Source organism: Eschscholzia californica, unplaced genomic scaffold (assembly GCF_041429995.1).
Source record: "Eschscholzia californica isolate CP2 unplaced genomic scaffold, dmEscCali1.0.p SCAF_4, whole genome shotgun sequence".
In the NCBI taxonomy this organism is placed as follows: domain Eukaryota; kingdom Viridiplantae; phylum Streptophyta; class Magnoliopsida; order Ranunculales; family Papaveraceae; genus Eschscholzia; species Eschscholzia californica.
This window is the reverse complement of record NW_028238461.1, coordinates 50,576,989-50,646,329: the sequence shown is the minus strand read 5'-3', so window position 1 is coordinate 50,646,329 and position 69,341 is coordinate 50,576,989. Positions and strand designations below refer to the sequence as shown.

Here is a 69,341-nt window from a genome sequence, read left to right as displayed (position 1 = left end):
ACATAAAATCAAAAAAAAAGGAAAGAAAAAGGGTAATTGAAAATCAAACCTCAACATGAAGACGTTCAAGATAAGCACTAGATATCCAACTGCCAACTTGAAGAGCAGCATCTTCACCTTCAACAACCTGCAAGTACAATGATTCTCAATTCAAAAACCCTAATTATGAGTTTATAGAGAGAGAAAGAGAGAAGGGAGGGGAGAGACGTACAACAATGAGATCTTTGAGATTAGTAGCTTCGAGGAGTTCAAGAGTGTAAGAGAGAAGAGGACGATTAGCGACGGGAAGAAGGGGTTTAGGGAGATCTTTGGAAACGAGAGGGATTAGGTTTTTAGAAGTACCACCAGCTAGAACAACCACCTGAAAATCCATTTTCATCTAGAGAGAGAGAGAGAGAGAAAATGAGCAAAAAATAGAAGAACTAATCAGAATTTAGGTCATTTTAATGGAGTTTCTGTGGAACGGGCGCTGAAGAACCATTTACGAATTCAAGTTTAATTATCATTTATTATAGTTTTTTTGTCAACAAGGGGATGTAGCTCAAATGGTAGAGCGCTCGCTTTGCATGCGAGAGGTACAGGGTTCGATCCCCTGCATCTCCACTTTTTCTTCCCCTCCCTTCCTTTATGAGTGAGAGTAGTATTAGTTCTCTTTTTTAATCGAACTTGTACATTTTTTCCTCCCTTTTTTTTTTTTTTTTTTTTTGATGAAAGCATTTTTTCCTCCCTTTATGAGAACTCTAAAATTAAATGTCAAGAATACTATTTGGACCGAAAAGGAATACTTTGATGTAAATTGTAAATTTCTAATTAAACGGTAATTTGAGAAGATCAAGTCCTAAAAATCCAGTACCAAAATGGTTCCAAGGTCAAAAAGTCTATTGGTGGCCAAAAAGCAGTAGCTAGATGGGAGACCAAATGTTAATGGAAATTTGAGAATTAACCTAAAAAACAAAGCAAAATTTCGAAGAATAGAACATTACATGATTAGATGTTAGATTATAAACAACTAGGGAGTACAAGAATACTTAAAACAAGTTACAACTTACAAGGTGAGTAATTGGTTTACTAGATTATTTGTGAACTAAGAAAATCAATAATTTGATCCGCTACTCAGACATCTAGCTGATCTAAATTGTGAATCCTTTGTTTGATCTCGAGCGTTTACAATTGTTGCAGAATCTTCCAGATAATACATTTGTGGGTGGATTAAAATCTAGCTTCTTGTATCCGCTTCAGTTATCTTGCATGCTACCCGAAGACCCCTTATGGTAGGTATCCCAGTTGCGAAGAAATCGAGCCCATGTACCTATCTAGATGCAAATCACTAATTTAGCTCACTTAGCAAGCAAGGCGTATCGAAAAGAATCAAGTTACAAGAGGAGATAAGAAGATATAAGAAACATAGCAAAATTGCAATTTAAGCGGATCAAACTTTCTTCAAGAGCTGGAAAATGCCGTTCTTCAAATAGGTATTGAATGGAGATATTAAGATCAACAGTAGAAAACAGAAATGGAAATAAACCAGAGAGATGAGAATAGAAGATCAAGAAAAGAAACAAAAATATGTAAAGATCCTCATACTCACTCACATGTCTTAGCACCAAGTAGCAGTTTTGATGCGCAACGGAAGTTTTATCTGCAAGGCACTTGGTCCCACATTTCTTAAGGTCTTATAGACTTGGGCTATTTAAAACGTTGAGGCTAGCCCTTTTGGTCGGTCTGGCGCCTAGATTGGTTACCTAGAGAAGCCTGGGGTGATCAAGGGTGCACCCATGCCAAGGAACTAGGCTAGTCGGTCTGGGTGGTGCCTAAATATGAGTTAAAGAGAAATTACATTATCAGACTCATAGTCATTGAAAAACCGATGTGAACAATGATTGTGTTAAAGGAAGAATGGGAATTTCAAGTCTGTCTCTAAAAACATGCACATGAAGTACTATAACTTGCAAAAAAAGACCTAAAGATTCCAAATCATGAAAATAATAGTTACCTCCACAATCAAGATAAATAGAGACTGCAAGTTGGTAACTATGCTGATAAATCTATCCATAAAAGTACCTATTGTCGGAGAATCTCGGGTTGCATCATAGAATTCCGTCACCTCCTTTAACAACATCGATTGTTTTGGTCCTGGTCAAACTTCAAATGGCGAAGGAGAATTGAAATAAAGAAGAAAAGAATAGGCATGTCCAAAGTAGAAGAAAAATGAATTTATTCAATACTAGATAGTAACAAAATGAAAGTAAAGCTACAAGAAATATAACATTACACTTCCAGCTTTCTTAGTTGAAATCTCTTAATCTTCTCTTTAAAGTATCCATAGATTTCTTTCGAGCATTCTGTTTTGGATTTCGGTTTGAGAGACTTCCAAACAACCTATCTGGGGAATCCTTAAACTTTTCGCAAATAGTAGCCACTTTTTTATAGTCCAAAGCACTATAATGTCTCTCCCTTATCACTGGATTCATGAAATTCTCAGGCTGGCTACTTAATAGAAGGTTGATCAGTTGCCGGGATTCCATCAGACAATCTCTAAGACTGCCTTCTTTGTGTAGTTCATTCAAACCAGTACTGTTGAACTTGTCATCTATAAAAGATTCCAACATCTTCAGATCATAATCAATGCCCATTATCGCGTTAATATTGAACCTTTTCACACTTTCACTGAGAAGAGCGGTCACAATCGAATTAGAGATGTGCTCAAGAGCTCCAATTCCAACCTTGAAAAGTGCATCTACAGGTAAAATTTGCTGAGCCGTGGACATCAAGGTATCAAGGTAGATCACTACTTCATGGGTATAGTCGTTTGCATTTTGTGGGGTTTCCTCTGTTATCCAATTGATATCTCCAGTTAGAGCCATAAATTCGTCCAACTTAGAGTTCACAAGGTTTAACATAGCAATATAGGCTGCATCTCTTGACGTCTTTAAAACCACCTTTGCAGTTAAACTAGCATTGGGCCTCTCGGCTATCCGTACAGGGACTCCACAATGCTGGGCCGCCTGTAGAAGAAAGAAGTCGCAAGCCCGTTCGAGAACCGCTATGTTAGCCGCGATTTGCATTGCTTGAGAAACACCTGTGGTCAAACTGTGAATCGCTTTCAATAGAGCTTCGTTCACAACGTCAATCAAGAGCTTGTCAAGATATTTCTTAACAACATCGTAGAAGTTCATTCGACCCCCATACGACAGATAACTAACAGAGTCCCCAATGAATGACCGGACAATTCGACATACGTCAGGTACGGTGGAGGAGAAAGGAGCAACGTATGGGAAGGCTGGCATTATATCCGTAGTTTGTAGATGGAACGACAAAACATTCATATTGTATTCGTATTCTTTCTTCATCACCATCTGCTCATAAGTGTCACTACCAAGGACATCAACAATCTGTTGTCGGCATTCTTCTAGAAGGAGTTCATGGTACTTGTCTCTGCTATTATCTAAAACTTCTAGAAGGGTTCCCACCTGATAGCCATATCGTCTAAGTGTTGCACCTACAAGAGTTACGTAGTCCTTTATAAGGAGTAGATGGCTCGGAGTATCCATACGTGAAAATTGTTCTTCCAACATCGATGTCATCTTCGAGATAGCTGTCTCCCAAATTGTTTCCAGCTGCTCACTAGTTAATAATCCACCGGCAGTCCTTAATACCCGGTCCTCCACTATGAAGTACCCTGCTATTTGAGCAAAAAAGGTTTGATGAGATTCGAGAAAAGGTTGTATTGATGAGATTTGCAAGTCTGAATTCAGCTGCAACAACCGGTTTTTATAATAGTAATCTCGAAATTGTTGTTGGATCCCTAGACAAGTGTGAATATGGTGAGCCCGATACACAGGAGTTAAGTCCATCTTCAGAACCGAATCTTCGTCAATTTCTTCAACATCTAAACTATACACACCATCTCCTAATCCTGAACGAATCTGTTCCTCAGCTTCCCTTTGTCGTGTACGTAAATCCTCATCCCTCTGACGAGCCGAAGCAGCCTGACCTATGGCCGTCTGCCCAATTTCCCTCGCCATACTCCTCACACGAACCAACCAATCATTGAATTCATTACATACTTTCTTCTCGATATGTGCCTTTATGGCAGGTATTCGCTTCTCGATAACCCTTTTAAGGGTCTTCACTGGAATATTTTGCAAGTAATTTTTCTCAATCAACTCAAGAGTTTTAAGTGCAGGATAAAACCGACTCTCTGATATGTTTTGGTTACATTTCACACACAAATCCATAATTTGCATACAAATTTTCGACATTTGTATAGCTCCAGTAACATTCTTCTTGATCGAATATGACTCCAGCAGTTCCTCGAGCTTTAAAAGAAGAGAACTACCAACCTCTTGGAGCCGGAAATTATCACTTGAAAGCTCACTCTTGAGCTCTTCAGCATCAACCAAGACACCACGAAGTTCGTCAACAGCGAGAATGAATTCTTCATAATGAAGTTTGCAAAGCTCCTCAATTTCGACTTCTTTCTTCTTCACAACATGTTTGAGTTGCTGCAAGAGAGCCTCAGGCCTCCCCATTTCGAATGCATGCCTGACAGCAGGACCCAAATCTTCCCCATTCCCAATTGTGGTGGCAAGGACCAAATCTTCTGGCCCATCCCCATTTTCAGTGGCAATTCGCCGCTTAGGTTTAGACATGATTCTGGTCAAATCCTACTCAATCAAAGAAACAACCCAAACAATGGAACCAGTTAAAATGACAAAACAAAAAAGAAAATGTTTCTAGTAAGATTGTTTACAACCTTGAAAGGTTTCTTCCTCAAACCAAATACCCATGAATAGATAAAAGAAACCTAACCCAAATCTTCAAAAGGTTTATCAAGTACTTAGTTTACTTCTTTTACCCTCATCCATGATTCAAAAACAACAACAAAAAAGACATGTAATAAAGAATAAACCAGAAAAGGAAGCAACTTTCATATAGATCTAAGGATGAAAAAGATGAAAACATAATGGGTCTCTCTAAAACAACCAAACTTAACAATAATACATGTTCAAAAACCTAACTATGTTCATTCCCCACAAATTATAACATTAACCCATCAATAAAAACAACTCATTTATGAAACCCTTTATCCTTAAAGAAAGAATTTTTGCATAAAATTTGATAATGGGTAGCTAAATAAGCAAATAGACTAACCAGATAGCCGATCAGAACAGAAGAACCTAGCTCGATAAGGGTTCCTTGAGAGAGGATAGAGAGAGAGAGGGTTGGCGTTGTTAGTTGTGCAACGTCAAGAAATCCAAAGAATAAAAACCATTAAATGAGGAAACCAATGACCTTGTCGATGAGCTACTTCTCAAACAATCCCCTAATGTTAATGTTTTAGAGAGAGAAAACGAGAGATTTGATTTCTAAACTTTAATTTATTATTTCTGTTGTTTTTCTCAGGGAGAGAGTATACATCATTATGTTTTCTGGAGCACTCGTACAGATTCTCTTCTCTGGGTAGACAATGTTTCCACGTGGATTATTTTTGGTATATAAAGCAACATACAATTTAATTGATTTTTGAGATATGCTACTTTGCATCCACTTACACCTCCTATTGCACCTCATTTGATCGTCTGACTGGAGCAAGCAAAAGTTCCCAGATTTACAGTGATATAGAACAACATATAAGTTATCATGTTTGCGTTCATTTGAGTCTCCAACAATTATTCCAATAATTGCATACCCGATTTGACCTATGGATGAATATACAAGCATACGCTTCGTGCTTGTTTGAATAATAGCAATGTGATTTCTCAATATCATGCTAAGAATAGCTAGGATTTTCAGAAGAATATATTATTCGTTTGATGAGAAATAAAAAGGAATATCGAAAATTCGAGTGGCTGAAACTGAAGCAGGTACTTTTGAAGTAACAGAAAGAAAAGCAACGACTAGAATGAGAGAGTCGGAGTGACCGTTCATTAACCATCTTTTATAAAGAGGTATGTGTTAATTTTGAGTATTTTCCACAAGTTTCAAAGTTAAGACACGGAGAATATAGAGGTGTAACCAGAGGTATAACTTAGAGCAAATCTAACCAGGACCCGGTTGAGCGGAGCCCCAACTGACGACTTCAGTCGACCCTAACATTAGGGTCGACTGAAGTCTCCCCAACATGACCGTTGGAGCCAATCCAACGGCTAGAAATGGGTCCAACCCATATAAATAGGGGTTAAACCCATTCATCTCATCACACTCATTTTTCTATCCCTCTCAATTTTTATCTCTCTACTCTTTCAATTTCTTTCTATCTTTAATTTTTTTCAAAAAAATTCTATATTTTCCATTTGATTTTCCTATAATTGATCCACTAGATACTAACGAATTGTATGGCGAAAGTTTTATGGAAATGTCGTCTTCTACTTCTACTTATCCGTCAACTCAATTAGGAGTTGATGATGATGAAGTATTTGATGATTCTTGTGTGCAAGAAGTGACGACTTCAACAAAGACAACTAGACGGGAACCGTATAAGCTAATTGTTATTTGAAAATCACATTTGATGCGGTTGTCAGGAATTGTTAGAAATATAAAGCATTTTGGCAAAAAATAGCTGATGAACATAATGCTCATGCAAAGTCTAAACCACACTCAGGAGTTGTAAATCTCATTTTAGTGAGATAAACTCTGAATGTCAAAGTTTTATCTGTACTTTGAGGCTAGTAAATAAAGTTCCAAAAAGCGGGGAAAACTAACATGTCAGAAGAGTCAACATCCGACGAAAGAGATTCTAGTACCTATCCATCGGAGGAAAGACCAATTGGTCGTAAACAAGCCAAAGCAAATGCAAGAGTTTGAGAAAATTCCACACATTCTACTACTTCAAAATCTCCGAATTAGGAATATTGGGAAAAGAAAGTAGAAGAATCCCAACAGAGAGCAACAACAATGGCGCAAGCTATACAGGTTCAACAAGAGACCATACGGGTTCAACAAGAGGCTCTACAAGTAGATAGAGAACACAAGAACCGAAAATATGGGATGCACTTAATGACGATTGTCGATTGATGCTAGGTCTCTCGACGAAGATGGTGCACGAATGCTTAAGGAAGCGCAAGATGCTTATTTATCCGGTCGTCCACGAGACCCAAAAAACCTTTCTAGCTTTTAATTTTTCTATTATTGTTTAGTCGCATTTAAGTAGATTTAAAATTTTAATCGATTATTACTTGTGATCAATGTTTTCTAATTGAACTTATTAAGTAAATTGAGTAATTTCAAATTCAAACTTTCAACCTCAAGAGAGGTTAGGGTTGGAGCTAAATTTTTGAGGTTGAGCTGAGGCTGAAAATTTTGGGTGAAAAAGTGACTTTTTCGACCTAAAACAGGTTGGGGTCGGAGATGTTCTTAGGACCCTAATTTTATGAAGTTCGAAATATATAAGATCAATGGTTGCCTTGGGAGTTCTTTTAGTATCTTTAATTACTATGGTATGGAGATATAATTGATTCTTAGAGTTTTTAAGATGATACTTTGTATATTTTTTTTAATATCTAAATGTAGCAAAATATCTGACCGTTCGACACACAATGATAACTGTGATAAAAACGTAGTGTTCCATATTTGATTATACTCTAATTAGTTAATTACATTAATCTTGAATCATGAACTTGCTCTATCTTCTATTCGCAGTGAATTGTCACTAGTTTCCTACGTAGTACATCAGTTGTTTTGATTGACATTTGAGATCGATAATGAGTACTTTTCTACCGGTATATTATTATCCTTTTATCAAAAAGAGAAAATGCCACCCATCTAAGCTACTTATGGATTTCATAAAAAAAAAAAAAAAAGCTACTTATGGAATATGAGTAAGATTAACTCTAAATACAAAGAGAAAAAAAAAAAACTCATAATGTTAGATTGCTCTGATGAAAAAGATCTAGCATGGCATGAAAGCAATGCCTGCAGAGGCAGTGCAGGAAAAGAACTTCACTTATAAAATAGCTTAGATTTTTTTTGTTGAAAGTATAAAATAGCTTAGATGGGTGCTAAACTTATTAGTACTATTAAATATTAAAGCATAAGGACAAAGATATCCGGTTTATTTGGCACAGGGGCGTCCACCTAAGTTTGACTACTTCACATATAAATAAGAGAGAGAATAGAAACCCCCCTTTCTCCCCTTAAATCATGCCAAAACACATAAAACATTCTTGTACAACTCTCTCCACTCCATTTCCAATGTTGCTATCACTTCATAGTCTTCCTTAACAAAAAAAAAAATCACTTCATAGTCTCATATATTTCCTTCTTTTTTTAAGTTTGATTAGTTAATTTGGTTAAGGGTAGATCTTCATCTAATTTCTTTATGTTTTAAGTCAATTAGGAGGAGTTTCGTACTTTTTTTATCCTTTAGCCCTTAGGCAAGTCAATGCATTGTTCTCAAATCTACTTAAATTAGTCGAGGAGATCGATGAAAACCATGACAAGTTGTTCTTATAAAAGATGATAGATGATCCAACGTTAAAAAACGAAAAATAAGAGATGGTAGTTCTAGCATTTTATTGAAGAACTATAATATAATATAGTGCCAATAAGGGATGATAGTTCTAGCATTTTATTGAAGAACTATAATATCCTACGAATCTCTAGTATGAAGTGCCGTAGATCCGTATGTGTTTACGAGGTTACACTCTTAAATTAGTGGATATGAAGGTTACGACCTAAACATTAACGCCTATATAACATTTTCAATAGAATTTAGGGGAGTTCGAAAACGAAAAAAAAATGAAGATCAAAGAAGATATAGCTACCCAACGCCTTACATTATTTTAATGTACAAAATTGAGATAATGAGAACAGTATATAGTTAGTTATAACAGCAACAAAAAAGAACGCAAGACAGATGTTGATGAGTATATCATTGTTAAAAAAACCCTAATAAAAGGTAAGGGAACTATTTTTTCTTCTACCTGGATTTCAAGTAGTTACAAGATGAGGTCCTGAGCCTTTCAAAGGTAAAACACATGAATAAGTGACATACTTGACACTGTCAAGAAGAACAACAACAAATACTCTTGAGAGAGATTTTGGTCTGAGAACACCATCAACACTCTCACTATCGCCACCCTCTCTAGGATCAACCAGCACAGAAACAACCATTGACGAAGCAGATTTGTTCCGTTGGAGGTTATTGTCTGGTGAAGGTCTTCTTCCACCTTGGCTTTCTGTTTTGTTAACAGTAGAACCCACGATTGGGATCGGAATATGGTTAAGAATTCTTCTGTTTTTAGTCTTTGTATGGTTAGTAGTCTTGGTTTCTTGTCCCACCGTAACATTGGCAACTGATGTTGCAGGAATAATTGCCGGATCTGAGACGTCAAACTGAAATACTTCTGTGCACATGCCAGAGCTTAGTATAGGTCCTGCACACAAAGAAGAAGTAACTCGATTAATCCATAGCCACGCACAGATAGAAACTTATGATAGTCCAACTGAATAGGACACTCTGCCCTTCAAAAACATGAACCCATTTATTTGTATATGTGAAAATGCATGGTTTTCCCCCAACCCAGTCTCACAAAATCAAACTCTTTTTATTCCAATCCAAACGCATTCCAACAGTAAGCATGAAATCAACAAAGTGATGACTACAATCTCTGAAGTCTAAGCTAAGGCAGCGAAAAAACTAGAATACTCTTAGATTCAGTCTTTCTTGTAGGAATCTAATTGACAGCTCGCTTCGTGGATCATATGTTGGATAGGAGTACAGTGATTTAGGAAGAAGAAAAAAAACTTTCAAATGGTTTAAATGAAGCATCATATTCCCATGCACTCAGATGTGCATCAAACCTAGTTTTACAATTACACAATCAAAGACGAGTCACAACATCTTAAGAGAGTAATCCAATTATTGCTAATTGGATCCATGAAAATGGATTTCATTGACCTCCTAAACCGATATTTATCAAAATAAGTAAAATAATGGTTTTCCTATTTGCCATCGAAAACACACTTAAAGGACAAAGTATTTCAAGGTTCATCTGATTTAGCAAGAGAGATTGTATAGAGTTTTATAAAACTTACCAGCAAGTCCTTCACGGAACCATTTCTGCAGAGATTTGTCAGCTGCAGGCGACCTCGGATTATCCTTATAACCTTCTGCGGAACCAGAAGCCAATGCTTTTTGTCGTTCAGCTGCGTTCAGGTAGACATTTCTGTGCCTCTCGACATTCCTTCCACCTAGCAATGCTGGGACCAACCCACCAGGGATCGCCAAACCTGTCTCGACACCCTTATCGGCTGAAGATTCACTGGCCTTAGATCTCTCACTAGCCAAAATAGAGTGAATTATCAAGTTGCCATCAATCTTCACAAGCTTGTCATTTCTTGGTACATATAGTGAAGCAACAAGAGGCTCACTAGAATTCTCAGGAAGATCGAACCCATGTCGAAACCCTTGTTCATTCAGCTTCACTCCCTTACAGTTCAAATTTCTACTATCTGATTCACCAAAACCGGGTTTCCCACTACACAATCCTACGCCTACATTATGATCAGACCCATTAACAGTTAAAACCTTTCCCCTGTGTCCACCAGTTACACTACCATTATTGATATGAAATCTACTATTACCCATTTCCCTATTATCCCTAACAGAAGGAACCAAAACTCCAAAAAGAAACATAAAAAACAACATTCCTAGAAAACTAATACTTGCAACTTTCTTAGTTTTACTTCCATTCTTCTTATTCTCGGATTTCTTCGATTTCGATGTTGATACATGTTGTGGCTTCAATCTAGGAATTGGAACTAAGGGTACTTGAGATCCTTGCGATTTTATCGGATAAGAAGGACAAGGAATCCATGGGTAAGGCATATGAGCCATATGAGGAGGTGGAAGATGATACATTCCAGGAGGTGGAGGAACCATTCCTCCTCCTCCTCCGACGCTTAATTGTTGTCGTAAACTTGCATTTTCAGTCATAAAGAAAGAAACTTTACTATTCAATTCAGCAATGGTTGAATGCATTGATCTTACCTTATCTTCAAGCTCTTCCACATAATGTTTCTTTCTCTGTCTAGAAAGTTGAGCACTTTCTCTGTTCCTCATTAACCTAGCTTTCTTTTTATCATCATCATCAAAATCAGAGTTTGTAGTAGTTTCAGAAGTAATCGATTTACGTACCTTACGGATTTTAGGGTTAGAATTAGATGTTTCATCATCAGATCCTTTCTTCCTCTTCGACAAACTCTCTTTTCTTTCTTCCTCTAATTTAATTTTCTGATCAACCACGACGGAGACAGAATTCGGCAAAATTGGTAAAGCAGATGATGCAGAATTCTCACCGGAATCCGGTGAATGTGAATTCAGAAATCCAGATACACCTGATGCACATCCACCAGAATCATGAGACGATACCGGCTCACAAAATTGACGATCACAACTACCAGTCTCTGGAGACGACGAAGAATTCAAAACCCTAGCTCCAATATCAGAATTTTGATCACCACCAGAAACAGGACTCAAAAACGCCCCGGAAGAGGACAAAACCTCAGATCCTTCACCTCCTGCTACAAACCCTAAACCCTCGTTTTCAGGTTGAACACAAATATCATCAAAATTAAAATTAAAGTCACCATCAAGCCCTAAATCGTTCATGAAACCTTCAGGTAAAATAAGATCATTACTTAAGAAATCAGTATCAATAAGAGGGAAATCAAGAGAATCAAAATCAACTAAACAGTTAGGGTTAGAAGGGTCAGTTTCAGACAATGACCCGTATGGTAAGGGGTCCGGATTAGCAGGATCCGCCATTGTTAGGGTTTTTTTTCTATAATCAGAAGAAGTCTTTGAGGAAAACAGAAACAGAAAGGGGTTTTGAAGAGAAATGAAAAGAGAGAGAGAGGGGTTTGCTAATGTGCGCAGTGGGGAAACTACCTGTTCATAGAAAGAGATTCTTAGAGGATTAATTTGTACGTTACGAGATAGCGTATTTTGCGGACTTCATTTAATAAAACAAAATCATAACGAAGATAAGAAAAGATTACTTTTAAAAGGAAAGAGATTAAGAAAAGATTAAGGGGGGTGTAATTATACTTAATTAGTGGCGTGGCTAGGAGTGCGGACAATCATGTATTGAAGTCTAGGTCAAGTCAATGGATCGCTCTCTTGATTGGGTCAACTATAATAACTCGTTTTCATGGACCCCCTTGTGACCTTTTGTGGATGCTATAAGTTTGACACTTGTTTTGTGTTTCACTTGATTTTTCATTGAATAGTCTTTGGACATTTATATGAGGTACATTTTGTGGCTTTGCATCCTAACATTTCTTGGATATGATATGGAGATTTCCCTCACTGGTACCTGGTTTGGGAGTTTGAACCTAAAACGTAAGTGTTTGTTGGTTGACTGTTAATTTTATCAAAGAATGTTTGCTCGCGGGACTCTTACTTGAACTGCATGTAAGAGAAATAAGGGACTCTCACTTGAGTCCCAAGAGGCGGGTTGTGTAGTCTTTTTGTGATTTTACCTTTACATTTTACCTCCCAAGTTCCAACTAGTGTCCACAACTTTGGACCACCTCTACCACTCCAATTTTTCCATGTTCTCTTGTGTTTTACTCTTCGAGAGGAGACCCTTCACCCAAGGGAGTGAGAGAGAGTAAGGAAAGAAAAAGTGCTTACTGATCCAAGTCAAACTAATTAGTCGTCTACTAAGAGTCATGTGACTGTGTATGGGAAGCATCGCCCATGGAAGGTCTTCTTCTCTCCTTGAATAAAAACAATAAGGCCAGTTATAATATCAGATATGGAAATAAGTTATTTCAGATTATTACTTGATGGACAACTCTAAAGGTGCCAAACATTTTGGTTGTTGAAGCACAGATGTAGTCATTGACTATCAATTTCGTTTAACCCACCCTCTTAATACAACCATGGTTTGGAGGTAGTGTTGGGGGATTTTAAAACCCTGCTTCGTAAAACTTTTTTTTTTTCCTCGAGCATCTCTGAAGACGAGGTAATTGTTCGATAAAAAATACGGGAGTGCTACATGTACAAAATCTTTGACAAGATCCTTGACATGATGAGTCATTTTCACTAAAAGACAAAAGAAATTCAAAGTTTTTCAAAGTTTCACAACATTCTGGAGAGTTTTCCAACCAAGACAAATTTGACAACGTTCTCGAGAGTTTAAGTTGGGGGTCTGCGGGGGAGCGTGCCCATTGCCCCTGGGCGCCTTTAGCTGGACCCTTTTGAAAATAGGAGTTACAGGGGTTTCAACTTTCAACAGAATTAAGGTCCATTGAAATGGGGAAGAGAGAAGGACCAAGGAAAATTAAACGATTCAAAATTCAGACTTCCCCCCTTGGTCTACAAAAAAGGGTTGCTTATTAATCAAGAAAAATGATAAAGTTCCCTCCCACCTTACTCCCTTGTACACCATCTTGCCTATGTGGCACATAAAAGTAGGGGTGTTCTTAAAAGTTGAAACACTTGCAGGGACTGAAAATGAAAAAACACTCCCTTGTCTAATTCTAATACGGTAGACAAGGGAGTGAGGTGGGGAGTTACCCCATCACGGTTGATTAATCAACTTTACTTTCCCCCATATTTCTGGAATTCCCAAAAACATCAACTTCCTCTGTTTTCTCCTCAAAACGTTTGTAATTCTAGCACTTCCGATACAATTATAAATACGTAGTTCTCTACCATATTAACCTGAAAGAAAATACAGTAGCTGTTAGAACAATGGGGAATCAACCAGTCAAGATTTTTAACCCAGATTCAAACTTTTGGAAGTATAGTGTGAAAAGGTTAAACCTTTAAGAGATGGACACACTCGAGTATGAACGAGTGGAGACGAAGGAGATCTTTATCTCGGTTGATGACCGAGTGAGAGGAAGAGAATGAGGCACTCTCGGCTATAACCGAGAGGTGTATGTCAACTCTCGGTGAGGCCGAGAGTGATGAAGCTCGGGTATAACCGAGAGAGAGAGATGAGCTGAGCTCTCGGTTATAACCGAGGGATGATGATGACAATCTCGGTTGAAGCCGAGAGATGAAGATGATGAGCTTGTTGTTGTTGTTGTGTGAGAGAGATAGAGAGATAGGTAAATACCTTGCTTTATTACACTACAACTTATCTTTTACATTATGAATGAACCTCTATATATAGGTTTACATGAAGAGTTTAAAATTACCAAAACTTATCTAAAACTAATCCTAAACTAATCTAAATTACAATCCTAATACCTAAGGAATCCTAGTTGTAGTAGGACTCCTATTCGGACCAAGTCCACTCGGTTTGGCCGAGTGGAGTGGACCTTCCAACACTCCCCCTCAAGTTAGAGCGGGAATGGAAGTAACGCCTAACTTGCCAATAATGTTCTTGAACGGTTCTGCCCCAAGTGGCTTTGTGAAGATATCCGCTAACTGATTTTCTGTACTGGTGAAGCGTGTGGCAATGACGTTGTCTTTAATCTTTTCACGAACGATGTGGCAATCTATCTCAATGTGTTTTGTACGTTCGTGGAAGACGGGATTATCAGCAATATGGAGGGCGGCCCGATTGTCACAGTAAACTGTCATCGGGTCAGAGTGATTGATTCCAAAATCAAGTAGTAAATACTTGAGCCATTGTAATTCACATGTGAGGATGGCTAAAGCTCGATATTCTGCTTCTGCCGAAGATTTTGCAACTGTAGGTTGCTTCTTTGATTTCCAGGAGAGAGGGCTGGATCCCAACATTGTGAAATACCCAGTAGTAAATCTACGGGTTGAAGGACAGCCTGCCCAATCCGAATCACAGTATCCTGTAATATGGAGAGAGCTGTCTGCGGATAAGAAGACTCCTTTATCAAGAGTACCCTTTAAGTATCGTAGAACGCGATGAGCTGCGTCTAAGTGTACTTGGCTGGGTGTTTGCATGAACTGTGAGAGGTTGTTTACGGCAAAGGTGATATCCGGCCGTGTAACCGTTAAGTAAAGTAATCTGCCTATGAGACGACGGTAAACTGACGGGTCTGGTAAAGGTGTACCGTCAGTTGGACTGAGACGTAATTTTTGTTCCATGGGAAACTCAGAAGGACGTGCAGCGGTGAGTCCAGAATCTTTTAAAATATCAAGAGCATATTTTCTTTGACATAAAAATATGCCTTGTGATGAGCGAGATACTTCGATACCAAGGAAGTATTGTAGGCGGCCTAGATCCTTTAGTGAAAAGGCTTTATTTAGAAATATTTTTAACTGGGAAATAGCATGATCATTATTTCCCGTGATAATTATGTCGTCTACATAGACGAGGACATAGATTTGAGTGGAGTGAGATCTAAAAGTAAAGAGAGAATAGTCACTTTTAGACTGAGAAAAACCACGTTCGATGAGAACGGAGGAAAATTTTGAAAACCATTGTCGAGAGGCCTGTTTGAGACCATAGAGAGATTTATGGAGACGACATACTTTAGACTCCCCCTGAGATGAAAAACCGGGGGGTAATTTCATGTAAACTTCTTCATGAAGGTCGCCTTGAAGAAAGGCGTTATTGACATCCAATTGATGGAGAGTCCACCCTTTAATGGCGGCAAGAGAGAGAAGGACACGAACAGTTACTAACTTAGCAACTGGAGCAAAAGTGTCATTATAGTCTAACCCTTCGATTTGGGTATAGCCTTTGGCTACTAGACGGGCTTTGTATCGCTCTATCGATCCATCGGATTTGAATTTAATTTTATACACCCATTTGCAACCGATGGGCTTTTTGCCGGGTGGTAAATTGGTGATTGTCCAAGTTTTATTTTCTTCCAAGGCTGAAATTTCCTTGGCCATGGCCTCCTTCCAATGGGGGGACTTCATTGCTTGAGTGAAGGAGGTTGGTTCGGTAGATGATAAAACCGAAGAAAGAAATTGTTGATGAGAGTTTGTAAACGAGTTAATGGAAAAATAGTTTTCAAGAGGATATTTAACAATGTTAGTATTTGAACACACATAGTCATCAAGGTGACTAGGCGGGCGGCGAGACCGAACCGGTCGGCCGGAATCGGCAACGACGGAGTCGGAGCTCCGGACGTCGGATGGAGGAATCGGCAATGAAGGGTCACTGCTCGGTGGTGTAGATAAATTTTCTGGAGGCACACCAGTACCCGTGTCCTCATCGGGAGTCTCTGGAGGCACCCCTGATGGGGGAGACGGTCCTGTGTGAACAGGACCAGTAGTCGGGTCATCGGGGGTGTCTGAAGGCACCCCCTGTCCCGAATCCAGACCTGCCGGAACAGCAACAGCAGGTTCATCGGTGAACCTGCTGCTGTCCGGCGGTGATGTTGATAGGGTCTTATCGGTTGCCGGAAAGTCGAACGTGTCGTCGTCGTCGATGGAGATGAAAGGTCTCGGACGCGAGCTAGAGGGTTCGTTCGTTGGCTCGGATGACATTGGGAAACGATTTTCAAAAAAGGTCACATCACGAGAAATATATATACGTCGTGTGGAGATATCATAAATTCGATAACCCTTTTGTCCATTAGGATAACCAAGGAAGATGCCGGCGGAGGAACGAGCATCCATCTTGGTTTTGACCAAAGGGATTCGGGCATAACAAAGACAACCGAATACACGTAAGTGTGAAAGATTCGGAGGAGAACCCATGAGGACTTCATGAGGTGATTTGCCATTAAGGATAGGTGTAGGTAACTTGTTTATAAGATAGACGGCGGTTAGAACGCATTCTCCCCAAAAGTAAAGAGGGAGATGAGCTTGAAGACGTAAAGAACGTGCCACTTCAAGAATGTGACGATGTTTGCGCTCAACAACTCCGTTTTGTTGAGGTGTATAGGTACAACTACGTTGGTGGGAAATTCCTTTTTCAAGAAACCAATGTTGTAAAGAATTATTCATAAATTCGGAACCGTTATCCGATCGAATTGTTTTAATTTTGCAATTGAATTGCGTATTAACGTAATTAGAAAAATTCATAATTAACGTATTTGAGTCCGATTTGGAACTCATGAGAAATATCCAAGTGCAACGTGAAAAGTCGTCAACGAGGGTTAAAAAATAACGACACCCGGAGGTGGAGGGAACCGGAAAGGGACCCCATAAATCCATATGTACTATGTCAAAAATACGTGAGGAAGTAGTAGTACTATTTGGAAAAGGTAAGCGACTTTGTTTAGAAAGGGGACATAATTCGCACGGTACTTTATTCGATAAAAAATTAAAATTCATACATGGAAGTCTAGAATTAAAATATTGAAAACGGGAAAAAGAAGGATGGCCAAGACGGCAATGCCATAAAACAAAAGACTCATGACTAGAATTATCTCTAACTAGATTTGAAACTGAAAGGATGGGACGCTCCGTGCGAAGGAAATAAAGGTCGTCATGAAGACTACCATGCCCAATCTCCGTCTTCGTTGTTCGGTCCTGAAAAAGACACAAATCACGGTCAAAAAGGACGGTACAACGAAGTGATTTAGAAATCTGAGATATAGATATGAGATTAAATTGAAAAGAAGGGATGTGAAGAACATCATTTAAATAAAATCTATTTGAAAAATAGATGGTACCAATATGATCAACCTTGACTCGGGAGTCATCCGGTAATCGGACATATAAATCCGGTGGTGCAAGGGAATAAGAAGAGAATCTTGAAAGATTAGAACAAATATGTTTAGCCGCTCCCGAATCAATAACCCAAGGAGGATGAGAAGAAGAAGAGTACTTACCGGTGAGATTGATGAAGGGATCTTTGGTGGTGCCTGTAGAATTGTCGGTTGTTTGCCTATTTTGGTCCAATAGAGCTAAAATACCTTGATATTGCTCATTGGTAAAAGATGACGCTGCAGGCACCCCCGAATTGTTCATGACCGAACCGTTTATATGGTTCATGGCCGAACCATTATTTTCCATAACCGAGGCTGTCACGGCATCTTGTCGTGGTCGGTTTCTTCCACGTTGACCATAGTTGGGTGGATACCCATGTAATTTGTAGCATGACGAAACATCATGTCCATGAATTTTGCAATTTTCGCAAAAAGGTCGAGGACGTTTAGTACGTTGTTTATCGTAACCGTTGAATCGGTTATTCGAGTAATCGTTAGAACCAACGGCAAGGGCAGCAGTGTTTGAGTCAACATTCATAGGAGTAATGAGATTTTGTTGAACCTCTTCTTGCTTGATAAGTGAATGTATTCGAAGAATTGAAGGAAAAGGTTCAATCAATAAGATTTGACTCCGAATTGATGAGAATCGGTCATTAAGACCTTGAAGAAATTCCATGGCTCTATCTTGGTTAGTTCTTTCAACCAAAGAGCGACCATGTCCACATATACAAGGCTCGGTGATTAGCAAGGAATTGAGTTCATCTTGAAGAGCCTTGAGGTGTGTAAAATACGTAGAAACGTCTAAATTTCCTTGTTTGAGACAAGAAATAGCTCTCTTTAATTGAAAGATTTTAGGAGCATTGGTTTGATGAAACCTATCAAAGAGATTCTTCCATATATCGGATGCCGTTTCATCATATAAGATAGATGATCGGAGAGGTGGGTCTACCGAATTAATAAGCCAACTAGAAACGAGATCGTTACATCGTCCCCATTGTTCTAATTCATTAGGATCGGTGGGTTTATCGATGCTTCCATCTACGAAACCTAGTTTGCCCTTAGCCCTTAAAGCCTTTGACATTCCTCGAGACCATGAGGAGTAATTATCACCGGTTAGAAGTGGTGTAATAAGAATAGTAGTAGGAGAATCCGAATGGTGAACATCAAACGGCCCACTATTTTGATTAGTGTGAATTTGAGAAGTTTCCGAAGTTTCGGGAGTAGTCATGATTCAAGAGAAAAAAAAAATTGAAGGCTCTTATACCATGTGAAAAGGTTAAACCTTTGAGAGATGGACACACTCGAGTATGAACGAGTGGAGACGAAGGAGATCTTTATCTCGGTTGATGACCGAGTGAGAGGAAGAGAATGAGGCACTCTCGGCTATAACCGAGAGGTGTATGTCAACTCTCGGTGAGGCCGAGAGTGATGAAGCTCGGGTATAACCGAGAGAGAGAGATGAGCTGAGCTCTCGGTTATAACCGAGGGATGATGATGACAATCTCGGTTGAAGCCGAGAGATGAAGATGATGAGCTTGTTGTTGTTGTTGTGTGAGAGAGATAGAGAGATAGGTAAATACCTTGCTTTATTACACTACAACTTATCTTTCACATTATGAATGAACCTCTATATATAGGTTTACATGAAGAGTTTAAAATTACCAAAACTTATCTAAAACTAATCCTAAACTAATCTAAATTACAATCCTAATACCTAAGGAATCCTAGTTGTAGTAGGACTCCTATTCGGACCAAGTCCACTCGGTTTGGCCGAGTGGAGTGGACCTTCCAACATATAGGTGGGCAGTCAAACACTTTTCTCGTTTGGACCCTAATATATTTCATCACTCTGTTGCATTCTTGGTTGGTTCTTACTCATGTCGTTTGGCAATACAACCGAGGACGATATATAATGAATTGTCGCTCTCCCTTAGTATTTCTCCTGTCTATGAGTCATTTGGCGAAGTAAAATTAGTTGTGGTTGATCAAATGGATATCACTAACACAAAGTCGAAAGAAACTGGTAGTGAATTAAATTTTCGACCATTAGGTTGGGGTGTTTCGAAATGTTTGCCGCTTAAAGAACTTCAAAACTATTCTAGTGGGGGTATATTGTGAATGACACTATTGTTGTTGAAGCTGATATTTATATCTATGGGGTTACGGAGAGACGGACAATTTATAATAATAGTTGTGTTCACTCAGACAACTCAACCGAAGCAGTCTATCCAACAGAAGAAGCGCCAGTGGTTGATGGACTAGGCCAAGTGATGGTGCCTACTCTTGAATAGAAAAGTCGTATCGAAGACGAAACTGAATTAGAGGAACAAGGAGGAGAGACCTGGACAATAGTAGAACCCGAAACATTAATTCGTGATGGAAACAAAGATTTTGTGTTCAAAGAAGGTCAACATTGTCAAATTTTTTATGATGAAAAATTCGTAGATATTGGAGGATTTGATGTGCTGAAATCACAAGCATCTTTATATAAACAAATCTTGTTAAAATATGGGCATATTGCTACAAGCATGGTTTTGACAGGTTCTTATAATGGCCAAGTTGCTCTGGTTTCCGATATATTGGTTTGTATAACAGAGATGAATCAATGCCATCCGACCGAGCTTTCTTATGAGATGATCGACTCGTGGGAGAAGAAGATAAAGATGGCTGAGAAACTTGAATTTAACATAAAGTGGCTTTGCGAACGCTTTGATAAGATAAAAAATGATTTCTTTGTCGAAGAGAAGCTAAAGGTTGCTTTAGTGGAGCAAGACGAAGCGAAAAAAAAATTGATGTTAGCTAACAAGGAAGTGATAAGGTCCCAAGAGGAACTGTCAGCCATTGAGAGTAAGATTAGTCTCTTACAGAAGGAATTGCTTACCCAAAAAGGGAAGAAGTCTCTCCTTGATCAGTTGTTTTAGGGCTTCTTGTTGAAGGTTAGGAGTTTTGGTTTAAGTCATCTTCCGATCAGGTTAAGTTAGGATGTCTAAATTCTGTTATTGTTAAGGAATGTGTTTAAATTTTAGTAGCTAGACTCCTCTGTCCCAAATCAGTGGTCTAAAATGATTAGTTTACTTCGTCAAATGTTTACTATGTCAAAGAAAAATCGTTATAATCTTGATGAACTTCAATGTGTCGCTTGGGAGAATTTCGTATCTAACTAGACGTGAAGGCCTATTTTCGCGTACATGTTAATCTTCAGTTGTTGCTTTTAGGAAGTAATTGTTGATTTTCTCTTCTTGCTGGATATATTTAGTTTTGCGAATGGAGTTGGATATTCAAAAGTTCTTGCAGAATCATAACCAACAACAGTTTGAACTCCCTCATTTCCCTACTTCATACCTTGGACTCGCTGCTCATCTTGTCGCTCAACAGTATGGGTTGCAATCTATGGTACTGGATACAAGTCTTGATGGCTTCGAAACCAAAATTGTGGTGCAAGAAACAGCTGAAAGCAGAGACCCTGTCATATGTTTGTCTGAAATCCCATTAGAGCAGGCAACAATCGATAAACCTGAAAAGGGTAAGCTAGCCATAAGGCAAAGACCAGAAGGAGGGTACCAAAATAACACAAATGAACTTGGATCTAAACGCAGTCCGGTAAGAACTGTTGACTAGCGGAAAGAACGTATATTCAGTAGCAGTAGTAGTAGTCCTATCTGGAAGGTGCAGCTTCTCATACATCACTTGATAGAAGAAGTTTATCTTTGGGCAGTAACGAGAGTGAATCTTGTAGAAATGCTGCTATTAACGAACTAGAAAAGGCGACTCTCACCGTAGTTATGAAAGGTTTGTCACTAATTCTGGTTAGAATTCCAATATATATAGAGGTTACCGAATTGATGAAACTAAGTAGTAATGCTTAAATTTGTTCAGGTACATTAGGAGTCTCCCACCTAATCAGAACTTCTCATCTTCATTTGGACACTATGAGACTGGTTTTCCTCATCTTAATCAGTGGTCAAGGAACCAAACTCCTTTTAGCTAGAGGCATTCACCGAGTCCGATAATGAGGCCTTTCTCTGCTGTTGGACTGAAACAACCTTCTGGTGATGAAGCTTTCTACGTACAATGGCCTAGTTCTTCGATGTACGGCCTATGCCCAACTAGGACATGCGAGTTTCCAGGTATGTATTGATACAACTCAAGAACAATCTTCGATCTTCTTTTACAGGCAAAGAACTTTTATATCTAATTTAAGGGCCAGTAAGGATTCTGTTATAGACTTATAGCGATGTCCTATTGTCATCTTTATGTCACATCCTGAACTAGCAAATGACAGTTTGGGTTTAGGTTGTTGTTGTTCATATCTTGATAAATTGTGGGTTGTATTTTTTTATGCAGGCTCCATTCTACCATCAACCTCTGAGCTTCCACTACTTACAAAACCATTAGAGCAATGAAGATTGTGGAAGTGGAGAAAGTATGTTGTATCAGTTTCATTTAGATGTGGAGTTCTCATGTATCTCTTTTGGGTTCCCATTCAAAGTGGCAGTAGGTACCTTTCTGTAAGATTGTTATGAATAACTTTGTTTAATAAATTTAGATCTTGCTCCTTTCTTGTGTCTTTTTCTAATAATCCAATTTTAGGTTATTTCCAAAGGTAGGTTCTTCCCACTGAGATGGACCCCTAATTAGGCCGACTTACTCGCTCGACAAGTCAATCACGAATCAGATAAAAAACAAACATTCTAAAATACCATTCGTCTCAACATAATTTTTTACCCAAATAATAGATCTAGATTTGAAAAAAAATAATAATCAAACAACACATCACGAAGAATAATGTGATTGTACTTCGGTTGGTGAAATTATTTGGGGTGAACTTTGCACGTACTACCTCAATTATTGGAGTTCACAAAGATTATGAATCTGTTGAAATTCTCATCAATCACTAGAAATTCGCTTTCATCGTCTGTGGTCGATTACTAGAAATTCGCTTTCATGGTGTGCCTAAACTATATCCTAAACAAGTAAATTAAGGAGTCTATATTTAATGACTTAAACACTAAAGCACTTTCATATTAAAAATGAATAGATTAATCTTACAACTTGTAAATTAAGTTTTCCATAGAGGGGAACTTTCCTAGAAAGTGATTAACCAAGAAGTGATATTAAAAATTGTTATAAAAGATTAAGTTCCAATCAAAACTCTCTTTTAAGTAGTGATGATATTATTTTTAATAATAAAATGGATAGGGAGACAACTATGATGATTCCCTCCTATCCACAATACACCCAACCAAATCTCTCTCCTTAACAGCTTCTTTTTTCCCTGTCTAGGATTGAAAGCATATTCCTCTTCTCCTGACTCCTGATTTTGACAATAAAAAAAACCACAAAAGACAATACCAATGCACACAAGGAAGATGATTTAGTCCAAAATCTACAACAACCATTTAAAAAGCATCTTTGTATCGAAAAGAGGTTTTCGAGAATCACATGCCGCCCCACTCGCCCACCCTCTCATTGCCCATCCATCGGTACATTCATCTATATTTATATAATGTGTCAGAAGACGGATTTAGTTGAAATTGATTTTGTTTGTAGATTATTTGATCGAAGAATTCTTGGAAAAGAGAAAAGGCAAACCTACCCATCTGCTAAGTTTGGAATTCTCCTTTAAAAGAATCACATTCCCCCTCGTATGGGAATTCTCGGTACTAGGTACTAGCCCAGTGCCGCAAACATGGCGAATTCTTTTCACTTTTGCCACCAAAGTTGATGCTCATATGTTCTATTTGAGGAACACTACGAACCACATTTTCGAAATGAAGAGATATATAGAGGTGACCAGATGAAACCCCAACTCAATTGATAGTAGATCCTAATAGTTTCAGAAAGTAATATCCATCTCAACCCCAAACTGTTAGCATGGATCATAATCAGAGACAAGTCTCAAGGGTCTCATGAGAACCACACCGAAATTGTCGAGTACTCAAGAGTAACAACTAAACACATTTATAGATATCTTTCGGCAACAGATTAACTATACTGAAGTAGTATTCAAACTTGTATCAAAATCATACTAACCTTGCCAAAAACATACAGACAGAAACAATTCAAGAAGTATATAGATATTTCTAGAGAAGTTGACAGAGACAGTATCGAAAACAGACAATTTTTAGAGCATTAAGATATTGACATACACCTAATATTCCAATAACATGCTAAAATTCCTCAGCTTCTCCTTACACATACTGAAATCGGCTCTGTTGTTCTTACTCGTACTGAAATAACACAATTTTTACAGCAAGTTGAAACAACTCCATGATTAAACTTTACATAACAACAAACTGGAAATCGAAAGCACACAAGAAACAAATCAACAATCAGGATATGGTGGCCTGGAAAGTGTCAAATTGCCTCATTTTGAAGTCTATAAAGAAGAAGAGCACCATCCAGTACCATCAACTAATTTACCATCTGCCGATTCCGCCCAGTAAAAGGACCACTTCCATTCCATCGCTACTCTTACCGGAACAAAAACGGGGAGGAAGCCCTAAAAATAGATAATCCTAGACAACCCGAATATGTGCCGTTATGAAGCTTCAGAAGTCAGAACACTATATCACCCCATGTAACATCACGCCCGATATCAGTTACTCGAAGCATAAGGCAGAAGCCAAAAATGTAAGAACACAACATGAAATCCATCGAACCCAGCAAACCCATACGACATAATCAGAAGATACCTAGAATTAGAACAACGACACGGAACACAATTCACATTTAGGGATCTAAAGAGGGAATTCTGATGTTCATGGCATCCTTATGTCTATAACTATAACAGTATTCACTGACATTAGCAATAACAAGAACTACAAACAAACCTAGATCATACTAAACCCCAATTCACTGAGAAATGCTCACAGAAGCAAAATACGACAATACCCAAATCGAGAAATCGATTAAAATGAGGGAAAAGATTAGACCTTTATACTATAATTCAATCATCCCCGGTAGGAAATAGAGTAAGAACTTTTCTTCCTCCACCAGTTGCAGATCCCAAATCTTCTATATACCCAGGAGTTTGAGCTGGAATTTGTCCTCCCATTCTGAGCACGGATTGTGGTGGTGGTTGTGGAGGTGTTGTCAGCTGCCGAGAGAGAAACCCATGTTCAAATTGCCCATTTGGTGGCGACCCAAATTGACCAACTTGCCGGTGATGGTATTGCTGTTGTTGTTGTTGTTGTTGTGCAGCTGCAACTGCGGCAGCGGCCATTTGTTGGTGGTGGTGATGTTGAATCGTTGCTGTCACCGGCACATATGGTAAACCAGGGTGTAAGAAGTGATGGGGAACCGGAGCACTAGCAAATAAATGATCAGCGGCGGCATCAGCAGCCGATAGAGGACCACCACCACCGCCGGAAGAAAGACCTTGCATCCGTTTGAGATAAAGTCGGTACTTTTGCAAGTGACTCGCTACGTTTTCCCGAGTCAACCCGTCAACACTCATCAACTGCATTATCGTTTTAGGAACAGCGTTTTTAATCCCAAGATGACCAACCGCATCAACGAATCGTTTATGGAGTTGGGGAGTCCAAACGAGTCGAGGACGTTTTAGAGTTCGAGCTGGTTCGTCACCAGGATTACCAGATCCATAATCGGCTGAGTCAAACTCGGACGATTGAGGTTGAGGAGAAGGGGAAGGGATCGGACCACCACCGCCAGCACCAGCACCACCACCACCACTAGAGAGATGAGAAGGAAGAGGTTGTTGGTGTTGAGGACTATTAGGGTTACGAATATCGAAAGCTAAAGCTAGGTCAGGAGTAATTAGGGTTTGATTAAGGGGCATTAGTTCTTCAGGTGAAGGAAGTTCTTCTTCCCATCTTGGAAACCAATTTGACTCTTCTTCTCTCATTATTAGGAATCAGTAACTCCCCACTCTCTAATCACTACCTTTTTTTCCCCTCTTGTCTGATTTCTCTTGTCTTTCCTTCTCTGTAAACAGAAATTGAAAGGAGATTGTGGGTAGTAGTAGTAGTAGTAGTGATTTTTGAGAGGGTTTAAGGAGAGAGGAAGAGATGAGTGAGAGATTTGAAGGTTTAGATTGAAGAAGATAGATGAAAGAGACAAACGAGAGAGAGAGAGAGATGCAGAATGAATATAGAGAGAGAAGGGAAGGAGGAGGAGGAGGGGGGGAGAGATGATCGAGGTGGATCTTGTAATTACGTTTGTTGAGTTTTTTTCCGGGTATTGTGGGTCTTACTTTTTTAGTTCACAACTTTCTTTTTTATTTCATATCTCATGACAGGAATTATTTTGCTGTTGTTATCCTTCTTATTTTCTACTTCTACCAATTTTGTGCTGATAAAAACAACCGATCTAGTGGGCATTTTTATTGGATAAATATACAAGTCTACGTGGCATTGTACTATCTGTTAGATTGAGTTATTTTTGGTTTCTTATTTCATAACCTATAGATCTGAAAAATTGTGCGAAGTCATGGGTGCTATAAGACTTATCTTTTGATTGGGGTATGTATCTATTATCTAATCTGTGCTTAGGGCAAAGCCAGTGTGGGGCTCGGACTCTTAATTTTGGGAGCCTCTGAATTTTGGGAGTCCCGGAATTTTGTCTCAATTTCAACGTCAGGCTCCTAATCGGGACTTCCAAATCCAAAATAATGTATGTGCGTGAAGTACGTGTACGAAATATTGATTTTAAATTTCGACTATTAATTATTAGATTTCGATTATGAATTAAAATGTGATATTATTCGAGATAGATAATTTCAAAAAGATAACTCACAAAAAAAAAAAAAAAAAAAAAAAAAGGAAAAATAAGAATTAAGTAGTTCAAAACATTGTAAGAAAATTGAAAAAAATCAATTGAAAAATAAAATAAAATATAAGTGGGGATAGGGGATCCACTCCAAATATAGCCGTTGGGACAGCCCAACGGCTATATTTGGAGGCTGGGAGACCCCCGGCCCAGACTCTCGGGTTGGGCACCTTTGTCTGGGAGCCAAGCTCCCATACACTGGCTTTGCCCTTACAAAGAAAAATACATGGACTGAAACAAGAGCAAAGCACAACAACATTAGAAAATCTCATAAAAAAAAGAAAAAAGTACATAGACTGAAACAAGAGCAAAGCACAACAACAATAGAAAATCTCTATAAATAGAGATTTTAATAGTAACAAAAATTCAAAATCATTGGAATTTATTTAGAAAAGGAAAAAGCGAAAGGACCCAACCCAGACTTTTGTCGGGTTAGATCGGATTCGTCGGGCTCGAAGCGTAGGCCACACCTGAAATAGAGAAGGAACTCAGATCAACCTAGCACGCTTTCCGTACAGGGCAGACTTGTACGGATCGAGCCAGTCCTACGTCGGCCTCACCTTTTAAACACCACTAGATTCCATCATAGCCTCTACATTATTTGACGTAGGGAGACTTCTACAAAATATTTGAAGTAACTTGAATATTTTATCATTTCGTAATATTAGTAGCAGTATCTTTTATTAGTAGAGAATTAATATTTTTAGTATTTTTATAATTTTAGGAAACTTTTCAAGTTACAGATTCTAGTATTTTACTTATATACAAGTTGTTAATTCTAATTTGGTTTTGGAAACTATTTATGATTTAGATTTTAGTATTTTATTTGTGTAGATGCATGTTTCTAGTTTAATACGGTTTTGCAAACCCCATTACTATATAAAGAAGATCCAATAGTTGTTTAACACAATCAAGTTTATCAATAAAAATTCAGTATTTTCTTTATTCTTCGTGAGTTTTGGTTCCATAAGTCTTAGGACGTAGATCTAAAGTCTTTTCTAAATTTTCTGTCGCATCAGTTGACATCAAAAGCGAGAGTTCGTCTGTGTCGATATCATCTACGCGAACATTACTTTAGAACACATCGATGGATTTGCTGAAGATGCATTTAAAATTGGTTTAAAAAAATCATCCACATTATTTTTCTATTAGCAATTTTGTAATCACTCAATATTGGGAAATATTACCTGGGAATAATAATTTGAATGATGGTTTTTGTGAACCAACTTTAGATGCATCTTTGACAAATTCATCGATTGTTCCAAAGTGATGTTCGCATAGATACTGTCAACCCAAGCGTATCCTCACTCTTGATGCCAACTAACGCGGCGAAAAACGCGGAAAAGTCTTTAGATCTCCGTCTTAAGACTTATAGAACCAAAACTCACACATAGTAAAAAAATACTGAAATTTTATTGATAAACTAGGTTGAATTAAACAGATACTAGATCGCCTTTGTATAGTAATAGGGTTTCTAAAATCTAATCAAACTAAAATTAACAATTTCTAAATAAATGAAATACCAAAATCTAAATCCTAGACATTTTCAAAATCTAATAAAACTAGAATTAACAACTTCTAAATAAATATGGTTGTTGGTATAGGAAGAGAGATATCTGGTATAGGCAGTGCGTTAGAAAGGTCAATTTATGTATTTGTTCTTCCTTTGTCAAAATAGTTTAAGGAGAGCGTTATAAGGATCATTTGATAAATAACGCTAAAATATGAGGACTTAGATAAAAATTAACAATAAATCTGATATTCTATTCACTTATTGTTTTGTCTCACGTAAACAACTCAACCCTAATATGGATCACTACTATCAACATCACCATCAGTATAAAAAAAAACTTGCAAAATACATAAGTTTATTGTCTTCGTTTACAAGCTTTTAATGATGTCTCAAGATCTCACAGATGAGGAACCATCATTAATGAAGAAGGGGGCAACCTACATCAAGAAAGAAGAGTCCTTTGACTTAAACGAAGACATCGACTTAGAGAAAGATATTGACTTGTGGGGGGGTTAGTGGATCAAGACATTGGGGGACATTTTCCGTGTTATTGGTTGGGGACATTTGAAATGTTCCCAAATGTCTGTGTTATTGGTTGGAGACATTTCAGATGTCCCCAAATGTCCGTGTTATTGGTTGGAGACATTTAAAATCTCTCCAAATGTCCAGTTATTCGTCTAGGACATTTCAAGACAAATTGGTTTTGGAGACATTTTAGTGTAAATTTGAAGAGCTTTGGGAGAGAAAATGTTTCTCAAAATATAGAAGACACTTGTGGACACTTGGGGACATTTGAATATGGAAGATTATAAAAATAATAATTATTATCAAATCATATTATTATAATATTATCTTATTATTGTATTACTGTATTATTGTATTATTATTATACTATATTATTATATTATATTATATTATTATTATATATTTGAGTAAGGAAGATAATAAAAATAATAATAATTATTAACTCATATAATTATAATATTATCTTACTATTATATTACTATATTATTGTATTATTATTATTATATTATTATTATTATTATTATATTATTATTATGTATTTGAGTAAGGAAGGTAATAAAAATAATAATTACTATCAAACCATATTATTATAACATTATCTTATTATTATATTACTATATTATTGTATTATTATTATTATATTACTATATTATTGTATTATTATTATTATTATTATTATATTATATTATTATTATATTATTATATTATTATTATATCATATTATTATATTATATTATGATATAATTATTATATAATTATTATATTATATTATTATATTATTATTATATTATTATTATTATATTATATTATTATTATTATTATTATTATTATTTGAAATATTAAATATGGTAAGACAGTAATAATATTAAAATATTAAATATCAACTAAATATCTATCAATATCCACAGATATTCACGGATGTTTACGAAAGTTGAAAATATATTCGAAGTAGTAGTGCAAATATATTATTTCATATGATTAGACAATAATGATAAAATTAAAATAATAAATATCTACCAATTGCCATAAATGTCTTTAGATATCCACAGATGTCAACAAAAATTGAAAAATATATTCTTGAAATATGAGTACAAATATATTATTTCATATGGTTTGACAATAATAATAATAATAATAATAATAATAATAATAATAATAATAATATCCACTACACGTTTTGTCCATAGATTCAATATGTTGAAATGTTCCCAAGACATTTTGTCCATGAACCAAATGTCCTGAAATGTCTCTGAGACCTTTTGTCTATGAATCAAATGTCTTGAAATGTCCATAAAGACATTTTGTCTACGGACAAATATCCCGAAATGTCTTGAAATGTCTCCGGAACATTTTGTTTCTGAGTGTCCCCTAATGTCCTGAACCACTACCACCCCCTAAACAAAGGCATATATAACGAAGCTAATATGTCTCAGGTAAAGAAAAATATTTTTCTTGTCATCTTCTATGGTTGAACAAACATTTTTAGGGTTTTAGGTCGTTTTTGTTCCAGTAAAAGATTTTCGGTTGGGTCAAATAAAAAAGACAACAAATTTCGGTTGGCTCGGCTGAAATTTGTTTGTACGGGTTAGGCACTATAAGAGCATCTCCAATGCAAGACTCAAACTCTAAATCTTAGAGCGTCACATAGAATTTTTTAGGGTATATAAGTATAAAGTATAATTTGGCAAAATAGTATTTAAGAGATTTTGAAGGTTAAGAATGGGGTCGACACTCATTGTTCTGGGTTATGGCTAGTAGCTCCCTAAATTAAGGACAGATGCATCTGAGTTTCTATTTCATTTGTGTTACAAAGTTGGCAATTCTGATTTTATTGTTACCATTCTCTTACAGATGTTCCCCAAATTAGGGCAACCTGATTCGGTCATAGTTTGTTAGTGGGAGATTATGTACTTTGGACTGCGATTTAGTTGGCTATGCACAACTAGGAGAACCCATGTTGGCTATGGAAGTACTTAGAGAGGTGATGATTGAAAAAGATATTGAGTTAGATTGGGTTGTTATGGTTAGTCTGATTTTGGTTTGTAGTCAATTAGGATGGTTGGAAAATGGAGAAGTATTCATGGATGGTGCATTAGAAGGTCAATGAGATCAACTTAAGCTTTAAATTTAGAAAATTCTTTGATTGGTATGTGTGTCATATGCAGTTCATTACAAAATGCCGCTCCTTCTGTTTTTAATTGGATGGTGATGAAAGACGTGATTTCATGGAGTTCGATGATTTTAGGGAATGGGTTGAATGGAAGTGTGGGTATTGCTTTAGATCTCTTTGACAAGATGATTTTTGGTCAGTTCACGACAATAAACTTAGCTCACCATTCTGGCAATCAATTCTCAAAACTAGAGATACAATCAAAGAGAATACCTTCTGGTATATTGGAAATGGTACTTCAAGGAAAATAGTGGGAGATTCTTGGTTACCTGAAATGATTACCCTTAAACCAATCGTAATTAGAGTTTTGCCTCCAGAAATTAATCACTCACTCGTGAAAAATGCAAGTATTACAGGAATACTTTGATTTACATTCAATAGAGGCTATAACAAATCTAATGGTGTGTTTGGATGGAGGAATCATGAATCCGCGGATTCATGAATCCAAGTAATATCTTTTGGCTTGTTTGGCAACTAAGAATCTTATAATTTATTATTATTTGAGTATTTTTAAACGTCTTTAGAAAAAATATGATTTTTGAAAATAATAATGATTTTGAAAAAAAATAATTATTTTGTAGAAGGAAATATATTTTTGTTGATCTTAAGTTTGAAATTTAGGTTCATTAATCCAAAATCCTAGCAAATCCTAGGGGGTAGGGTGAGATTTTGGTCCAATACAATTTTTGGAATTAGGAATCCTTAGGATTCAAGAGTCCTAGGATTCTTGGTAGCCAAACAGACCAAGGATTCATGATTCCTACCAAATTCCACTTTTGATAAGAATCCTACTTAAGAATCCTGCAACCAAACACACCATAACTCTACTTTCTTTTCTTTAGATATTCCAGGTAGATTAATTTGAAAATGGTGAGTTCACTACTAAGTCTTACTATACAACAATCAAACAGAGACAAACATGTGGTTTCAGATTTAATATCTCTCAACTCAACTTTCTCTCTCTTTCTCCAACAACTGTTTTCTTCTCTTGTAGAGAGTTATCCAGATCTTGTAGTTTTCCGGAGGAGGGATCCCTCCTCCGAAATTTCCTCTTTTTATTCGATTTACATTTTAGATTTACTATTTCATACCCCACTCAGAAATCATAATTTTCACTGACATCCTCTCTATAAATTCTTATTTTGTCAGAGATTAGGGTTAGTATTATTTCATTTATATATGTTGGGAAGAAGAAATTAAAACTGAAGTAGAGGAATAAAAGAACAAAGGGGATATAGGATATGTATAAAGATCGAGGAGGAGGTGTTGGATCGAAGTCTCAGATTGCTTCGCTTGATGGTAAACGGATCAATGATGCCATAGACAAAAAATTGCGAAATCATCACCATCCACTTCAAAGGGAGCAGTTACTGACGATCTCTCGTTACTTCAATATTTCGCTGCTTTATCAAGGATGATCAATTTACTACAACAGTGGAAGTCGAGAGGGATGTAAATTAGTATTTTCAATATATTAGTATAATAAAATTCTATATGGTCGACCTTTAGGGTATTTTCATTCTCGATCTTAAGAATCTCTTTTGTCGACCTTTAGGTATTTTTTTTGAGTCTGTGTCTTGTCAATCCCTTTCCCTTCATGAGGCACTTTACATTCGAAAGTTCTGTGAACTTTATTTATGTAACTCTCATGTAGTTCTCGGAGGAATAAAAATTATCTACGATGTAATTTTGTGATCGTTATCACTTATGAATGATATTATGGTTTTACTAAAAAAAATCAAACAGAGACCTAACTTGGATGCTAGGTTAATTAACTTCCCTTGGATCAAATTATGGAAGAAAGGGTCTCATGAACTACACGAGATAGTTATTCATCTGGAAGTTGGTTGACGGTAGTTTAGCAATATTGGGCCCCCTAAAAATAAGGATGGACAAGTAACAGAGCGAGTTCGAAATTTTACGTCTCTCGTCAGGAGTCGGGGCCTTGGAAAAAATGGCCCTCTCGATCCGCTGACAACATGAGCTAAAGTTTTTAGAATTCAATATGAAAGGAGAAAGGATTAAAAGAAGTTCAAAGAAAGAAACGAATACAATCACAAAATAACAGAAAAACTACCTTTTCTCCCTCTTATAATAGCATTCATATATGTGCAAACTACTAACTATATCTAACAAGAGAATATGAGATATAATTTGTACATCACAGGTAGTTGTATATCATTCTGGAATCCGATTTCTTATCGGATTCCTTATTTTTAAAGCCTAGGGAACTATTGTTGTTTCTCTGGTATTATGAAAAATTAAGAATCCGATCTTTTTGTGTTAATAAAAACATGGATACACTTCAGAGTGTCTTTCTGAAATAAATTCAAAGATAACTTTAAGTCAAAAAAAAAAAATATTACTGTTTTTTGAAACAAATTAAAAAGAAAACTAATATAATTTTAAAACAGAAATTGATTAGAAGGTTAGAGAGAGAAAGCCGTGTCGAGTTGTCTTTTTCCTTAAGACAGTGAACACCCTGATATTAGTACAAAAACCAGTCAGATGTTTGTCTCCCAGGATACAACGGCTATACCTTTCAGGATGACGACTAAGAGTACTTCATTTTTCTGAAAGCGTGTGAACTTCAAACAAGCAGTAAGAACCAGATGCAAGTAACTACTTAAACTTTAACTGCTCTTAACTTCGAATGCTAAAAATTTCGTGTTTTGTTTGTTGGATTCTGTTTGGTATTTATAGAAGTATTGGTGACACTCCAGACAGGTGCCTATAGACGAATGGATGCTTCCGAACAGTCATGTTTGACTGTTGGTTTTCGGGTGCCATCTTCACCGTCAGATCATCAACATATCTATCTTAAGGGCACCAATCATCATGACCGTCAGATCAAATCTATGACTGTAAAATCAAAGGCTCCAATCGCTCCTCGCGATGATGCGTAGTGTAAAGTCCAGGCGCCTCTAAAGCGTCCTAACCGCCCATTTAGCTCGGGCGTCCCGAGCTCGTCCACGCCGCGCATGCGCGGTTTGCGTGGTGCAAACCACGCAAAACACCTTTCAATTTCAACCAACATACCATAAATATATGGAAGATTCTATATAAGGAAATAAAACATTTCCTCCATCATAAATGTGGTACTAACTCAAAATCCCGGTTTAGAGTTAATGGTACCCATACCAAACTAATTTTATAATAACTCACTCATACGGAATCGGATTTGGACGAAGTTTAAGTCTAAATTCAAGAGCTCGACGAGATGAATCCAAAGGGACGTCTTGCTCGAGATTATGATGAATATAGCTGCATCAAACTAAAGAAAAACCGGTCTAGCTGCTTTTGAGCTAGGTACCGATCCAACAACTATTGACAAACATTTTTTGTGTACACTAAGATGAGTTAACGATAAGAAGTTCACATCTGGTTCCCTTCTGGTTCCCTTGTTTTCTATGAATTGCAATGAAGAAAGAACAACCTCCGCTACTCCGTAAGTAACATGGATATTTCCTGCACAGGTGTTGGTAACTACCAAAACCGAAAGAAAACAAAAAAGAAGATTCATCAGCTAAAAGCTTTCATGAACATTAACAATCTGCAAATGTATTAAACGACAATGTGACTCGTCTAACTCAAGCAGACCTAATATCAACACAAATCAACCATTCAAACAGAAACAAACATTCTGAAATCTGACTCAGCCCACCCAGATCTAGAGCTAGTATTGGAAAAAAACAAACATCAACTTATATGAGAGAAGAGTGGAAACACAATCGCGCAAGACCAACAAACATGCAGGAGAAAAGGAAAACTCTTTTTGACATATCCCTATTATAGTAACTGTCTAATGATACCTTTGTAATTCAAATCACAAATGCATGTTAGCATTTAAACAAAATATTCACGGTGTCTAATGAATTCATGTAAAGATCCGTACATAAATGCAATTTGTTTCTGTTTGATTAGCCAACAACCCTTGGTTGGAGTGGTAAGAGGTATAATCTTCCACCTAAGACAAATCAGTCATTCAAACAACCAGCCATTCAACCATAAACAAACATTCTGAAATCTGACTCGACCCAACCCAGATCTAGAGTTAGACTTGGAAAAAAATAAACATCAACTTATATGAGAAAAGAGTGGAAACATAATCGCACAAGACCAGCAAACATGCAGGAGAAAAGGGAAACTCTTTTTGACATATCCCTATTATAGTAACTGTCCAATGATACCTTTGTAATTCAAATCACAAATGCATGTTAGCATTTAAACAAAATATTCATGGTGTCTAATGAATTCATGTAAATATCCGTACATAAATGCAATTTGTTACTGTTTGATTACCCAACAACCCTTGGTTGGAGTGGTAAGAGGTATAATCTTCCACCTAAGAGGTCAAGGGTTCGAAGCACACGCTGAACAATTCAAAAAAAAAAACTCTCAAATGAATGTTAGTAATCCAAATAAATGAGCAGGGTAACACTCAAACTAAATGTAAGTAACCGCAGTTCTTTCTCTATGTGTCATAATATGGGGACAAGGGCCTTGGGTTCACTTCCATCAGAATTGTTAGCATTATAAACAAAAACTTATGGTGCGTTTGTTGCAGGATTCCTACTAACACTGAGATTTGGTAGGAATCAAAAATTCCGTAGTCCAAAATTTTTATTGGAGAAAACTATCATTTTTATTGGAGAAAACTATCACCCTATCCCTTAAGATTGGCTAGGATTTTGCATTATTATGCCTAAATTTCAAACTTAAAATCAATCAAAGAAAATATTTTTTCCACGAAAACTTATTTTTTTCAGAAATCGTTTTTTTGAAGAATTCTTTTTATTTTCCAAATTTTTTTTTCTCTAAAATCGTTTTTTTCGAAAATTGTTTGTTGAGAGTCATTTTTTCTAACGGCAAATCTAGAAATTTCACAATGTTGTTGCATTTATGCATGCATATTCCATGGATAGAGAACTCACAAATGAGTAGTTGGACATTTATTTTATGCTTTAGGGCCATTATCTATAAACACAAGTTTTTTTCCTTGTGGGTGCATAATCTTCTTAATGAAATCCGAAGTAGTCTTCAGAAAATAAGATATCGGAGAGAACTAAAATATATGATTACTAGATTACTTTTTCTATTTTTACGAACTTCTCGATTTGAATCCTCGGGTCTTAGTTGACAAATCAATCAACATATTAGTTATAACAGGCAATGATGTTAAAATCGTATGATTCACGATCTGAATCGCACGATTTAAATCGAATCTTTCCAAAAACGATGTGAATCGGACAAGAAATCGTTTTTGACTTAAATCTCACGATTTTCATTCTTAAATCGTGACTAAATCGTAAATCGTGGGATTCAAGATGAAAATCAAGATTGAAATGTGTAACAGAAAAAGAAGTTTCAAGTTAGAGATTTAGGGTTTGAAAAGGCTGAAAAGTATGAGATAAGGAAGAGAGTAAAGAAGGCAATAGGTAAACCCACTATGATCTTCATCATACCCAAAATGCCTTATTAGGAAACAAAAAAATAGAAAAAGAAAAATGTCCTATTTAATAACCTAATAAAATCATGGTTAAAATATTCAACTATTCTTTTGCTATATAAACATAAAAATAGAAAAAGAAAAATGTCCTATTTAATAACCTAACTATAGAACTTTTTTTTTTTTTTTGTTGAAAGACCTAACTATAGAACTTTTATACACAATTGATAGGTGTGAAAGATAATGTACACATAATATTTATTAGGTGTGAAAGATAATGTACACATAATATTTATTTGTGTACATATATATATATATATATATACTGAATATTAAATCTTACGATTTACATTTTCGATCTACGATACGATCTTTGTAAACAAAAAACGATTTACGATTTGACAACATTGATAACAGGAACTTTATCCATACAGATAGGGGTGATAAAAAATCGAACCAATTAACCGAGCCAAACCAAATCGAATGCACCAATCGATTTTTAGGCCAAATCGATCACTAATCGACTCGGTTCGTCCAGAAAACCGAACAACTTCAAACGGGTTGGTTTGACTTCGGCTTAGATTTCTAGAAATCGCTCAAGCCGAACCGACCGAACCCTAAGATATTTATGATACTAAAATATTATATATAGAAGTAGAGAGTAAGAACAACTAAATTTTAATAATAAATTTTAGATTTTCTCTATTATCTTAAATTAATAATAATTCAATAAAGAGTAAAAATGCTTAAATTAAAGTTGCTAGACTAGTGGTGAAGTTCTACGACGCGGGCAACTTCGGTATTCCTATTTTAATAGTTTTTCTTTAATTCTTGAGTGCATCAATTAAACTCATGTAATTGATCCATCCCTTAAGTGTCTAAGAAGATTTTTTTTGTTGAACTGTCTAAGAAGATATGTAAAAGAATTGTTGGATTAAAATAAATGAGTTCCAATATGTTCATGCCTATCATGCTATAGAAACATATTTTAATGGAATTGTAAATGGTAAAAGAATACATAAATGAAGAGACTGAAATTTTCTTCTTTATTATCGTAATAATAAAAAGAGTATATTATAACAAAAAAAAGAGATTGCATCACTGAAGTTAAAGGGCATGTTATCTTGTAGTTATAGAACTCTACAACTAGAGACTAGAAATGATATGTAAAAATAAGATAATTATGTGAATGAGACTAAGTAGAGCGAGATAGGCGTCAATATTTATAGAAACATAGAGGCCAAGTTTGGCATAGTAGATGAAACAAGCAGCGGCCGTGGTGGGCCACGAGCAATGTCGAACTTGTAGCTGGTTCTCCCGACCCTCAAAACACCCTAACCTGTCTAAATGGCTATAAATGGGTTTGCGAAGACTTTCAAAACGGACTGTGCTTTTAGTTTTGGGCTGCTGCAGCAGCTGCACCAGGTTATGTACCTTGGGCAGTTCAATTGGCAAGGACAATGGAATATGTAGGGGACTATAATCCAAACTCTGGGCCAGTGCCTCAATTTGATATCCATTTTGTCAATAGTCTCTCATTATCATTTTAAGCAGTTCTAAAATCAAGTAAAACTTGATCATCGATCGACAAATGGGATTCAAATAAAGCTGCACCCTGACCCGGGCACCTTACTTGCATTCATTGCTTCTTCGAACCGCTAACTCTCTCAGCATCCTTAAACCTCCCTAAATCTGCATAAATATCAGCCAAAAGAACATAATATCTCCAATTCTTTCAGCAATTTCAATATTGTCATGAACTCTGCAACCTCCTAACAATGTTCCTAACATGGGGCCATCGGGCTTTATCGTCATTTCTTCAATGAACTTCTCCGCCTCGGCTAAAAACCCTGCCCTTCCTAAACAATCAACAAAACAGGCAAACCCTGCCCTTCCTAAACAATCAACAAAACAGGCAAACCCTGCCCTTCCTAAACAATCAACAAAACAGGGATAATGCTTCAATTCCTTTGTCACACCAAAATCTTTCATCATTTTCGGACTTTTTCAACCATACCTGCATGAGCACATGCAGATAAAACGCCAATAAATGTGACTTCTTTTTCAACCATACCTGCATGAGCACATGCAGATAAAACGCCAATAAATGTGACTTCATATGATTTAAACCCTTCTAAAATCATCTTGTCAAAGAGATCCCATTCAACCCATACCTTAAAATTATGGAACTCCGTGAAATCACGTCTTTCATCGCCATCCAATTAAAAACAGAATGAGCAACTTTTTGTAATGAACTGCATATGACATACATATCAATCAAAGAATTCCATAAATTTAAAGCTTAAGGTGCTGTTTGTTTTTTTATTTTTTCAGATCTGAAATCTGAATTAGAACCCAATTCAGATTTCAGTTGTTTGATTTTTAATTTACGAAAATCTGAAAATCTATCTGAATTAAATTTTTGTCTGAATTGGCTGAATAAGAACAACCTTATTTCAGACTTTAAAACAAGTCTGAAATAAGGGTCCAAGTTCTGAAAAGTTTGAAATGACCTTTCTGCCCTCTTATTCTATTTAACACTTCTGAACTTTCATCACTACTCAGCCACCACATACCGTCGCCGCCAACACCTCTGATCACGAATAATACCACCACCACCACTTCTGGTCACAAATATGCCACCACCACCACTTCTGGTCACAAATATGCCACCGCCACCACCGCCACCACCGCCATACACCACCTCTGATCACAAATATACCACTACTTCTGGTCACAAATATGCCACCACCACCACCACCACCACCTCGGATCACAGATATACCACCACTACATAACCCTAAACTTTCATCACAAAACAAACTAACAACACAAAAAAAAAATTAAAATAGGAACCTTGCATCGCCGTGTGAAACACCATAAGATTCAAAAGTGGGTCTTGCATCATAAATGGAACCTTTATAATCCATCCCTTTAGCCTTATTGAATTTTTCTTTAATAAAACCAGCCCATCTTCTTCCTTGAAGATGCATATTTTCATACCCAACTCCTTTAAACCAACCTTCTCTCTCTTCATTATGATCGAATTCCTTCCACGTCTCTGAAAATGAAGAACCATCAGGTGGTGGTGGAAGAAGATGAATAAAAGCACCAAATGCAAGATCATGATTCCCACATAGGAAAACATGGGTTTGATTTGGGTATCTAGAGGGTAGAGAGATTAAGAAAGCAATTACTTTTCGAGTATCTGGACCTCGATCACAGTAATCGCCTAAGAAGATTATGAGAGCAGATTGGAAAGAGTGTGGGTCAATTAGGGTTTCGAGATTAGACCAGAGATTTGCACTTTCTCATTCGTCTACAGAGAGAGGGGAGACGGGAGGGAGGGAGAGACAGAAGGAGAAAGAGAGGCAGCAACAGTTGTGTAGAAAGAGAGAGCAGGAAAGAGAATAAGAAATTTAGAGATTAGGGTTTCTGTGGGTTAAATATATGACGAGGGTATAAATGTCAAAATATTGTTTCAGACTTAATTATTCAGATTTGAAAAACAAACATCTGACTTGTAAAAAATTTAGATATTTCAGATTCAGCCAATTTCAGTTCAGCTAATTCAGATTCAGCTAATTCAGATTCAGACACACTTAAAAAAACAAACACAACCTAAGTTGGTCCCATTGACTTTCTAATGCACCATCCATGAATACTTTTCCATTTTCCAACCATCCTAATTGACTACAAACCAAAATCAGACTTACCATAACAACCCAATCTAACTCAATATCTTTTTCAATCATCACCTCTTCAAGTACTTCCATAGCCAACATAGGTTCTCCTAGTTGTGCATAGCCAACTAAATCGCAGTCCAAAGTACATAATCTCCAACTAACAAATTATAACCGAATCAGGTTACGCCAAAAATAAGGATGAATAAGTAACAAAGCAGGCTAGATATTTTACGGCTCTCGTCAGGAGTCAAGGCCTTGGAAAAAATTGGCCCTCTCAATCCGCTGACAGCATGAGTTAAAGTTCTTAGAGTTCAATATGAAAGGAGAAAAGATTAAAAGAAGTTCAGAGAAAGAAACGAGAAACAAATACAATCACAAAATAACAGAAAAACTACTTTTTCTCACTCCTATAACAGCATTCACATATGTGTAAACTACTAACTATATCTAACAAGAGAATAAGAGATATAGTTTGTACATCATAGGTAGTTGTATATCATTCTGGACTCCGATTTCTTATCGAATTCCTTATTTTTAAAGCCTAGGGAACTATTGACAAACATTTTTTTGTACTCTAAGATGAGTTAACCATAAGAAGTTCACATCTGGTTCCCTTCTTCTCTATGAATTGCGATGAAGAAAGTACAGCCTCAGCTACTCTGTAAGTAACATGGATACTTCCTGCACAGGTGCTGGTAACTACCAGAACCGAAGGAAAACAAAAAAAAAGATTCATCAGCTAAAAGCTTTCATGAACATTAACAATCTGCAAATATACTAAACGACAATGTGACTCGTCTAGCTCAAGCAGACCCGATATCAACCCAAATCAGCCATTCAAGAAAAATAACATTCTGAAATCTGACTTGGCCGAGCTAATCTAGAGTCGGATTTCATATTCGACTTTGAAAAAAACGAACATCAAGTTGTATGAGAAAAGAGTTGGAATAATCACACAAGACCATTAAACATGCAGGAGAAAAGGGGAACTCTTTTTGACATGTCCCAATTATAATGACTGTCCAACGATGCCTTAGTAATTCAACTCACAAATGCATGTTAACATTTAACAAAATATCACAGTATCTAATGAATTCATGAAAAGATCAGTATATAAATGCAGGTGTATTTGTTTGATTACACGTCGAAATGAGCTCAAATGGTAACTTTACAAAACACAAGATTCAACTCTCAAATGAATGCAAGAAATCCAATAAAATGAGCAACGAAAGTCGAGAAGCATATAACAGTAGAAAAAAGCTCACTTGTATAGCGATTTTCAAAGAAGCCCCAAGGAATTGGTGCATTCTTACTAGAAAGTAACTCTAGATAATGGACTGAAGATTATTATTGAAGCACGTCTGGAAGGCTGAAGCACGGGAAAAGTCAAATTTTGACCTAAGAGAACCGAAAGAGGAAAAAAAAATTGTCCGGTCCAAAACATAATGCATGAGTTCTGGATGCTTCCGTAATGTCCTACTTCCTTTTATCAAACTCAGCCTAAGCCCTAAATCCTAATATTTCTGAGAGAGCAAGTCTGTTTTTTCTTGGTATATCCTAGTCAGTTTCCATAAGACCATAACCTCGTTGTTTCCACTAAAAGATCAAGATATCATTGCACAACTAAAAACTGCACAATAAAACTTAGTATATAGAATCGAAAACTCGAAAGAAAGAATAACCTACACTTATTGCAAATGGCAGTTCTTTCTCAATTGTGTCATAATATTGTAACTTATGGAGTATTATATAAACTCCAAAAATTGTCCCAATTTGGTTTCAAGTTTCTAGTTACAAAATCATGAAAGACAAAATTATGCAGTTATAGAGGAAAAGGCATCATAATTTCACTATCAAAAGACTGAAAACTATTGGGAAAAGATTTTTAGATTTAGAAATTGAAGAACAAGTCGAGTTCAAAAATCAAAGATGAATTTTCATTTCCATAAAGAGAATCATTCTGAATGAGAACCATCTAAACTAGTTGTAGAATGAGAATAATTAATATCTAAACATGATTTCCACAAGCCTTAATGGGGGAAAAGCAACTTTAGACCAAAAATTCTGAAACCTATATTCCATCCAATTCAAAAGCCAATAGACATTTATATAGCAATTAGACTACCCACATCAACAAAATCAATAATTTTTATAAGAAGGGTATAGGATTTACCCTAATTTAACAACCCAATCAATAAATAATTCATGTAATAAATCATCCATTAAAAAGGGAAGAAAAAAAAAATTATACCTTTAAATGATCAGACCAAAACCCTAGACAAGAAATTTGATTACTCTGGCAAGAATGAACATCCTGAAATTGTTTGACATCAAGCTTCCTATTAACCCATCCAACTTGAAAATAGATATAATTTGCAGGAGGCAAATCAACCCTAATTTCATCAACATTAAGCCAAATCAAGAATCGACGAACTTGAATTCCTTTTAAACTTGTAATTGAACCGTATTTAAGAACCCCAGTGATTTTTTTATCATAATAAACCAAATAATCGAACTCAATATAACATTGATTTTCTAATTCAACAACGAAATTACCAGTTTCATCAAGAGAGAAGTTTTTGACCGAGTTAGGTAAAAGTCCACTCGGGAGTCCAAACTCGGTGAGAAGTTGATAAACTGTTGTTCCATTATTTGAAGCGATTGAAGTTGAAGATGAGATTACGAAGAAGATAGAGAAGAAACTAAGGAAGAAGAAGAAGAAGAAGAAACCTGAAATTGAAGGAAGAGTCATTGTGTAGTATGGGTTTGGTTTCTGAATAAGAAAAGCAAACAAGCTTTCAAATACTTATAAAAAGGGAGTTTTTAGAGAGAGAGAGAGAGAGAGATTTTCTAGAGAGAGAGAGAGAGAGAGAGATTTTCCTAGAGAGAGAGAACGGGACAAAAAGAGAGAGAGTTGGATAACGCTTGAAGATGGGAATTGACAAAGATGGTGGTTTACTTACCGGGAGAAAGACAAAGACAACGGTGACAAGAGGCCGTTTTTGTGGCAGAAAGAAAGGAGTATTTGGAAAATGTTTTTTTTGTTGATACACGTCCAAATGTGCTTAAATACTCTAAAATGGAACACACCTTGCCAATTGACCTATCAATTATTAACTTTAGACATTTCATTTGATGATTGCTAATTTACTTAGCCTTTTAGAATACCATAGAAGTTTAAGGTGTGTTTTTTTCTTAGAATTTGAGATCTTAGAATGTGAATTGATTCGAGTCAAGTTTTACACCTACTACATTTTCATTCGTCTGAATGACTCATGTCAATTGGTTTTTGAGTCTATTTGAGATAGACATAAAATCAGTATAAACTAAAAATCTTACTATCTGAAAGAACTTAAACTGCTACGAGTCTTGAACTGAAAAGATTAAAACAAAACTCGTATGCACATAAATAGAGTCACTGTGATAAAAGTAAATTGAGACGATTAAAACTAAGAGGTACATCTTCATTCATTTGAATGACTGATCTCAGTTAATTTCAGAGTCTATTTGAGCTAGACATAAAATCAATATGAACCTTCCTCTCCGAAAGAACTTAAATGATTGTAGAGTGCTTGAACTGAAAAATTTATACAAGACTTATACACAGACAAGTAGACTCGGTATGATAAAAACAAAATCATATGATTAAAACTAGAGTTAGATACTATACTAGGTAGATTGGTAGAAAAGGAGGACATCAAATTATCTCACTATTCCGAGACATTCTTCTCTCCTGTTCAAACTTGAAATTGGAGTCATTTTTATTTCAAATAACAATGAGGGAGTTCTTATCAAAAAAGCAAAATCCAAAAACCCGTCTGGGGGGGTTCTTATCTAATAAGGGATCATAATTATGTAGATAGTCCAAAGACATTTATCTGAATTTTCAAATCGTAAATCATTAAACAATTGTTTTTTAACCAAACACCAAAACATTAGGAAGCTTCCTCCTCTTTTCTCTCTATTGATAGCAAGATATAGTTTAGATGTCATAATTGACCTCCTAAGAATAAACTGAAGGATATTCCATAATATCCAATTCAACCAAACCAATTTTTCTAAACTGCAAAACTTGAACTTCGCCTTCAGTGAAGAATAGCACATAATACCAGTCAGTGCTAGGCCGACAAAATCCCAACCAGCTTAGGCGGACAGGTAGAATTTAGGGTTTTTATGGCCACTAGTGGTCGGGCAGAATATCAAGTCCAGAAACGAACATAAAAGGCCCGAAGACTTAACAAGAAAGAAAAAGGTTAGGGCTCAACAATGGGTACCCAAAGCTTTCAGTCCATTGTTTCTTGAACATGAGCAACTCATGCATCAAATACTGTTTTCACTAGAAAGATTTAAAACAGATAGGAGTTTCAAAACTCAAAACAAATATTTCAAACTTTTCCATTTTCCTTTCTCATTCCCAAGTGATGACATTTGTGTACTAAAAAAGAAATTAATAAAACCATTTCTCAGGGAGAACCTAACACTTCCCTACTGGACCAACAAAAGCCCTAATTTTAAAGGAAGATGGGGGGAGTTGAAGAAGAGTAGATATAAGATGAGTGAGGAGAAACATTTTCATATTGAGATGGATTAACTGTTTATACAAGATGAACACTATACCTTCTGAACTTCCTTTTTCTTTTTTATTTTACTTCACTGTCTCTGCTATCTGCTTTTTCTCAAGTAGTCTCTTTTCCTGCAAACAAGATGAAATCGATAGAATTCATTATTGGAACCATGGATAAAAGTAAAACACTGAAGAGTCGATTTCTTACCCTATATATTTCGCCTTGTCTTTGGCTTACAACGAAATTCAGCTAACAAGGCTATATGATCCGATGACCACTCTTGAGAAGGTAGTGCTGTATCTTTCTTTAGGCTTTCCTCATCTAAGAGCTCCAGTAAAGATTCTACCGATAAGGAATCGGCTGGAAAAAAAAACCCACAAGTTTTGAGATTTTAGAGTTTCCTCCCATGAAAAATCAACCAAAATTGGCTTTGATGAGTTTGACTTCCAAACCTGTGTAGAATATGTAGTCATGGGTGCCAATGAAATCTCTAGTGCAGTTTGTGAATAAAGGTTCATTTGTTAATGGGTCCATTTTCCTTCTTTGTTGCTCTAAACCAAGACCCACGCCCGCTCTCGCAAAAGATGAGTAAGCACTAACCTGTTTAGACAAAAAAATTAATGTCAATAGTTGGATTATTAAGAAGTAACAGACCGACCTCATGGACAAGCAAAGTATTCGGAGGCAGAATTACCAAGGGAAGCTGATGAGTTAACTTGTTGGCAGGCCTTAAGATTCCAAGGGGATCTATAGCCAAATCCGGATGCATCGAGTCAACCTTACCCATTGCAATAAGTGAGTGAGAAGCACTGCAATCAAGTTCGGTATCTCTTTAGGATAAACAGTCGGGACAAATTTCCTATTACATATATATATTTAGTATAGAATAGAACACATTATAACAATGAATCATACCTCCCGGGAACTGAATTAAAATCTCCACAAACTATCATTGGGATATCTGCACTCATGGCTATTTTTTCTAATCCTTTTACGAGAGTATGCACCTGTGAAGAAGAAAATAAATTTATCGAAGGAAGTAGCTAAGTCTGTGAGAGGCTTGACAAAAGTATGGAACCAACTCAACTTCACAAGTAGATAAAAGTTTTAGATACGGACCTGCCAGAGCTTAACATCCTTCAAATCTTGGTGAATACTCATGTGCGTATTTGCCTGTTTTCCAATGCAAAACAAGAACAATTACTACATATTCCTTAGTGCGCTTATGCCCTGCCGTAGTCTTAAAGAACCAACTTTTATAGTTTGTACTATTTTAGCAGCTTATATTAATACAGTATCAAGGAAAATATTCATATAGACTACCGTCATGTATATCTGAAAGCCTTAAGTACGACCTCAGTAAAATAATTAGTTACTAATAAAGCTAAATATTTTCCCTCCTTGAGAAGTTACCCAGAACTATGTCCCACTTGAATATCCAATATTTTAAAGAGTAAACGTAGGTAATATCAATAGTTTGTAAATCATTTCCTTTTTACAACTTTATCCATCAATATGTATTAGTTCAATGTTGTATTCTCTCAAAGTCTAAATGACTTAATTCAGCATTTTTTAATGCAATCAAAACATGCATCTAGATTAGAATTTCATATAAAGATTATGAATACACCTTTAGGCTTCACAGAACTATATTATACATGCTTCTGAATAGCTCTGATTAAACAAAACCAGCAAATTTGCAATAATAACGTTAAATTGATATAAGATGATCGTATGTTACTATTTTTCAACTTTCAAGAGTTCATGCATAATGGAAGTCTATAGAATTGCAGCAACCAACTAAATTGGAGTTAATTGAATCATTTACTAAATGCATGATAAATCCAGCAAACAAGGTAGTAGTTTGTTTGCTTACAAAACAAAGCATATGTTTTTTTCCAAGAGCATCATTCCGATGGTTGCCAAATTTTGGTTCGAGAACAGCAATTAGAGCAACATTATCCTACAAACATTGAACTGTTAATTAGGAATAATAAAGTAATAGAATCTGGGCGTCGAGAACTGTTTAAAGAACAAACGCAACCAAAGAATTCACTAGAACCACCTTAACGAGCCGATTTAATGCATTTTTCTTCTGAGTTGCTGGGACAACAGCATCAGTCACTGATTGAGCAGCCTTGTTGAACTCAACCTGTATACACGAGTTGATCTTTCAATATTTGTCTGAACCAAAAAACCTGCAATTTATGTACATCATTACATGCTTATCTTAATTCTTAACCTCATATTTCTTCACATAAGAGAATCTGTCTCTACGAAAAAATGTTGCACAACCGTCAACTAAATTAGCCTCTGCACCGTAAACCTGCAATCCGCAAACAAACCCATGAGTGTATATTTTAGACATGAGATTGGTAGCCTACCCACTTACATTCAAACGAAATAAAATGAGAAAAACGAACCTCCGCAGTCTTCTTTTTGTAGAGCGCTTGGTAACCATGTTTATCCAACTCAGGGGCAAAAAATTCCTCAAAATGGCCACTTTGAACCTAAATGAAGAAGTTATAGGTTAGTCTCACAAATTGCACAAAATAGGTGGTTATCTATGTAATGATTGACTAGAATCCCGGATTAGAGAAAACATTCTTCATGAAAATAATGATCATACTTTTTGTTTAGATATACATATACGAAATATTTAAGGAATCCCACGCCAATGAGGTACCATCACTCACTTTTTTCTTCAATTAATGAGATTCCAAGAACAATTATAGAAGTAAGATTGAACTACACTACATTATTTGCACTGCGGCAGGAAAGGAAGTATTTAATTTCATAGCACGCAAACTATCATTGTCAAAAAGAGATAGCTCCAACAAAAGAATTAAATGTCATGAATACCTCTTGCAGACAAACTATATCGGCACGATAACCCAAAATCTCTCGCAACAAATTCTGTCTACGATAAGGCCAAGAAAGAGCCCAAGAGGGACAATAACTAAATGCATCAGATGTAGCATACTGATCAGAAAGAATGTTGTATGAGAGCACAGTAAAGGTTCCTGAAGAAGCAGTTCGACCATCCAACTCCAAATGGCCCACATCAATGCTATTAACTGGAATCAAGTGGCGGGGCGTAGGGGTAGGAGCTGGGATGACCCGAGAAGTTAAAAAAGAGCTAACATGTCCAGCAGGCATTTCCGTTTCGGCGTCCACTGCTACACATTCAAACTTAAGAACATGAGCAATATCGTCAGCTGTTGGTGTATAAGTTTTGGATCGCCCAACTTCATATAATGTTTCTCCACCGCTCCTTTCCGAAACAGTTGTAGGATATAAAGGAGTAGAACCATTATGTAAACTTGAACGACTACTATGGACAACTCTAGATCCTTGATTATTTGATCTACCACATAGCTCTTCCTCCTTTCCGTTATCATTTACAGCACTAGCCGCCCGATCATGTAAAAGGCGATGATGTTGCCATGCATCTGAAAAGCACTTACCGGAGCAATGATAACTTTTAGCAACAGGTAATCTAGCCTTAACACATCCCACACACTGCACTGTTGCTTGTTCAGATGGGTGCACACTACAAATTGCAACTTGGCTATCACTTTCGATGCGATACCTGCAAAGTATATCAGAAGAAAGTAGGAGGATATATAAGCCATCTGACTCTGGAAGGCCAAATACTAATCTATTTATTGTGGCATTGGAGTAATCTCTCCTAGCACGTATCACTCGAGGAATTTATCCACGTGCTGCAGTAGATTTATCAAACATAAAAGCTTTATTAGAAAATGCACGTGTAAGCAGGGTTGTAAAATTGAAATGTAAATGACCACACTTAACATGAAGTCGTGATCATACCTACCGTATTTAACACTTGGTAAACATATAACAAAGAGCAAGAATAGAAACTATGTAATACAAGTTTGATGAACGACAAATTACGAGTACGCCCACACAAGAATTACGACGTGTGCTAGAATCTATCGTTCAATTACTAGAACAAAGTTAAAGACATACTAGCCGACAAGAACTTATCCGACAACTTTAGCAATAGAAAATTCTAACATAAGTTTGGATGTTCAGTACCCATGCAACACGTGATGACGTAAACCGAGTTAAAGGAGGTTTTATGCATCCGATTTTATTCAAAAAAAAAAATATCTACTATTATAAATTCGTGATCTTTGTAGTTAGGAAACGCTTACAAACACTTGAATCTGTTAACAAATTTCCCAAATTAACGCCCTGGATTTTAAGGGCCGTGTATTAAAGGGGCTAATTTGCTGAATGCATCAAAAGTCAAAACAAGACAATTATCAGTCTACTACCACCAAAATCTTTTCACTGAAGATTTATGAAAGGAGGATTTCATAAACAAATCGTTCTAGAGGAAGAACATCAATCCAAACTGAAAAAACGGCAAAAGCAACTATATTTCACAAGAATCATAGACTTGGATGGTGCTTGAAGCATTATCATGATTAATAAACAACCATCAAACAAGATTAATATGTAAAATCAAAGTTTTTATATGATTCTAGAATCAATTAACACATGCATGGATGTCATACAATTTCAGGGAAGACTCAAGAATCAAGAAGCAAAACAAATGGGGAACATAAAAAAATCAAGAATCAAGAAATGATACTCACCACTTATACCTCAGGTAGTAACCATCAATTGGAGCAGATTCAGAACCATCTTCATTAGTGAGAGAACCATCAGGTCGCCGCAGTAGTAAGTAGGGCGTAAGCTCACAGCCAACAATCGGAATATCTGACGGAAGATATAGTCGTGCCACACTCAGCATGCTTCCAACACCAACAATTTCTCACAACAACTTCTATTTTCTTCTTCAAACTCAAACACTAACCCTAATAAAATCACCTTAACTTCAAATCTCAAATAATGGATGAAACCAGACAGATCCGCCATTACTTGACCTCTGAACACGCCAGTTTTGAATCCAACTTAAACCTACAAAAACAAAAACAAAAACAAAATGAAACATCTTTCAAGCATGCATAAGAAAACCCTAAAATCCTTGAATAAACACAACACTCAAATTTATTTATACAGTATAATTCATTATCAGTAGATTCTCTACGTACATCGATGAAGATAAAGACATAAAGTAGTTTGCTTTGAAGAATTTGAAATGAAGATTTTTTTTTCCGAACTTCTTTGAATCGATCGAACGAACAATTGAATTTGAAAGATCGAATTTGAGTTGAGAAATGATCAGGGAAAATTGAAACTAGGGTTTTACTCCACTTTCTCTCTCTAAAATCTCGTCTCTCACTACTATACCCTTTATGGCTGAGAGAAGGTTGCCTGTAAATTTTGGTTCTTACTTTCGCCCGTTCACGGTATCCTTCGTACATATACGATAAAGCGTACTTTGGGAAAGAAATATCTAGTGTTTCTGGAGCACTGAATTTAACGGGACCAACCAATTTTTAATGGTGAGATAATAGGCCACCATCTAAATATTAATCTAACGGTGTATAACAATAATAATGAGGATGTAAGATTTTATTGGGCCTTGTGGGGGGTTAAGTCATTGGGCCACACCATTTTTTTTTTTTTTTTTTTTTTTTTTATGAAATTTTTTTTTTTTTTTTTTTTTTGAAACCATTGAAATCCTTTTCATTCATAAGTGATTAAATCACTGATTTACATGGCAAATAATAATTCCTCTCTGTTCAGCGACATGAGAGTTACATAAGTAAAATCTAAGAATTTCGAATGTAAAGTACCTCATGAGGTGAGAGAACAAAATAAAAGGACCTGAAGATCACGAATAAAAGGACCCTAAAGGTCAACAAAATATAAAATAATACTAAACAAAGAAAATACTAATTTAAATCCCCGTCTCTTTCGCCAGAAAACCAACATTGTCGTCGGAAACCGTCGTCGGAAAACTGCCGTCATCACCGGAAAACCGTCACCACCATTGAAAAAAACCGCCGTCATCATCGGAAAGCATAATTAACTCAGCAAGTCTCAACGAGTCAATTCCTTCTTCTTTGTTACTGATGAAAGCGATTCCATGATTCCATGATTGTTCTTGGTTCAAATAAATCACTATTCGTTCCTTTCATTATCTTCCTCCTTTCAAACTTCACATCTGAAACAAAATCGAAACCCCCCTGAGTAGATACAAATATATAGATAGACCAGAAAAACCTTAAAACTTGTGTTGTTGTCGAAACCCCCGTGATTGTTCTTGGTTTCGGTTTCATCTTCTCCAACTTGAAATTGAAACCACACACCAAACCAAAATCCAACAATTTATTCTCTTGTGATTCGAATTGAGAGAGAGTTCAAACATAGATAGACCAGAAAACCCCACACACCTATAATCTTGGTACCTAATAATTCACCTTCTTCATTAAATGATCAAACGGTTTGTTTTTCTTTGTACATGAGTAGTATTGTCTTCTAGTAAGTGGGAATAGATTTCCTTGCTGTAATTGTTGTTGCAGAGAGAAGAATTAAGATTTGAATGTGATTGTGAGAAAGGGAAGAAATTAGATCTAAGATCAATTTTTCCAATGAAGAGAAAGGAAGAGATCAAGAGGAAGAAGAAGAAGATCAAGAGGACGAAGAAGAAGATCAAGGGAAGGGAGCGGTTTCGCCAATTTTCCGGCAGTAACCGCCACCGGAGGCGGCGCCACCAGGGAGCCCTTATTTTTATTTTTTGTTGTTGAGAGCATTGGGCCACATCATTGGTATTTGGTAAATATGATGAGTTTTTAGGTACTTTATTTTTTGTTGAGAGGGTTCTTTTTTGGTACTTGGCTTTTAGGCCATTATTCTCTGTTTCTATTTTTGATTAAACAAATGCTTCCAAATTTATCCTTAACACAAAAAAAATGCCTCAAATTTTGCCACAGCTTCAAAATAAAATCCTCGTTTACATTTCATGAGATCGAACATGAACTTCTTTATTGCGGAGTAGATGCATTACCAACTGAATTACTAGTTGTTGGCTAATCAGTAATTCTCTTGTACCACATATTACGTAACATTTTTACTATAATTGTTGGGTTCCTAGTCCAAAAATCTACACTTAAACACACATTTAGTCCACCCTAATATTAATATAGGATTTTAAACCAAAATAATAATTATAATGAAATATTTAGTCCAAATTGACCAATATCTATAGAAAAAACAGATCTCTATCATTTCTATTTAATCAAAAAATCAACTTTTGAAAACCAATCTCCACTTTTGAAAACCACCGCCTTCGACCACTAGTACCCTTGACCATCACCACCCCTGACAATCCCCATGCATCACTTCCTCCATTCTTCCACCTCTTTCTCTCTCCTCTCATTCCACTCCTCCATCTCTGTTACGCGCGAAGAGGGAGTCTCTTTTGTCGGAACCCAAACTGATTTGAGTAAAAGCCTAAAACTAAATAACATTCTAGAGAAACCCCTCAAACTATAAAGCAGTCTAGTTTAGGAGATTCTTTAACCAGAACACGAGTACTGACAAAAGAGTCCTCTTTCGAGAGAGAAAGAGAGAAAAAGAATGGCGGTAGTCAAAAGAGAAGAAGAAGAACATGAGATAAAAAGATTTATAGAAGTCCTAAAGGTTGCCCACAATAACAATTTGTCGACGAAATTTAACCAAAGGGGAAGAAAATAATGATGGTAGTGGAAAACAAAAGAGAAAAAAAAAAAAATCGACAAACCTCATTTTATATGGGCAATTGAAGTTCAAACATAAAATCCAAACAAGCAAATAGCAAAGAGGACCTGGATAAAAAAAAAAGAAGCAAAGAGTAGTTATGCCGTTAAATTGAATAAGAAAACACTCTGAAACCATAAGCCACTTCAAGAGGACCCAATAGATCTCACTTTCAACACACAAGTCTGAGAGATTTGATATCCATGTCGACTGATAATACGCCCCCAATTCAACTTTCTCTCTCTAAAATCGACAAATCTCAACTTGTTATTAAAGTTGCTATTGCTTCAAGACTTCTCCTTCTAACTCTGATCTTCATATGGAGATCTCTCCTTACTCCTTATGACACTTCCGCTACCTTAAACCCTAATTGTCTCTCTTCAAATTCTACTAACATCACTTCACCACCAGAAACTTCCCAATTCATTCTCTGGCCTAAGATTGGATCCGCCATTGAAGGTACCATTGTTTGGGATGGAGTTTATTTCATCAGAATCGCTCAATGTGGATATGAATATGAACAAACTTATGCTTTTTTGCCTCTTCTTCCAATTTTCATTAGGGCATTATCTCGAACAGGTAAACTACATCTGTAAAGTTCTTATCTTTAATTAGTGTAGTTCTTTCTGAGATAGATATGTGATTATTTGGTTTTGATTGTGGTTGAATTTTAGTTTTTGCTCCATTGATTCCGATTATTGGACACAGAGCAGTTTTGGGTTTATCAGGATATGTGATCAATAATATTGCCTTCTTGCTTGCGGCTATTTACTTTTACAGGTAAAAATGCATACTTTTTCCCCCTTTTCTTTACTAGTTTAAAGGCACGATAAGCTCTATGGGGAAACAGTAAGATTAGGGCAAACATTGTTAATTTGGAATCAGATTAACTCGAATACAAGAACCCGTTAGACATACCCTAAGGATTAAGTTCAGCTCACGAGCTAGCATGTTATTACTTCATAATTGTTGTCGGGTGTGGCTTTAATAGAATTCCCTTGTTGTATTTCTAAAGCTGTCAAATGTACTTCAGCTTAACCAATGCTTCAAAATGTGGCAAAATAACTTCAGAAGATTTTAATTACGTAAGAACCTTCTGAATTTCGATAGGCACAATTTAAGATATTTCAACATTTATCTGACGGTTGTATAAGTTTATCTTATTTTGGAATCAAATTAACTTGAACACAGAATCCCACAAGACATACCATAGGGATCAAGGATCGAAAGAAACAATACTTCAAAATTTGGCATTAAAATAGACATGTCTTGTTTAAGATGTGATTAACGTTAGTCGTTTTGCTGTCTAGGTTTAACATATTCTGAGTTTTTCTTATGTTAATTTCCCACTAATTTATGTGTATTTAATTGTTTTTATTTTTCATGTGCAGGCTTTCAGTTATTATATTGAAGGACACGAAAGCCGCACTGTGTGCTTCTGTATTGTTTTGCTTCAATCCAGCTTCCATTTTCTATTCATCAATGTAATCTCTTAAATTTTGGGGTTATAAAACTAAACTTTAAAGAATAGATGGCAGGGTAGAAATGATTTAACTGAATTTCTAACTTCGTCGTATTTGAACAGATACTCGGAGAGTTTGTATTCCTTATTTGCTTTTGGAGGTATATACCACTTATTATGTGGTGGAAATATTATAGCCGTGCTTCTGTTTGCTCTCTCTGGTCTTGCAAGATCAAATGGGGTGCTTAATGCTGGATATTTCTGTTTTCAGGCAATGCATCAGGCTTATGATGCTATCTTCTTGAAAAATAATGTTTTTGTAAGTATTTACCTTTCTATTCACGTTAAACTTGACTGCATAGTTTTCTTGATGGTTCGAAGAACAAAAGTTTGTGAAATTCTAGATGATACGTATGGACTAGGATTGAATAATCTTCTGATTAGTTTCTGTCTATTTGAAGTTGGCAGTGAGGGTTTTAATCATTGGAGCTGTACGCACTCTTTGTATTTTTGCTCCATTTGTTGGTTTTCAAGCTTACGGGTTCTACAATATTTGTCTTGGACGCCTATCAGATGAAATGAGACCTTGGTGCAAAGCAAGAATACCTTTTCTGTATGATTTTATTCAAGGTCATTATTGGTATGCCCATTATTATCACTACTACTTTATGTTTGTATTTGCAAGTTTACCGTCTTCACATAGCAATTTGTCAAATATGTAAAAGAGTTTGATTATTTGGGACTCGTCTTCTGAGTTTCTTAATAAGCTTGTGGTCTTGTGCATAATATCACAAAAGCTGAAAATAGTTTTTGATTTCACGGTGAACAATATAGATAGCATTTATCATTCATAGCCAATCGGTCATAGAATTGATGAATGATATTGTTTACTACCAATAACAGTAGAAAATGGTGTTTACCTCCTCAATCCTCAATTACAGATGCGACTTTGAATGCATTCATTACATTCTACTAAAATGTTAACATTTCTGTGATGTTCATTTGGTGGCTTCTGTTTTAATCAGGGGGGTGGGTTTCTTGAAGTATTTCCAACTGAAACAGTTACCCAACTTTCTTCTGGCAGCACCTATACTGTCCCTGGCAGTATACTCGATTTTATTTTATATGAGGTTACGGCCTGATATAGTTTTTTCGTTGGGTTTCCGAGCTTCTCGTGAAGAAAAGGACTTCGCTACTGTGCTCTATTCTTCTCGCACACAGAAAACATCGATGGATGCACATGTAGCAGGGAATGTCTCCTCTAAAATCCTTCAAGGTATCACTTTCGGACAAACTTTGCCTAAATTTCATACCATTGAACTCTATTTGTCTGTACAGATAAAAATATTTATTCTCTGCTAATTTATTCTAGCCACCAATGGTTTAAGATGTGGTTGTGCTCAAATGAGTGCTTAGTGCTTAATGAGATACCATTTTTGATGGTACATACAATAACATGTTTTCCCTCTGTTCAAAGTTCTGTATTGACATGCTCCAGAAAGATAACATTTTATGTAATTAATCAATTCCTACTTCCAAACAAGTTCTTGCTCTCTATGAAATAGGAAATTCCACCATAAGACGGAGGAGACGAGAAAGCTCCGAAGAGGCTCATGATTCTTCTCTGGGTCCTGGCCAATCAGATAGTGAAGTACCTGTTCCAGCAAAGACAACGTACTCTTCCATCTTAATTCTTCCATTCATTCTCCACCTCGGTTTCATGGCAGCCACTGCATTCTTTGTGATGCATGTTCAAGTAAGTATCCTGGCTTAGTCTTCCAATAGAATGAAATTTATTGCTAACAAACCCGCATGCTAAATCTATTTAAGTAGTTTTTATTTGAGAAATGCTCTGACTAGAGAGTGCTTCCCTGGAGTTAAGCATCTTAACTTCAGTTTATCTTCTAATTAGGCCCAAAGTATCATCACTTGTGAATTATCACCAGAACCTTATACCGCCAACATGCTATCTAATTGAGCAGAAGGGATTGTCAGGATCATGGTGTTAGAACTTCGAATATACTTATAGCCCTAAGGTTTAGGTAGTAATTATGCTAGGAAATCTTGTGTATATGATTCCATTAAAAGTACCTCCACAGTCCTTATTATAATTTCACTTGGGTTAACTTATTTCTTTTTACTTGAATATAAAACTTTATTGATTTTTTGACACATTTCGACAGGTTGCAACTCGTTTCTTGTCCGCTAGTCCTCCTCTTTACTGGTTTTCGTCGTACTTAATGATATCTCGTGGCACTAGCAGGCGATGGGGTTATTTTATTTGGGCATACTCTGCAGCTTACATTCTTCTTGGGAGTTTACTCTTCTCTAACTTCTATCCTTTTACTTGAGAGATTTCTCCTCAGTATCTCATATGATCTCAGACAATTTCTTCTCATCATCCCATTTTTCCAATTGTCATCCCAAATTATCCATGCCACTAACTGTAAAACCGGGGTTGCTTCATGTCCTTAGTAATGTCCTTTTCGTTTCATGTGTATAATTATTTCATAACAATTTTTCTTTGTACTGTAATTTTTTACAAGTAGTGTATAATCAATCACTTCTATGTCAATTGTATTTGTAAGTTTGGTAACTAAACATGAAAACATTGACTAGGATCAAAGTCAATAACCTAATTCTCCGTGAAAGATGTATTCATAACTCGACTATGAACTTGAAAGACTACCATAGTCCCCCAATCAATTGTTTTGAAGCATCTAAAAATAGTATCCTCAATTTGGAATCTTATTCTCTTCAATTTAGACGCTTGGGTTAATAACTTAAAGCGTAATTCGTTTGCGCTCAATCTTATACATCATAGACATTCTTTAACTTCTTATTATGTTTCTTAAATGTTTTTACCAAAAGAGTCTATTATTTGACATAGACTATGATGAAAAAAATTACTTGAAGGTCCATCAATGTCTATGGGAAAAAAAACAAACAAGAATAAAGAAGTGATTCAAGTTCTCATAAAGCTATGGATATGAGGATGATGGAAACATAAGGTGGTTTGAGTTAAGTTTATCAAACAAATAGTGGTTGATTACTCGAAAGAAAGAAAATTTGATCTGATAAGAAGCTCATTCGAGTTACAGTCAGCACTAAGCAGCAGAAACAACAGCAACCAGCCTTTTGTTCATGAGTGTATATACAGATGATAAAATTGCATTTGCAGAGCCAGATACAAAATGAGTCTACAAGGAATGAGTCAGATAGAAGCACCAGATCTGAGCACCTTCTCGAGCTTCTCGGCTTTGGCATAATCCTTCTCTGTTAGAGGGCCAGCAGGAAAAGGAGTGATTTCTACGACCAGGTGAGGAGTTGGGAGTTCATCAAACAGAGCTCTCACATTATTACAACATACACTTTCTCCATGAGCACTCTCCCTTCTAATCTGACACCCCTACAAAAAAAACCCGAAAACTTGATTTAGATTACCAAAAACATATATGAATAATTCGATTCTTGCTCCACTCCTTACATATATCAGATAATTGTTGAGTATCGAAGAACCTTACCTTATGGGAAGTAACATCTATGAAATGATCATCGTCGGATAGCAAAGAAGCAATGGCTTTAAGTAGTTTTCTGCCGACAGATTTCGAAGGAACTCTATAACTCCTTTTAAGAGTACCCTTTGTAGTAGGATGCCATTTGCTCACTAATTTCCTTCTGGTAACAGCTTCCTTCTCCTCTGATAGAAAAATAAACTCATATCACCATAAGATGAATAGGATAAGAACTACTTTTCTAAAGGAAAATCACTTTTAAGCTTAGGGTCCGTTTGATACGTGAGAAAACCTTGGGTAAGAAAATCAACCTTTTCTAGTGGGTAAGAAAATCAACATTTTCTTATGTAAATTGAATTTTGAAGTGTTTGATACGGTTGTAGGAAAATGGTAGGTGCTTTTAAACATCGTTGACATTTCTTGTATTCACATGTTCATTGAGGGTGCCTTCAAAATTCGTGATGATATTCATCCTTAACAGGAAGCAATCTTAACTTTTCACCATAATATCATGGGTTGGTCAGGAACTCAATTCTCACTCACCATTGTTTAATTAAATTGAACCAAATTTTTTTTATTTGGTGGGATTCCAATACTTAGATCTATGATCTATTAAAGATAGATTATTGTAGTATGCATATTTTACTTGAATGCTTCCAAAAGAAATTGCTCCAAATAATTGTTATTGACTTCTGACTATCACTTAATTATTAGTAGACTACCCCGATAATTCGTTGTTCTTGTGAGTGTATGTGGAAGACTAGAAGTTTAATGAAAGACTCTTTCAACTACCTCGATAACCCGTTGTTCCAAAAGAAATTGCTCCAAATAATTGCTACAAATAATTGCTTACAAATACTTCATCGAAAACTCGGTAAGCTTCTTCAATGACTCCGCATTTTGAGTACAATGAAATCAAAGAACTACCTACAAAGCTTGACGAATCAAAACTTGTTTTTAAGCATAACCCTTGTATTTGTTTGCCAAATTCTAGTAATGTAGAATTGCCGCAAACCCGAATAACACTCGAAAAGGTAAAATCATTAACCTCCAAATCCTCTAACAAAGCCTGTTTGAAAAGCCTTAGAGCTTCTTCATCTTCATCCATTTAAGCATACTCATATATCTTTCCACTCCAAGAAACTAACATTTTTATTAGGCATATTATCAAACATCTTGGGAGCTTTTTTTGTAACTCCACATTTAGCATACATATCAACCACTGAACTACCCACAAACACATCTGAATCAAAACCCATTTTGATGGCAAGAGAATGAATAGATTGTCCAATATCTGATCTAGACAAGATAGCACAGGATTTGGTTGCACTAGGAAATATATGATCGTCTGGTCTAATACCATATTCCAACATTTTCGAAAGAATTCAAGTGAGGATTAAGGGAGTTCATTTTGAGCAAAAGTAGAGATGATTGAACTCCAAGAAGTAGGAGATTTATATGAGATTTATATGGGGTTTCATTCGTTGTCATCTTACTGTTGTAATATTGGAACAGCAGGAAGAAGATCATCATCAAGTTGGTGATACTTCCCAATCTTCCAATTAATTCTCATTCTGACACTTTCACTAGGATTGGTTGAGAATTTGAAGCAACAGGAGATAACACTTTGATCCATTGAATCTTTTTCCTAATTGTGATTAAAAAAGGAAATGAGTAATTCGCCAACCTGATGTTCATCTTTCATTGTTGTTTGTTATGAAGATGAAGCTCCGAAAATTAGGGTTACATGAATTAGGGTATTTTCCAGTTCAAACAAGTTAGGATGAGGGTTTCTGCAGATTGGGATGAGGATTTGAACATATCGGGATTTAGGTTTTTTTTCTGGTTCAATCTGTGAGAATAGTCCCACATGGGAGAATGGGTAACTAGCAACCAAGAATATAAAGAATAGGTCCTCTCCACTCATTGCCAATTGGTTTTGAGTTGGATGGCCACAAACTTAACATGGTATCAGAGCTAGGCCCACACGTGATAGGCTTAAAAGCCACACGTGCTCCACGTCACCCGTAAAAAAAAAAAAAACACGTGTTAGGCTCAAAGAACGCCACACGTGAGGGGGCGTGTGAGAATAGTCCCACATGGGAGAATGGGTAACTAGCAACCAAGAATATAAAGAATAGGTCCTCTCCACTCATTGCCAATTGGTTTTGAGTTGGATGGCCACAAACTTAACACAATCTCATCTACAAACTAGAAAGAGAAATAAATCATCAAAAAGAGAATGAGAGCGAAAGAGGTGATTGATCTGAGCGATTTCAATTGATCGGGATTTAGGGCTCCAAGACTTGCAATTTTAGAGAAAAGATGATCTGCCATTTTTCTAGTCCAGAGAGATGTTGCAAGAGAGAGATATAATCTAGTCGCCTGAGAGAGAAATCGTAGACAGAGATAAAGAGTTAGATCTTGTTCACCGTGGCAAAATGGAGCTTGAGTGTTCTTGGAGCCATGAGAGATGGAGCTTCGACCATGGAAATAGAGAGATGAAAGTTTGAGAGAGAAAGACGGAAGACTGGAAGAGGAGAGAGAGCGCGTTTTGGCAGAGGGTGGGAATTAGGTTTTCCCACCTTTTTTGTGGGCAAATAAAACTCCCTTTTTTCCCACTTTTTTTTCCATGAGAATTCGGTTTTCTTACTCATAAAGACCAATCAAACACCAGAAAACTGATTTTCTTAAGAAAATCAGTTTTCTTACCCACTTTTCTCACGTATCAAACGGACCCTTATACAAAAAAGTAGTTTCTACTTCTTTTGTTGTTCTTGAGTTAAGGAGAAAGAAATGAAAGCTTCTGCATCAGATTACTAACTCAAAACCCTTAATGAAAAGCTTTTTTTCTTCCTTCTAAATCACAAACAAGTCTATTTGTAATCATAATCAAAGGACTAATCAACTATGATGAGAACTAAATGGAAACGTCATATAAATAAAAACATCAATTAGGGAAAAAAAAATCCACAAACCTGAGTTTCCTTGGAGGCTTTCTAACCAATCAGAAAACCCTAAATCATTAGTCTCTGGTTGAACAAATAATCATGAGAAAAACTCAATTAGAACAAACACCCATTAAATAGTTTTTCAAGAAAAGGGGAAAACAGTAAGTAAAAGATCAAAACCTGAGATGAAAGGATTGGATTTAGATCCAGCTAAACCAGCTTTGAGCAAAGCATAAAAGATGCAAACCCTACCAGCCCACAACACAGGAGCTTCAAATAAAGAAGCATGAACAGAAGGGGTAAGTTTATTTTTTCCATATCTGGTACTAGTAGTAGAAATGCAAGATGATCTCTTCAATACTTGTTCAAAACAAGGAAAGAGTTGTTTAGAAAGAAAATGGGGATTTGGGTTTGTTGTGGGATTATCCTTTACTTGAGTAGATTGATAAGGTGATCCAAAGGTTGTTTGGAAGTATGAGAGTAGCATTTCTTTGGGAGGCAAGAAAGAACAATAATGAATCTTCTTCTTCTATTTAGGGTGAAAAACACAGACTACTGGTGTAATATTAATGGGTTTTCTTTGACAAAAAAGAAAAAACACAAATGTTAGTAGATAAATTATTATTTTTGGATAAGGGCGATGAGTCTGATAGACGGATTATAGATATTGTGGGCACTGGTCTGAGTCTCACTCTGTGATAGGATCCAAGTAGGGATGGGAGTCAAGTCCAAGTGTCCAACAGCCCACCCGCTACTAGACCCATATGGTCTGGGTCCGAAGGGCTAATGTACTGGTCAGAAGCCTGAGACCTGCACTACCCGCACGGCCTGTTAGAAGATTTGGTCTCTATTTGAAAATATGTACTGGTCAGAAGCCTAAGCCGTGCACTACCCGACCGACCTGTTAGAAGATTTGGGCTCTATCTGATAAAAAGTCTACATGTGCCATTAGTCTGAACACCAAGCTCAACCTAGTAGAATGGTTTGATTGCCCGTCAATTGAGCGCGCTACATGTGCCATTAGTCTGAACACCAAGCTCAATCTTAGAAATCCGACCAACATACCAGTATTATCGTATATACACCCAACGTCTGTTTATTTTCAATAATGTTGCATTTGGCTCTAGGTTGTCCAGACTTACCTGGCCGAGTCTGGTGATTAAATCCATTGTTTTCCGAAATATGCAACCCGAAAAGCCCAAGCCCACACGAGGCCTAGCATAAAGTACCCATGGGTACTCGAGTCCGAGCCCCTGGACCCAAGTTCCTTCATACTAATTTTGAGACTGTAGGCCTGAAGTCTGAAGTATTTCGATTGCCTTTGGAAGCACTTATTTTGGTCAGACATTAAGATATTTCAATCATACAGTCACATTCATTTCATCAGATTAAAGACAAAATAGATCTTTTAATCAAAACATTTTAGAGATAGCATTAAACAAGAAACTATAAGGTTAACATACATAAAAGTTCTCTAAATTCTTTATCTTCTTCTCCCACTATCTTTCAAACAAAACAAAGCTAACTAGACCCACTCTATTCAGATTTAAACTTGGAGAGTTTCTCTGGGTTGACCTAGCTTAGTCACATTAACACCATCTGAACTTCTACTCTGAATTTGCTCATACTCAATAGATTGGTTTCTCAATCCACTTTTTCCAACTATTTTCAAACAAAGAACTCCTGCAAGTATCAGAATGGAAGCAAGAATCCAACTAAACTGCAAATTAGCAACAGCAACTGCTCTAGAACTATCTTCATCATTCAAACATGTTAAATTTCCATGGATATTGTTTCCATGTTTGATCCATTTCACTTCACATCCATTCGGAACAAATTTCGGAACCCATAACATAAATCCCATATTCATAAACCAGAAACCTTGAAACATAACCGAAATCGAAAGAACAAGAGCTAATACAAAATTTTTGGGGGAAATGGTTATTCCAACTGATGATATAAATGAAACGAGAACTATAACTTGTAATAGCCAATGGTAATGACCTTCTAAACCAACATGATCTGCTGAGTGAAAATGGAGCAAGAACAGTTCTTGACCGAAAACAGACGAAGCAAGAATTCCAATTAGTCCAGATAAGATTTCGAGCGAGCTTGTTAATTCAATTGCAAGTGTGAAACCTGAAAATATAGCTAAATGTAGGAAGATGGTCATGTGTTCTAAGTTAATGAACTCAAGAGATAAGTGCAAGTTAGGGATATCGACGACTTGCAAAAAGGCGGTGAGGATGGAGAAGGTAAACATGAAAATTAGTTCTAGGTATTTGAAATTGAAGAAGGAAGATGATGAGTTGAATGGGTACCAAAATTTCGATCGAAAATTAGTTTTTCCTTTGAGAGAATAGTCATTGATGGTATTAATGGTGTGCCATAAACCAAGAAGGACCAGAGAGAAGCCAGGAACTAAGTGTCCTATAAATGTACCCATGAATGTTCCACTCTCAAAATGCTCAAGTTTGGTTTCTTTCTAAACGTACTCCACCTTAAGTAGCTCAAATTGGAATTTGAGTAGGAGTCACATTAGTGACTCATACTACATAAAAATCAAAAAAGTATATACTAGTCTCATTTGGTGCAGTCTGAGCAGATATCCAATCAAATGAGTAGAATATACAATAAGCAAATGTAATAAGAATCTAGGGAAAGAGGGATATAAAAAAAATGCTCACTTTAGATATATAAAATGTGATAGTCTCACAACGCTTGAAGAAGCATTCAGATACTGGGCTACCAATGCGAGCTCAAGTTCAACAAGTATTGAGTTGGTTCCTGGAGCCGTCACCAAGAACAAACCCTTGTACTCGTTGAGCCTTAGTGCCAAAAGCAGGGATAATATCGGTAACTGCTGCAGCTTGGGTAGTCACATATATTGAATGATAACTTGGTTAGTGCCTAGCAAATTCATAAGGATTTAAATAATAAAGTTTGAAGTATAACTGCAAATAAATAAAATAAGTCTTCCACTGACACTGCAAAAGATTATGAAGTTCACTGTAGTGGAAAAGAAGTTGAATACACCGAAAATGAGCCATTTTAACATATTGGGTTATAGGATTTCTCCACCATAAAAGATGTGGTAAATTATGTTTCCACTTGTTCAAGAAATAATCGTTTCATGAACTTTACCTACTTAATATAAACACTTGAATGGATATAAGAAAGTAAGATACCACTTTTAAAGTATATTCCCCTTGCACGAAGATTTTTCTGTTGATCTGAACCTTCAGTTTTCTACAAGAAAGCTGAATCTATCTGTTCATAACAAATCTCAAATGATATTCAAATTACAAGCTTTAATAGAATTATTCAAAAATTAATATGTTCAAGAACTTAATCAGAAAATAAGAAGAAAAACCAGAAGAACCGTAACAAAAATTTTCCTTCTCTCTGATTCTGTAAAATATAAGTGCAAGTACACCAAAGAGGTTGATCGGAATTATAAAAAACGAATACAGTGATTGATTTCTATTATGATAGAAAAATGAAACAGCTAATAGGACGTACGTGTATCCTGATTGCCTTCAATGAGAAAAAGGTAACCACCCCAAGTTTCTCGAGATTCCGGATTGAGCCAAATCTTAAATAGCAAGGAAACGCAAATCGTTTACCTTGGCATGCCAAAGCATTTTGGAAAGTATCTCCTTCCTAGTACATTTATGGACTACAAGACGTTATTCTCATCTTTGTCTTCATCTTTCGCAAGTCCTTCAATCAACGATAGATAGGTACTATCATCAGGATTGATGCCGTTGCTAACCATTTCTTTGAGAAGCGCTTCAGCATGATATTTTTCATTGGTTTTGCATAAACCTTGAATAAGGGCATTATACGTAAGAAGAGTGGGATTAAACCCTTTACTCAACATCTCATCCCGAACTCTCAAAGCATCATTCATATCCCCTTTTCTACTATAACCACTAATAAGAGTATTGTAACTTATATGATCGGGTTGTATCCCTCTTTTCTTCATATCAATGAGAATCCCACGAGCCTCCTCCACTTTCCCTATTCTACATAGCCCTTGCATTAATGTATTGTAAGTCACTTCATCGGGAGCTATCTTCTTCTCATCCATTTCCTTCACAAGCATAAATCCACGTTCGATATTTCCATTAGCACAATGACCATCAATCAACGCATTAAACATTATCAGATCAGGAATCAACCCTTTCTTCATTATCTGTTTGAATAAATCATCAGCCTCATTCATTCTATTCCTTTTACCAAGAACATAAATAAGAGGAGTATAAGTCTTCGCTGTAGGATGAATCCCTTTACGAGACATTTCTTCATGGAGTAAAAATGCTTTCTTCGCATTTCCCTCTTTACAATACCCATTAATCAAAATATTATAAGTGATATTATCAGGAGCTATTCCTCTTTCTTTCATCTCCTTCATCAAGTTATCCACTTCAATTATCTTCCCCTCCATAAACAATGCATGAATCAATAAATTATAAGTCGAAATAGTCGGTTTAATTCCTTTACCAACCATCTCGTCTCTATACCGAAAAGCCATATCCAAGTTCCCCTTATTGCAATACCCATCAATCAAAGTATTGTAGGTTATAGCAGTAGGAACCAATTTGATTTCTACCATTTTGTTGAACAAACTCACAGCTTCATCAAGCTGCCCCACTTTGCATAATCCACTTATAAGTGACCCATATGTATAAGCATCTGGTTTAATACCTTTACCTTTCATAGACTGAAAAATCTCATTAGCTCCTTCAAGTTTTCCATTCAAACAATAACCTTGAATTATAGTGTTATAAGTTATAACAGTAGGTCTAAAACCAGCAGTCTCCATATAAGTAATAAAAGCTTTCGCCTTCTTCAATTTTCCTTCTTTACACAAGACATTGATCATAATGTTAAATGTACAAAGAGAAGATTTAATCTTTAACCTAAACATTTCAGCATACAAAACCCAAGCTGTTTCAGTTTTATTCTGCTTCAAAAGTAAATTCAAAAGCTCATTGCAACTTTCAATTTGGGGAAGAATTTCTTGATCTTTCATTAAGTAAAAACACTCCAAACCCTCATTAGATTTCTTCAATTTGCAACAAGCAGTAACCAATAAACTAAGAACAATCGAATTCAAATTCGACGAATTCAATAAATCACAAGCAAGTACTAATTCATCAAAAATCTGTTTATTTGTAGCATACCCACCACTGATTACTCTCATCAGGAGTTGAAGAGGTGGTTGTGATGATGGGAGTTGAGATATTATAACTAAAGAATAACTGAAACATTTGAGGTTAAAGTTAAAAAACCCAAATTTTTCAATAAACCCTAGAACTAGTTCAGGGGATTCACGAAGATTACCAAGGACATTAAGGATTAAAGATGGGGATAGATTTGGAATGACTTGTTCGACTGAATTCCATTGAGAATTTAATATGGATTTCTCCAAGAAATCTTCAGTGATGATGGCTTTGTTTTTTAGAGGTTTGATTTCTGGTTGAGAAGTTGAAGAAATGAACGCATAGAACTGACCTTGATTAGTGGAGGAGATATTTGTTAACTTCTTTTTCCATTTTAGGGTTTGATTAATGAGAGCTCTGTGAATTCTCATTTTATGGTTGAAATCGTGTAGGGAAGAAGAAGAAGAAGAAGCTAGAGGTTTAAGCAACGGGTTTTACTGAAGATTAGGGGTGGAAATCGGGCAGGTATGGACGCCCACGGGCCACGGGTAACTTTACTTTGGACTCGGGTGGGTCGGTCATATTCTCTAAATGGCTTATTAGGGCACTCGGATAAAACGGACGGGTAATTTTAAAGTTCCTCTTTCTCAAAGCCCGCCCATGCCCGTTTAATGACTCGGGTTAGATGGCATCGGGCACACTGTCGGGTATACAACAAATGTGCGAAACTTGATTCAGTTTTCGAATGTAGATTTTGGGGAGGAACTCAACTTGTTATCTCTCTCCTCGCTATTTCGACAAGAGGATGATCTCCTTTGTTGGAACACTTGATTCTGTTGAAGAGAAATTCAAAATCAGATGGCCTTATGTTTTTGATGTTTTTCTGAACCAGACTGGTCGTTCCAGCAAAGGGGACCGTCCCTTCGTCGGTATAGAAAGAGAGAAAAAATAGTGGTAGTGATCAGAGGTGGTGTGTGGTGTGTGTGGTTGAAGATGAGGGTGAAAATAAAGATTATGAGGGTAACAGACAAACAATTTCAATTTATGACTCAAAATTATATTATCTTAAAAGTTAATTGAAGTCTAATGTGGTTGAGAAAAGTCTACATCCTCCAAAAACAATCGCACTTGCCACTGAAAAAATTCAAAACTGAGTAGCATCCGGCGAGATTTTTTTAATCATATCTGAGTTAATTCGAGAACATTTTTAGCAAGTTTGTTTTTGGGTTATTCAGTAATTGACCCTTAATTATTTAACAATATTAGGACTATACTCCCAAAATGAAAATCTGTATGACCTTGATCCCTATTCTGGATTTTTCCGTTAAATATCAATTAAGTGGTTCGCATGACAACTACATGTGTGACGTATGACAAAAATACTCTTCATGGAATATTTAGGTTATTTAGACATTGACCCCTAGTTATTTTGCAATTTTAGGCCTAGAATCCCAAAATGAAAATATGTCTGAGATTGACTCTCATTCTCGATTTTTCCGTTAAAAAACCATTAAAGTGAGTAGCTTGCCTACCACATGCATAAGTTTTTTTTTTATATTATAAGTAACAAGTCTCTAACTAAGGACTAGACTTTGTCTCTAACAATTATATATCTGAGACTTTTTCTAATCTTTCTAATCAACCAGACTTAGTATGTGGAGTGTGGACAGCTAGATGCTGGGGTAACCATTTTTTATATGTTTTCCATCGGTAGTCTATATTATATTTACCCAGATGGGTTGAACCCGTCTCGGACTTCGGATAACATACTTTCTCACTATTTTTGCTTATTTGGATCGGGTTCTCGGACTAACTTTGAGTTCATGTACCAATCATAAAAACTATCTCTCAAAATCTATAGAAATAAGAGGAATACGAAAACCACGCGAACTATTTTATTGCTATTTGACGAAAACATCGAGAATGAGAGCTAACCCTAAGCATTTATGTTTTGGGGGTTTAGTCCTAATATCAGTAAATAGTTAGGGGTCAATGTCTAAATAACCTAAATATTTAATGAAGGGCATTTTTGTCATAAGTCACACATGTGGTTTGCACGCTAACCACTTAACTGATATTTAACGAAAAATTAAGGTCAACGCCCTAATATTGCTAAATAATTGGAAGTCAATGTATAATAATCCATCTTTATCTCCCTCGTCGTCCGCGAATGGGCTATTTTAGGTTTTTTTTTAGGTTGTGTCACTCATTTATTAAATTTGAATTAAGTTTATTATCTGACTTGAATGCCTATTATATCCATAAGTAAAACAAGTGGAACCTAGACGAGACAGATGGAAACAAGTAAGAAGAAGACGACCCTCAAATTACAAAAAAAAAAAAAGTAAGAAGAATACGAACTAGTCTAAAGTTCTAAACATACACAAAAACACAAAGTGACCCCTAAAATAGGATGAATATTAGGAGTTTTATCAGAAAAAACTTAAGAAAAGAAAAGGAAATTACCATCTCTAAAATTAACAATCATATCAAAGACCAAGACGACAAAGAAATTGCAACTTGGATGGAGGACCAGGAAACCTTATTCCACTCTATCTATACAATTTTTGCTTCGCCCCGAGATGTGATCAACTCACCCATTTGGCCCCCTACATTTTAACAGCTTACATCCTCATCCCCTTGTTAACAGCTATCTCTACTGACAATTTCTTTCTAGCAAGACAGTCACCCCCCCAAGGGGATGGCTAACTGAGACTAGGTTAAGTCAATGTTATGTCAATTTTCTTTCTCATTTCTATTCTTTAATCATTCTCTGGTTCACTTTCTTTATTAAGCAAAATAAATAGATGGGTCAATTTCTCTTAAGCAACCAAAAATGGATGACTCGTGGTTGGTCCTTCAAATTGTCCAACACGTCCAAAGAAAAGAAAATCCGGACAAATATTTCTTTAGCTAGAGAATAGACTATATCATCCGTACGCGTATCAATTTAGTACAGTACCCTCAATTTAATATACATATGGTAGCTAACCTACCAAGATCTCCGTGTTTGTTAATTTTTCTTCATTTTAAACCACAAGAAACAGAAACAAAAATGTGAGATTCATTATTTTGGTCCTTTAAATTGTCCAACACGTTTAAGAAAAAAAAGAATTGGGGGAGAATTTTTCTTATTTAAAAAAGGACCTCTATTATTACAAGTATGACAATTTACCACAATATCCTCATATTAGTATAAACATGGTAGCTAGCCTAACAAGGTTTTTTTGTACTTGTGTGTTTCTCTCTTAGGTTTAGATCATTGAAAAAAGAAGAAAAAGGAAAAGACCTTTGTGTCAATTTCTTATAAAGACAACCTTCCTTAGTTCCATTTCAATACTTCATAGTTCACACAGTCAACAAGAACATCTCCTCATCAAACACCTAAAAGGTAGGATTTTTTTTTTCCACAATGGCAAGAATTCTATTTAAATCTATCTCCATAATCACCTTCTTCTTCATTCTCTTCTCCGGCAACGACTCCGTCACCGGAAAATTAGATGCAGCACAACATGGTTTGGGGAAAGAAAAATTAAGTCACTTGCACTTCTACTTCCATGACACTGTTAGTGGGCCTAACGCTACCGTGGCTCTGGTCGCCTCGAACCCTTCACCGAATAAACCCGTAGGGATCCCATTCGGTGATGTTTTCGTGATCGATGACCCGTTAACAAATGGACCAGAAATAAATTCGAAACTAGTCGGAAGAGCCCAAGGAATATATGCTTTCGCTTCGAAAGATGAAGCTGCTCTGTTAATGAATATGAATCTTGTGTTTTCGGAAGGGGTATATAATGGGAGTAATCTATGTTTACAAGGGAGGAACTTGGTTTCGTCCGGGGTCCGGGAAATGCCGATTGTTAGTGGTAGTGGTGTTTTCAGATTTGCTCGAGGTTATGCGTTGGCTAAGACTCACTCGCTTGGTCGCGAGACGGCCGTTGTCGAGTATAATGTGTTTGTCTTTCATTTCTAGTAAACTATTTTTATTATGAACTTGTTCTTATGTAGAAACTACGGGGAAAATGAGTGATTTATTATCGGTTTAATAAAATAGTTTTAAATGTTTTACCTATCACTTTCTTGATTACTGGTTTGATTATCGTCGTTAGATTGGTTAATTTGTGTTCAAAAATGCACAAAATGAATCGGTAATAAATGTGTACGGGGAACAACATTGAGACAGAAATGAAATTATTTGCAGTTAGAGTGTTAACGAAATAATTATTCTAAATTTTAAGGGTTCTAAATGAACAAAACTAGATATGCAGTATAAGGAAATGATGAGGACCACTCATTTTATTTGTACTTTCTCTTTAT

General features: G+C 36.3%; 10 protein-coding genes, 1 long non-coding RNA gene, 1 other non-coding gene and 2 pseudogenes across 13 annotated transcripts in view; 4 read left to right on the top strand and 10 right to left on the bottom strand.

Annotated features, from left to right (window-relative positions):
• LOC147545771 (transferases/nucleotidyltransferase) overlaps positions 1-672 on the bottom strand; it is a 5,775-nt gene extending 5,103 nt beyond the window's left edge. Inside the window, exons 1-2 of the mRNA XM_086632502.1 lie at positions 212-672; positions 50-127 (exon numbers count right to left, since the gene is read on the bottom strand). Of these exons, the coding sequence (XP_086488628.1) occupies positions 50-127; positions 212-379 (246 nt within the window). The 5' untranslated portion in view covers positions 380-672. The remainder of the gene's footprint in view (positions 1-49; positions 128-211) is intronic.
• TRNAA-UGC (transfer RNA alanine (anticodon UGC)) lies at positions 531-603 on the top strand. The gene has a single exon. It is a non-coding gene; the product is annotated as a tRNA-Ala (tRNA).
• A 1,526-nt stretch (positions 673-2,198) lies between the features above and the next one.
• SEC15A (exocyst complex component sec15A) lies at positions 2,199-5,593 on the bottom strand. Its single transcript, XM_086632501.1, has 2 exons — positions 5,155-5,593; positions 2,199-4,667 (listed from the first exon to the last, which is right to left on the bottom strand). Exon 2 carries the CDS (start codon positions 4,650-4,652, stop codon positions 2,286-2,288), a length of 2,367 nt encoding a protein of 788 aa, XP_086488627.1. The 5' UTR covers positions 4,653-4,667; positions 5,155-5,593; the 3' UTR covers positions 2,199-2,285.
• Positions 5,594-8,758: 3,165 nt separating this feature from the next.
• Positions 8,759-12,064, bottom strand: BZIP17 (Basic-leucine zipper (bZIP) transcription factor family protein). The gene is made up of 2 exons (XM_086634382.1): positions 10,039-12,064; positions 8,759-9,377 (listed from the first exon to the last, which is right to left on the bottom strand). Exons 1-2 carry the CDS (start codon positions 11,768-11,770, stop codon positions 8,932-8,934), a joined length of 2,178 nt encoding a protein of 725 aa, XP_086490508.1. The 5' UTR covers positions 11,771-12,064; the 3' UTR covers positions 8,759-8,931.
• Positions 12,065-20,078: 8,014 nt separating this feature from the next.
• Positions 20,079-21,416, top strand: LOC147545768 (uncharacterized; annotated as a pseudogene).
• A 2,239-nt stretch (positions 21,417-23,655) lies between these two features.
• On the bottom strand, positions 23,656-25,868 carry LOC147545767 (transcription factor MYBC1-like). Its single transcript, XM_086637098.1, has 2 exons — positions 24,486-25,868; positions 23,656-24,245 (listed from the first exon to the last, which is right to left on the bottom strand). The coding sequence occupies exon 1, from the start codon at positions 25,415-25,417 to the stop codon at positions 24,500-24,502; it is 918 nt and encodes a 305-aa protein (XP_086493224.1). The 5' UTR covers positions 25,418-25,868; the 3' UTR covers positions 23,656-24,245; positions 24,486-24,499.
• A 14,195-nt stretch (positions 25,869-40,063) lies between these two features.
• LOC147545766 (uncharacterized) lies at positions 40,064-42,528 on the bottom strand. Of its 2 annotated transcripts, none has more exons than XR_015224339.1 (2): positions 41,366-42,528; positions 40,064-41,313 (listed from the first exon to the last, which is right to left on the bottom strand). XR_015224339.1 is itself a non-coding variant. In XM_086638485.1 (2 exons), exons 1-2 carry the CDS (start codon positions 42,433-42,435, stop codon positions 40,338-40,340), a joined length of 546 nt encoding a protein of 181 aa, XP_086494611.1. In that variant the 5' UTR covers positions 42,436-42,528; the 3' UTR covers positions 40,064-40,337. The 2 variants fall into 2 exon arrangements, 1 of the variants encoding a protein (XP_086494611.1); XM_086638485.1 differs by having other exon boundaries at positions 40,064-40,382; positions 41,935-42,528.
• A 1,517-nt stretch (positions 42,529-44,045) lies between these two features.
• Positions 44,046-49,733, bottom strand: LOC147545765 (carbon catabolite repressor protein 4 homolog 2-like). The gene is made up of 13 exons (XM_086638484.1): positions 49,336-49,733; positions 48,877-49,201; positions 47,111-47,840; positions 46,672-46,758; positions 46,491-46,574; positions 46,314-46,400; positions 46,125-46,211; positions 45,368-45,421; positions 45,164-45,255; positions 44,943-45,057; positions 44,701-44,848; positions 44,456-44,608; positions 44,046-44,376 (listed from the first exon to the last, which is right to left on the bottom strand). Exons 2-12 carry the CDS (start codon positions 49,032-49,034, stop codon positions 44,457-44,459), a joined length of 1,794 nt encoding a protein of 597 aa, XP_086494610.1. The 5' UTR covers positions 49,035-49,201; positions 49,336-49,733; the 3' UTR covers positions 44,046-44,376; position 44,456.
• Positions 49,734-51,852: 2,119 nt separating this feature from the next.
• Positions 51,853-55,965, top strand: LOC147545764 (transferases, transferring hexosyl groups). The gene is made up of 8 exons (XM_086632938.1): positions 51,853-52,507; positions 52,603-52,708; positions 53,320-53,412; positions 53,514-53,709; positions 53,852-54,030; positions 54,416-54,666; positions 54,956-55,146; positions 55,574-55,965. Exons 1-8 carry the CDS (start codon positions 52,132-52,134, stop codon positions 55,739-55,741), a joined length of 1,560 nt encoding a protein of 519 aa, XP_086489064.1. The 5' UTR covers positions 51,853-52,131; the 3' UTR covers positions 55,742-55,965.
• Positions 55,966-56,435: 470 nt separating this feature from the next.
• On the bottom strand, positions 56,436-60,686 carry LOC147545762 (6,7-dimethyl-8-ribityllumazine synthase). Its single transcript, XM_086632940.1, has 4 exons — positions 60,037-60,686; positions 59,884-59,937; positions 56,915-57,090; positions 56,436-56,799 (listed from the first exon to the last, which is right to left on the bottom strand). Exons 1-4 carry the CDS (start codon positions 60,341-60,343, stop codon positions 56,605-56,607), a joined length of 732 nt encoding a protein of 243 aa, XP_086489066.1. The 5' UTR covers positions 60,344-60,686; the 3' UTR covers positions 56,436-56,604.
• LOC147545763 (uncharacterized) lies at positions 57,572-59,646 on the bottom strand. The gene is made up of 2 exons (XR_015223154.1): positions 59,102-59,646; positions 57,572-58,757 (listed from the first exon to the last, which is right to left on the bottom strand). It is a non-coding gene; the product is annotated as an uncharacterized LOC147545763 (long non-coding RNA).
• A 558-nt stretch (positions 60,687-61,244) lies between the features above and the next one.
• LOC147545761 (transmembrane epididymal protein (DUF716)) lies at positions 61,245-62,302 on the bottom strand. The gene has a single exon (XM_086632939.1). It carries the CDS (start codon positions 62,300-62,302, stop codon positions 61,403-61,405), a length of 900 nt encoding a protein of 299 aa, XP_086489065.1. The 3' UTR covers positions 61,245-61,402.
• Positions 61,245-65,493, bottom strand: LOC147545760 (Pentatricopeptide repeat (PPR) superfamily protein). Its single transcript, XM_086632937.1, has 4 exons — positions 63,379-65,493; positions 63,045-63,126; positions 62,544-62,725; positions 61,245-61,995 (listed from the first exon to the last, which is right to left on the bottom strand). The coding sequence occupies exon 1, from the start codon at positions 65,453-65,455 to the stop codon at positions 63,536-63,538; it is 1,920 nt and encodes a 639-aa protein (XP_086489063.1). The 5' UTR covers positions 65,456-65,493; the 3' UTR covers positions 61,245-61,995; positions 62,544-62,725; positions 63,045-63,126; positions 63,379-63,535.
• A 2,781-nt stretch (positions 65,494-68,274) lies between these two features.
• Positions 68,275-69,096, top strand: LOC147545759 (pterocarpan synthase 1 pseudogene; annotated as a pseudogene).
• Positions 69,097-69,341: the final 245 nt, after the last annotated feature.

Coding starts and splice junctions, on each gene's coding strand:
- SEC15A (XM_086632501.1), bottom strand. CDS start 4,652: ATGTCTAAACCTAAGCGGCGAATTGCCACTGAAAATGGGGATGGGCCA.
- BZIP17 (XM_086634382.1), bottom strand. CDS start 11,770: ATGGCGGATCCTGCTAATCCGGACCCCTTACCATACGGGTCATTGTCT. Junction 9,378..10,038: donor GTTCCGTGAAGGACTTGCTG/GTAAGTTTTATA, acceptor CTTTGTGTGCAG/GACCTATACTAAGCTCTGGC.
- LOC147545767 (XM_086637098.1), bottom strand. CDS start 25,417: ATGAGAGAAGAAGAGTCAAATTGGTTTCCAAGATGGGAAGAAGAACTT.
- LOC147545766 (XM_086638485.1), bottom strand. CDS start 42,435: ATGACTCTTCCTTCAATTTCAGGTTTCTTCTTCTTCTTCTTCTTCCTT. Junction 40,383..41,934: donor TTTGGTCTGATCATTTAAAG/GTATAATTTTTT, acceptor CGGTTCTGGTAG/TTACCAGCACCTGTGCAGGA.
- LOC147545765 (XM_086638484.1), bottom strand. CDS start 49,034: ATGCTGAGTGTGGCACGACTATATCTTCCGTCAGATATTCCGATTGTT. Junction 46,401..46,490: donor CTTATGTGAAGAAATATGAG/GTTAAGAATTAA, acceptor TCGTGTATACAG/GTTGAGTTCAACAAGGCTGC. Junction 46,212..46,313: donor CATTAAATCGGCTCGTTAAG/GTGGTTCTAGTG, acceptor CAATGTTTGTAG/GATAATGTTGCTCTAATTGC.
- LOC147545764 (XM_086632938.1), top strand. CDS start 52,132: ATGTCGACTGATAATACGCCCCCAATTCAACTTTCTCTCTCTAAAATC. Junction 52,508..52,602: donor TAGGGCATTATCTCGAACAG/GTAAACTACATC, acceptor GTTGAATTTTAG/TTTTTGCTCCATTGATTCCG. Junction 55,147..55,573: donor TCTTTGTGATGCATGTTCAA/GTAAGTATCCTG, acceptor ACATTTCGACAG/GTTGCAACTCGTTTCTTGTC.
- LOC147545762 (XM_086632940.1), bottom strand. CDS start 60,343: ATGCTACTCTCATACTTCCAAACAACCTTTGGATCACCTTATCAATCT. Junction 57,091..59,883: donor AAGCCTCCAAGGAAACTCAG/GTTTGTGGATTT, acceptor TTTTTCTATCAG/AGGAGAAGGAAGCTGTTACC. Junction 56,800..56,914: donor TAGATGTTACTTCCCATAAG/GTAAGGTTCTTC, acceptor TTTTTTTTGTAG/GGGTGTCAGATTAGAAGGGA.
- LOC147545761 (XM_086632939.1), bottom strand. CDS start 62,302: ATGGGTACATTTATAGGACACTTAGTTCCTGGCTTCTCTCTGGTCCTT.
- LOC147545760 (XM_086632937.1), bottom strand. CDS start 65,455: ATGAGAATTCACAGAGCTCTCATTAATCAAACCCTAAAATGGAAAAAG.